This window comes from Delphinapterus leucas, chromosome 6, assembly GCF_059928025.1.
Source record: "Delphinapterus leucas isolate spDelLeu-1000000601 "Yukka" chromosome 6, BTC_Dleu_Yukka2, whole genome shotgun sequence".
In the NCBI taxonomy this organism is placed as follows: domain Eukaryota; kingdom Metazoa; phylum Chordata; class Mammalia; order Artiodactyla; family Monodontidae; genus Delphinapterus; species Delphinapterus leucas.
The window spans coordinates 87718983-87789099 of record NC_143134.1 but is presented as its reverse complement, the minus strand read 5'-3'; the positions used below and the strand labels follow the sequence as shown (position 1 = coordinate 87789099).

The window sequence follows — 70117 nt, the reverse complement described above, 5'->3', positions numbered from 1 at the left end:
AGGGTCAGTAGCTGTGGCACACAGGTTTAGTTGCTCCGCAACATGTGGGATCTTCCCAGACCAGGGCTCGAACCTGTGTTCCCTGCACTGGCAGGTGGATTCTTAACCACTGAGCCACCAGGGAAGCCCCACATCCTTATTTTTAAGTAACAAACTTTTACCAATATTTCTTGATTTATTAATTTTAGACAGTATATATTGATTTTTTAATTGAAGTATAGTTGATTTACAATGTGTTAATTTCTGCTGTACAGCAAAGTGATTCAGTTATATATATTCTGTTTTGTATTCTTTTCCATTATGGTTTATTACAAGATAAACAGTTCCTTGTGCTATACAGTTGGTCCTTGTTTATCTATCTTATATATAGTAGTTTGTATCCATTAATCCCAAACTCCTACATTATCCCTCCCCCACCCCCTTTCCCCTTTCGTAACTATAAGTTTGTTTTCTATCAAACACTTGATTTTAAATGTGTTACAGGACATGATCCATTTTCTCATAAATATTTTAAAGTATTTATATAGAAATCTCAAGTTTTTAACAACATACACAGTTGTTTCTTTATGTATTTTTTGGCATGTTATAGTTAACTGTGTCATTATTGTGCACATAATGTTGTGTGTAATAATGTGCACTGCAATTGCTTTTGACAGATGATTTCCTTTATGTCGTGTGGAGGAAATTCATTTAAATGAGTCCTCACAGTTGACTACAGAGTGAGACCCAATGTTCAATGAGGGTCATCAACAATGCTGCAAAAGCCTGTTGTGAAAAAGAACGTTTCTGAGTGATAAACACCAAAAGAATGCTCTACAGCAGAGAAAAATGAAAAGGCTGGTGGTTGTGTAAAAAATTTTCAGATAGTAAAATGGACAATGTTAAGAGACATTTGAGCAAATATTAAGAGATATTAAGAGCAAATTTGGTAAGGAGTTTCCTTTCAACTGTCATTTCAACATGTAAGCAATATGAAAAAATAATTACTGAGACGTCTTTCATCCTTTTTGGTACTGTATTTGAAATCCAATGTATATTTTACACTTACAGCACATCTCGATTCATACTAGCCCAATTTTAAAGTGCTTTAGCCACGTGTGGCTAGTGGCTACCATATGTAACAACACAGGATTAAGTTATGAAGACAGTTCAGGATACTTAGAGAACAGTCTTTCAACACACATTCATCAGTTACGGTACCTTCTCAGGTATCTCTGGATCACATGTTTCCTTTGTGATTGAGCTGATCTGGAGCGCAATGCTGAGATGCTAGAGTCTAAGCTCCATACCCAGGGGACAAAATCCTATCGAATGGAACATTCATGCACTTGTTGGTCTGAGATTATTTACCCTTTTCATTAAGGAACACTGACTAAAAATCAGTTAAGGATCACATACAGAAAACATTTGTTTGAGATTTTCAAAGGAGAAAAATTAGAAAATACTTTAACCATTTTAAAAATTATTTCTGGGTAAGAACCCAGAATTTCATTAATTCAATGTAGAAAATCATATTGTTCATATATAATGAATGTCTGCAGCTTGCCTAGAAGGAGGAGAATAAGAAGTGAGTCCAAGCACCTCATTCCTTTTTTGTTTTGCAGCATCAGTGCAGGGAAGAAAAGGAGCAAAGAGGGAGCATTTTGTGGGTAAGGTTCTGCCTATTCAACCTGGAGCTCTCAAGGGTTAACCTTAATCTCTCCTTTCTGTGAGACCCAGGTCCATATCCACAGTCTCTAAGGATGTCAGCTGCTAGAGCTCATCACTCTTAGAAAACAAAGCTCTCAGCAGGGAGAGTCATAGGAAGGAGTCAGAACCAAGAACACTTCTCCAGTTCCCTGCTAGGTCCATCCCTGGGAATGGAAGAATGGTGGAGCGGGCCTGTGGGTCTTGACCACTAGGTGGCAGTGTGAGACACGGTGGAATGGATATCTGGAGGCAGACCTTTTGGGTCCTGTTTTGGGACAAATTGTTTAATTTTCCTAAGGCTCAGATTCCTCCTTGAGATACACTTGACCTTCATCCCTCACAGCGTAGTTATGAGGATCAGATGGGATAAAGTATAAAATGCTATTCCATCCTTGAGCCTATTGTTGTCACTGACTGTTTGACCTTGTACAATAATGCTTGGGGCTCTTGGAGTCTAGTCTCCCAAGAGCCTCCCCCAGAGGACAGTTTTGCTCAGCTTCCTATAAGATCCTTTGCTCCTACCTTCACCGCATGTGACCAAGTCTCCTTTCCCAGCTTGGAGAGTTTGCCAGAAAGGAGCGCACGTGACATGGGACCTGCTTGCTCTTTGGAAAAACGGGTATTGATGAAGCTCTTCTCCTTCTTTCCTTCCCCCCTTCCTAGCACGGCCTCTGTGACTGCAGGGCCCCTGTGCAACCGAGGCTGACATGAGAGGGTAATCCTATAGGGAAGGGAATGTGAAAGAAATCCCTCATTGAGGAATAAAAGAAGCGACTTGAAGTCAGTGACATAGGGAACGTGACTCCTGCCAGGCCTGCTGGGCCCTCCTATCCTCATTCTGCTCTCAGCTGCAGCTTGTACATCCTATCTTTTGCAGCCATCTGGACAAGCTTCTTGATGAGGACAATTTGTAGCAAGATCCCTGCTGAGAGGATCATGATAGAGTGACTGTAGAAGCTGATCTTCTGATGTCTGGGGAGGTTGGGAAGCTGCTGCTTCCTCTGTGTCCCTTTGGCTGTGTCCCATAGGTTCTCTGCCTGAGCCACCCACTCTCTCTCCTCCCCACTCTCTCCAGACCCTCTAGAAAAGGAATTAAGAGCCCCTCTGAGTGACCTCTGTCACACTGTCCTATTTATCCCTCTGTTAGCCTGAGAGCCTACAGAGACCCATCTTCCCACACTGTACTCAGTTCGTTGTCTCTGTTCCTTTAATTGTACCCCAACACCCCAGTGGGCCCCAGGCCTACATCACTCTTTTCATTCACATCACTGGCCTTCTTTCTGCCATGAGAGGTCACTCTGCCATTTGCCCCATATTTTCACTGACTTATTTTTCTTATCCACTGATAGTTTTATCTCCTCCATCTGTAGAGCTTTGCCACTGGGTGCCCTCCTTGCCTTTTTATTCACTTAACCTTCTTAGAGGTGTAGTCACACCTCTAACTTTCTTTTTAAAAAATAAATTTATTTATTTATTTATATTTATATTTTATTTTTTTGCGGTACGCGGGCTTCTCACTGCCGTGGCTTCTCCCGTTGCGGAGCACAGGCTCCGGATGCGCAGGCTCAGTGCCATGGCTCATGGGCCCAGCCGCTCCGCGGCATGTGGGATCCTCCCGGACTGGGGCACGAACCCGTGTCCCCTGCATCGGCAGGCGGACTCTCAACCACTGCACCACCAGGGAAGCCCAAATTTATTTATTTTGTTTATTTTTATTTTTGGCTGTGTTGGATCTTTGTTGCTGTGCGCGGGCTTTCTCTAGTCGAGGCGAGTGGAGGCTACTCTTTGTTGTGGTGCACGGGCTTCTCATCGTGGTGGCTTCTCTTGCTGCGGAGCACGGGCTCTAGGCACGCGGACTTAAGTAGTTGTGGCATGCGGGCTCAGTAGTTGTGGCTCGCAGGCTCTAGAGCACAGGCTCAGTAGCTGTGATGCATGGGCTTAGTTGCTCCGCTGCACATGGGATCTTCCCGGACCAGGGCTCAAACCCATGTCCCCTGCATGGGCAGGCAGATTCTTAACCACTGTGCCACCAGGGAAGCCCGGACCCCGTCTCTAACTTTTATCTTTGTTCCAGGATCTCTGCTGCTAGACCCTACCTCCCCCCAAACTCTCAAGACTGAGCCCCTCTTTATAACCAGTCTTTTTTTTTTTTTTTTTTGCGGTACGCGGGCCTCTCACTGTTGTGGCCTCTCCCGTTGCGGAGCACAGGCTCCGGAAGCGCTGGCTCAGTGGCCATGGCTCACGGGCCCAGCCGCTTCGCGACATGTGGGATCTTCCCGGACCGGGGCACGAACCCGCGTCCCCTGCATCGGCAGGCGGACTCTCAACCACTGCGCCACCAGGGAAGCCCTATAACCAGTCTTTTTTATTACTCTCACCACCTTTTGGCCACCGCCCTTTTTGCCACTGATTCCCACTTTCTTATTGGATTGTCCTCCATCTCTAACACTAGCCTTTTCCCCTCTTCCTTCAGAGCACACTCAGATCCTATTCTCTAGCTAGACTTTGTGCCTGGACTACTTCACCTCACTTAACTCCACCTTTTCTCAGGATATCAACCTCTTATGCATGGATCTCTCTTATTCATTTTAAAAAATATTATTTCTAAAAATTGAGATATAATTCCCATACCATAGAATTCACCCCTATGAAGTGTACGATTCATAGTTTTTAGGATATTCTCAAGGTTGTGCAATCATCACCACTATCTAATTCCAAAATACTTTCATCATTTCACCAAGAGGTATGCCCATTAACACACTCCTCATTCCTCCCTTCTCCCCTGGCAATCACTAATCTATTTTCTGTCTCTATAGATGTGCCTGTTCTGGATATCTCATATAAATGGAATATATAATATAATTGAAATTTTTTGTCTAGCTTCTTTCACATAACATAGGATTTTGAAAGTTTATCCTTGTTGTAGCACGTACTAGTACTTCATTCCTTTTTTATGGCTGAATAATATTCCATTGTATCAATATACCACATTTTGTTTTTCCATTTGTCAGTTGGTGGACATTTGAGTTATTTCCATCTTTTGGTTATTATGAATAATGCTATTATAAACATTTGTGTGTAAGTTTTTGTGGAAATATATGTTTTCATTTCTCTTGGGTATGTACCTTGGAGTGAGATTGTTGGGTCATATGATAATTCTATGTTTAACTTTTTGAGGAACCATAAAATTATTTTCCAGGTGACTGCACCATTTTACATTTCTCAGCAATGTACAAGGGTTCCCTCATGACCAATGGCATTGACATCTTCTCATGTGTTTGTTGGCCATTTAAATATCTTGTAGTCTGGCAAAATTTCTATTCATGTCTTTTGCCTGTCTTAAAATTGGGTAGATTGTCTTTTTGTTGTTGAGTTATAAGAGTATTTTATGTATTCTGGATAGTAAACCCTTATAAATGTATGATTTGCAAATACTTTATGCCATTCTATGGCTTATCTTTTCACTCTCTTGATGGTGTCCTTTGACACACAAAAGTTTTTAATTATGATGAAGTCCAATTTTTCTGTTTTTCCTTTTGTTGCTCACATATTTGATGTCATATCTAAGAATCCATTGCCAAATCCAAGATCATGAAGATCTACTTTTGTGTTTTCTTCTAAGAGTTTTATGGTTTTAGCTCTTATATTTAAGTCTTTGATCCATTTTGATGTTATTGTTGTTTCTTTTAAATCATTAATTAATTTTATTGAGATATAATTGACACATAACATTGTATTAGTTTTAGATGTAGACTTCATTGTTTTTTATTGTGATAAAATACACATAATATTTCTCATTCGTAAGTGTACAATTCAGATTCAGGCATTAGATACACTCACAATGTTGTGTAATAATCACCACTATCTGCTCCTAAAACTTTTTCATCATCACCAACATAAACTCTGTACCCATTAAATAATAACGCCCTCTCCTTCCCCCTCCCACAACCCCAGCTTCTGGTAACCTCTGTTCTACTTTCTGTCCCTATGAATTTTCCTACTCTAGGTACCTCATATAAGTGGATTCATACAATATTTGTCCTTCTGTGTCTAGTTAATTTCACATGTTTTTAAGATTCACCCATGTTGTAGCATATATAAAAAATTTCATTTCTTTTTTTTGGCTGACTTATATTCCATTGTATATATGTACTATATTTTGTTTATTCATTCATCTGTTGATGAACACGTGGGTTGTTTTCAGTTTTGGGCTATTGTGACTAATGCTGCTATGAACATTGGTGTACAAATATATGTTCAAATTCCAGCTTTCAATTTTTTTGGATGTATACCTAGGAGTAGAATTGCTGTGTCATATGAAAGTTCTATGTTTAACTTTTTAAGGAGCCACCAAATTGTTTTCCTTAGTGGCTGCACTATTTTTACATTCCCACCAGCAATGCACAAGTGTTCCTATTTCTCTATATCCTTGTGAACACTTCTTATTTTCTGTTATTTAAAATTTATTATCCTACTTGGTGGAAGTGGAATGTCATTGTGGTTTTGATTTGCATTTCCCTCATGACTAATGAAGTTGAGCATCTTTTCATGTGCTTATTGGCTATTTGTATATCTTCTTTGGAGAAATGTCAAGTCCTTTTATCTTTGATTTGGATTGTTTGCTTTTTTGTTGTTGAGTTGTTTATATGTTTTGGATATTAATATCTTATAAGATATATAACTTGCAAATATTTTCTCCCATTCTGTAGGTTGTCTTTTCACTTTCTTGGTAGTGTCCTTTGATGCATAGAAGTGCTGAACTTTATGAAGTCTAATTTATATTTTTCTCTTGTTGCCTGTGCTTCTGGTGTCGTACCCAGGAAACTGTTCCAAAATGCATTGTCATAAAGTTTTTTCCCAGTGTTTTCTCCCCAGAGCGCTATAGTTCTAGCTCTTAAGTTTAGGTCTTTGATGGATTTTGAGTTAATTTTTTTTAACATCTTTATTGGGGTATAATTGCTTTACAATGGTGTGTTAGTTTCTGCTTTATAACAAAGTGAATCAGTTATACATATACATATGTTCCCATATCTCTTCCCTCTTGCATCTCCCTCCCTCCCACCCTCCCCATCCCACCCCTCCAGGCAGTCACAAAGTACCAAGCCGATATCCCTGTGCCATGCGTCTGCTTCCCACTAGCTATCTACCTTACGCTTGTTAGTGTATATATATCCATGCCTCTCTCTCGCCCTGTCACAGCTCACCCTTCCCCCTCCCCATATCCTCAAGTCCGTTCTCCAGTAGGTCTGTGTCTTTATTCCTGTCTTACCCCTAGGTTCTTCATGACATTTTTTTTTCTTAAATTCCATATATATGTGTTAGCATATGGTATTTATCTTTCTCTTTCTGACTTACTTCACTCTGTATGACAGACTCTAGGTCTATCCACCTCATTACAAATAGCTCAATTTCGTTTCTTTTTATGGCTGAGTAATATTCCATTGTATATATGTGCCACATCTTCTTTATCCATTCATCCGATGATGGGCACTTAGGTTGTTTCCATCTCTGGGCTATTGTAAATAGAGCTGCAATGAACATTTTGGTTATGGTGTAATATAAATATTCAGTTTTCTCAGCATCATTTGTTGAAAAGATTGTCCTTTCCCCATTGAATGGTATTGGAACTCTTTTCAAAAATCAATTGACTGTATATGTGAGGGTTTATTTCTGGGCTCCTTTTTGATTCCATTGGTCTGTATGTCTATCCTTATGCTAGTACTATACTGTTTTAATTAATGTAGTTTTTAAAAAATAATTAATTTATTTATTTATGGCTGTGTTGGGTCTTTGTTGCAGTGTGTGGGCCTCGGAGCATGGGCTCTAGGCACATGGGCTTCAGTAGTTGTGGCACACGGGCTCAGTAGTTGTGGCTCGCAGGCTCTAGAGCGCAGGCTCAGTAGTTGTGGCATACGGGCTTAGTTGCTCCGCGGCATGTGGGATCTTCCTGGACCAGGGATCAAACCTGTGTCCCCTGCATTGGCAGGCGGATTCTTAACCACTGTGCCACCAGGGAAGTCCCAATTAATGTCGTTTTTAGTAAGTTTTGAAGTAAAGAAGTATGAGTCCTCCAACTTTATTCTTCTTTTTCAAGATTGTTTTGGCTATTTGAGACTCCTTGCAATTCCATATGATTTTGATGATGGCTTTTCCATTTCTACAAAAAAGATAGTTGGAATTTTAATAGGGATTACGTTGAATCTGTAGATCATGTTGGATAATATTGACATCTTAACAATGTTAAGTCTTCCTGTCCACGGGTACAGGATGTCTTTCCATTTATATAGTTCTTTAATTTCTTTCAGCCATGTTTTGTAGTTTTCAGGATATAAATCCTTAACCTCCTCGGTTGGATTAATTCCTAAGTATTTGATACTTTTATATGCTATTATAAATGGAATTGCCTTCATAATTTCCTTTTTGGATGGTTTATTTGCGGTGCATAGAGAAACACAACTGATTTTTGTGCGTTAATTTTGTACCCTGCAACTTTGTTGAATTTATTAGCGCTACTAGCTTTCTTGTGGGTTCTTTGGGATTTTCTATATATAAGATCATGTCGTCTGTGAATAGAAATAGTTTCACCTTTTCCTTTCCAATTTGGATGACTTCTATTTCTTTTTCTTATCAAGGAGAACTTCCAGTACACTGCTGAACAGCAGTAGTGAAAGTGAGCATCTTTGCCTTGTTTCTGATCTTAGGGGGAATACTTTCAGTCTTTCACCAGGGAATATGATGCTAGCTGTGGATTTTTAAAAAAAATATTCATTGTCATGTTGAGGAATTTTCCCTCTATTTCCTATTTCTGAGTTTTTGGCATGAAAAGTTTGGATTTTGTCAAATGTTTTTTCTGTGTCAGCTGAGATGATCATGTGGTTTTTTTCTCCTTTGTTCTATCAATATGATGTATTACATTGATTGATTTTCTTATGTTGAACCACCCTTGTATTCCTGGAATAAATCCCACTTAGCTATGGTAAATAATTCTTGTAATATGCTATTGAGTTCAATTTGCTAATATTTTGTTAAAGATTTTTGCGTCTATTTTTTGTGTCTGTAAGGAATGTTGGGCTGTAATTTTCTTTTCTAATCTAACTTTATTATTTAAATCTATTTTCTAATTTTAGAAATTAAAATGTATTGTTTTCTAATTTTTCATTATCTGTCTGTGGTATCAGGGTACTGCTGACTTCATAGAATGAGTTAGAAAGTGCTGCCTCTTCAATTTTTGGAAAGAGTTTGAGAAGCATTGGTATTAATTCTTTAAATGTTTGGTAGAATTCACTAGTGAAGCCATCATTCTAGAATTTGTCTTTGTTGGAAGGCTTTTGATTACTGATTCAATCTCTTTGCTTGTCATTTGTCTGTTGAGATTTCTATTTCCTTTGAAGTCAGTTGGTAATTTCTAGGTGTATTAATCAGGGTTCACCAAAAAAACAGAGCCAATAGGAGATCATATATATATATATATATATATATATATAAAACCTAGGATCTCCTAATAATATGTATAATTATATATATATATATATATAATCTAGGATCTCACATTGGTTATTTATGTGTGTGTGTTTGATTTTTACATATACACGAATTTCCCCATTTCCCTTCTCTTATTGATCTCTTTCATTCCATTGTGATCATAGAACATACTTTGTATGATTTCAGTCCTTTTAAGTTTATTGATATTTGTTTTAACGATTAATATATTGTCTCACTTGGAGAATGTTTTATGTGTACTTGAAAAGAATGTATATTTTGCTATTATTGGATGGAGTGCTCTATAGATATCTGTTAGGTCTAGTTGATTTATAATGTTGTTCAAGTCTTCTATTTCCTTGTTAATCTTTGGCCTAGTTCTATACATTATTGAAAGTGGCATATTGAAATCTCTCATTATTATTGTTGAATTGTTTATTTCTCCTTTCAATTGTGTCAGTTTTTGCTTCATGTATTTGGGGTTCTGTTTTTAAATGCATGTATGTTTATAATTGTTATATCTTCTTAATGAATTGACTTTTATAATTATAAAATGTAATCTCTTTTTTTTTTGCCTCTTGTAACAGTTTTTCTTTTAAAGTTTGATTTGTCTGATATTAGTACAGACACTTTAGACCTTTTGTTCTGTTATTGTTTGTATGGTATATCTTTTCCCATCCTTTTGCTCTCTCTTTTTTTTTTTAAAGGATGACCATATTTAAAAAAAATTATTTATAATTTTTATTTATTTATTTATCTATTTTTGGCTATGCCAGGTCTTCGTTGTGGCATGTGGGATCTTCATTATGGCATGCGGGATCTTTAGTTGCAGCATCCAGACTTCTTAGTTGTGGCATGCAGATGCTTAGTTGCAACATGCAGACTTGTTAGTTGTGGCATGAGGACTTCTTAGTTGTGGCATGTGGGCTTCTTAGTTGCATCATGCAGACTCTTAATTGCAGCATGTGAACTCTTAGTTGTGGCATGCATGCAGGATCTAGTTCCCTGACCACGGATTGAACCTGGGCCCCCTGCATTGGAAGCCTGAAGTCTCACCCACTGGACCACCAGGGAAGTCCCTACATCCTTTTACTCTTAATTATCTGTGCCTTTGAATCCAAAGTGTGTCTCTTGTAGATAGCATATAATTGGATCGTATATTTTTTTAAATCCATTTTTCCAGTATCAGTCTTTTAATTGGAAAGTTTTAATCCACTTATATTTAGTGTAGTATATGGTAGGGGTTATATCTACCATTTTGCTTTTGGTTTTTTATATTTCTTATGTCATTTTTGTTTGTTTGTTTCTCAGTTGCTCCTTTACTGCCTTCTTTTTTGTTAAATAGATATTTTCTGGTATGCTATTTTTTTTTTTTTTTTGCGGTACGCAGGCCTCTCACTGTTGTGGCCTCTCCCGTTGCGGAGCACAGGCTCCAGACGCGCAGGCTCAGCGGCCATGGCTCACGGGCCCAGCCACTCCGCGGCATGTGGGATCTTCCCAGACTGGGGCACGAACCCGCGTCCCCTGCATCGGCAGGCAGACTCTCAACCACTGCGCCACCAGGGAAGCCCTGGTATGCTATTTTAATTACATTGTCATTTCTTTTACTATATTTTTGAGTTATTTTCTTAGTGATTGCCTTGGGGATTATAATTATCATAATTTATTGTCTTGGGGATTATAATTATCATAAATTTATCTTGCTAATTTAGCCTGATAAATCTTATCTGTATCTTATTTTATCTTAATAAATCTTAATTTATGACAATTTAGTTTGGACTAATACCAATTCAATTTCTATAGTATATAAAAATTTTGCTCCTATACAGCTCCATTTTCCTCCCCCTCCTTTGTACTTTTATGGGCGTACAAATTATATCTTTATACATTGTATATCCAGCAACACAGATTTATTGCTTTATGAAGGTATTATTTAAATCAGATGGGAGAAGAAAAGAGTTACAAACAAATATACATTTATACTATCTTTTATATTTTCCTCTGTAGGTACCTTTGCCAGTGCTATTTATTTTTTTCATGTGGATTTGAGTTACTGGTCTAATTTCCTTTTTCTTTTTTTCCAGCCTGAAGGACTCCACTAGTATTTTTTGTAGAGCAGAATTGCTAGCAATGGGTTTTCAGTTTTTGTTTATCTGGTCTTAATTCTTCCTTCATATTTGTGGATAGTTTCGGTGATTATAGAATTTTTCTTTCAGACCTTTGAGTATGCCATCCAATGCCTTCTGGCCTTCATAGCCTCTGATGAGAAATAAGCTGCTAATCTTATTGAGGATCCCTTGTGCGTGATGAGTTACTTTTCTCTTGCCTCTTTCAGGATTGTCTCTGTCTTGTCTTCTGATAGTTTGACTATGATGTGTCTAACTGTGGATCTCTTTGTGTTTATCATACCTAGAACTTGTTAAGCTTCTTGGATGTGTAGACTAGTCTTTCATTCAACTTGGAAAGTTTTGGCCATTATTTTTCTGGGTATTATTTATGCCCCTTTCTTTCTCTCCTCTCTTTCTGGGACTCCCATTATTTGTATGTTGTATACTTGATGTTGTCCCACAGGTCTTCTAGGCTCTGTTAATTTTTCTTCATTACTTTTTCTTTCTGTTCCTCACATTAGATAATCTCAATTGACTTATCTTCAAAATCACTGATTTTTCTTCCACCTGTTCAGATCTGTCTTTGAACTCCTATTGAAAGTTTCATTTCAGTTATTGTACTTTTCAACTTCAGAGTTCCTATTTGGTTATGTTTAAAAAGTAATTCCTATCTCCTATTTATAATCTCTATTTGGTGAGCCATTGTTTTCATACTTTCCAGTTTTTTCTAAAACATAGTTTTCTTTACTTCTTTGAACATATTTTGAATGGCTGATTTAAAGCCTTTGTCTAGTAAGTCCAGTATCTGGATTTCCTCAAGGTCAATTTTAATTTATTTTTATTATTTATTTAGTTATTTATTGGCTTCACCATGCACATTGTGGGATTTTTAGTTCCCTGACCAGGGATTGAACCCAGGCCCTCAGCACTGAGAGCACAGAGTCCTAACCACTGGATCTCCAGGGAATTCCCAGGGTCACTTTTTATTGACTCTTGTTTTTTCCCCTGCATATATGTATGGGCCATATTTTTTTGTTTCTTTGCATGTTTTGTAGTTTTTATTGAAAATTGGACATTTTAAATGATATAACATGGCAACTCTAGAAGTCATATTCTCTCCGAAGTTTGTTGTTATAGCTGTTCTGTTGTTTGCATATTGACTTTTCTGAACTAATTCTGTAAGGTCTATATTCTTTGTTGTGTGTAGACACTAAGTCTCTGCTTGATTAGCTTAGTGGTCAGTTAACTATTGAATAGAGGTTATGTTAAATCATTAGAACCAATGAGTTGCCCAGTCTTTGCTGAGAGGATATCTGGGACTATTTTAGAGTCATTTGCTGACATGCAGGACACGCAAGCTCCCAACCACTGTGGAACACTGATGACAAACCAAATCAACTGCACAGTCTTCAGCAGCTCCCACATCCTCAAACCTGGGAGGACCATTTGAAGCATAAATGGGGCCAGCTTTTCTAGGGTCTCCACTCTCTGCTCAATGAGTCCCTTGTAGCTGCTGTCCTGATTTCTGGTGGTTGCTCCCCATTGGAGTCTCCCTTTGAGTCTCCCTTTGAATTTCTAATGCCTGTTCCTTCATCCCCTCTAATTTAAATGCAGGCTAAATATTCCCCACTGCTTCCCCAGCCCTGAACCCTGTTTCATGCCCAGCCCCTACCTAAGGCCCACCTTCAGTCCTTGCTCCCATTCTTACTACTTTCTTCTCCACCCAAGATTAGGGCCTTTGGAGTAAACTTTCCTAGGACCCAGTGTGAGGTACAGTCTCTCACTCCAAATGAAATAATACCTGTTACAGAAGCAGACTGAAAATTTGTAGATTTTAACTTCTTTTAGTATAGCCTGGGCTCCCAGCCCTATGTTCCAGTTTCCATTTTTCTTAGAGAATTTCCTATAAATAATATTTGGAACCAACTAAAACACCACCTTTGAAAGAGTTCCATGTAACACTAGTGGGTCCTGGCCTGCAGGATCCAAGAGTTTCTGGCACTGATGTGGCCTCAGGGCAAATCTCAGAGAAGGAACGATCATAGACTTTCACAGCCCTCTGTGTTTATGGGCCAAGTCAGCGATGATCTAAGAATGATTGGATTGTGGCACCTAGGAATTTTCTATGTGAGGGACCCAGCAAAGTTCCAGTTAGAGAATGACCTAGGGAAGAACCTGAGGCATAGCCTGAGAAAAGGCCCCAAATTTAACCTGTCAAGAAATTCAGAAAGCAACCTAGTGAAGGCTTTGAGGGACCATTCTTCAAAGGAGATAAAAAGTGACTTGAGTCACTCAGGGAATGGATCAGGAAATGACCTATCAGTGTGTTTAAAAGAGAACCTAGACTAGAAGCAACTGGAAAACGTCCTGAAGGTTTACTTGGGCAAGAAGCTGGGGCAGACCTATTAGAATGTGATCCCTATAGATATGTATTGTTCATGGCTTGCTGCCAAGTATACTCTAGAGTCCCCCTCCTGGAAAGTCCTATAGCCACTTGGAAACTGGATATTTGGTTTACTCAGTGAGTCAAGAACACTGCCTGAATACCTCTTGGAAGCTTTCCTTCCTTGATCTAGGCATTAGACAAGCATTAGTAAGCCCAGATTATATGGTTTGGGGTATGGTAGAGGTAGAGCTTACCTCTCAAGCTCCTTGAATCCATAAAACTGTTTAGTTTATAGAGACTCAATCATGGCCCCTTCCTCAGTCCACCCTTCTCTCTCAGCCACCCAACTGTGCAGTTGATTTGGTTTGTTTGAGGGATGGCTAAGCCGAGGTTGCTTAGCTGTTTGAAAGAAACCCCGAGGCAGGATGAGGGACAGGCTGATCATAGTTATTATATAAATGAACAAATGATTGTCATAGTACTGTCATACAAAATTACCCCCTGACACACACACAACTACTATAAAAGGATTCAGGGGCTTGATCAAAGTGAGAACCCAATAAAGACCCCATTCCCCAGGACCTGGCTGAACCAGACTTTCCCCCAGTTTCTTTACTATCTTGATTTTTATATAGGTGTGTGTGTGTGTGTGTGTGTGTGTGTGTTTAAGGTTACACAGGTATTAAAGGACCACAAATCCTGCATGTAATCTCCAAGAATGATAAGGCTCAGATTGTAGGCAGAGCTGCAAGGCCAACTTCAGGGCTTTCTCATTGAAGTGCCCCTGGCCTCTAAGGTCTCATAGTCTATCCGCAGAAAGTACTCAGTGGGGACATGATAATTTCCCAGATCCCAGATCCTCCGCATCCACAGGGAGGTCAGAGGGAGCAGTTTGGCCCAGCATACCTAGATCCCAAAGCTTCAGGCCTCAGGAAAGAGCTAGGGTAAGAATTTAGCCCTGGGTGAAGAGAGGGACAACCCTAGGAGACCTGGAATAGGAAAACATTGAGTAGAGGATGAAGGATTAGGGATCTCCCTGCCCAGGCTGGGGGATTAGCAGACATCCTTTTGAACAGAAACCCCTTGGTTTCTGCACTGGAAGGAACAGGCTCCACCCAAAAATACCTTGAATAAAAGAATGAGCTGTTTTCATTGGTGTTGTCCCAGGATAAAAATCAAGGGCAGGAAGATCCCTGTTAAAAGCCTAGACCTTGTCAGCCTCTATGTGGAGCCCAGGTACAGGTGAAGGCAGAGTTGTCTTCATAGCACTGGGGACACTGAAGTTCAGTAGGGCATGGCTGTCATGGGCCTGATCCTGGAATAGAATCTGGGAGGAAAGTCAGCACCAGGAGAAAGTCCAGGCCCTGGCAGAGCCTGCAGGTGAGCATTCCTGCGACTTCAGGGCTCCTCCCTACCCAGATCCAAGGAAAGTGACAAGGGCATCATGCAGTCAACACACAGGCCCTGAGGACCAGTGTCTCAGCAGGGACAGTCAATTCAAAGACCTGAACAGACATCCCTGGACAATTTAGACTTAAGTATCAGTAACAGTGTTCATGCCTCACAGGAATCCTGTGTCTTCAGCCAGGCCCTGCTAAGCATGGGCCAAGGATGCCAGGTACCTCCAGCCGCCCTCTCCACTTGCCTCAGGCTCTGTCTTTGGGAATGTGTCTCTTCTAGTCAGCCAGAAAGTCCTCCTCCATCCCTCCTAGGAGGATAATTTCTCTTAAAGGAAAATTCCAGTCCATGTAGAGAAAAATCTATTGATTCTCATGCTAGCACATCCTTAGAGGATAGTCTCTATTTCTCATAACCCAGGATATTTATTCTTTCCAAATATTTTTTGTTTCCTCTAATAGCTGAGTGATATCTTCTGTCTTTGCTGTGTTTTGGGTGTACATTTTGGAAATTCTGGGAATCTGGGCTTAGAGGAAGGAAGGAGTCAGCTTCACCTTATATCGAGGGCTGCTTGGGCTTCTCAAAGGTGAGCGGGGCTCAGGAGGGAGGCTGTCAGTGCACATCCACCCCTATCACAGGTTCGTTGCTCCTGCTCAGATTCCATAGTTTTAAAATACTTTATTTTTTCCATAATACTGTCATTACAAAAAAATACAAAAAAACTACTATAAAAACATTCAGGGGCTTGTCAAAGTGAGAAAGCCTAAAAACCCCACCCCAGAACATGGCTGAAGCAGTCTTACCCTAGCTCCTTCACTATTTGATCTTTACACAATTATGGGAGTGAGGTGGGGTCACACAGGCGTCAGAGGGCTAGAAATTCCCCCGCAGCCTTCATGAAGGGTAAGAAATAAGTAGCTTCATATATCACAGATAATGGGATTTGGGAGTTTAGGGGTGGCTAGGCCCTGAGTTCAGAGGTGTGGGGAGAAACCTGTGACCCTGAATCTCTTGGTGGGGAATAGCTGCCACCTGACCCAAAGCCCTTTCCCTTCCTGATGAAGGCTAGGAGACAGACCCTGCCCTCCACCTCTTAGACTTAATACAGCAGCCCCCGCCCCTTCCTCTACCCTTGCACACTCTTAAGAGCAGCAGGGAGGACAGTACTTCCAGCTCTGCAGAGTCTGGGCAGGGGAGCTGTCAGGGAGGCTGCTGAGGGCCCCTTCACCTCCCTTTCCCAAATGAAAAGTGTCTCGTGCTCAATGGCCTGGTTCATGGGTTATGGACCTTCCCTTCCTATCTCAACCCTGGAGAGGCACACACAGCTCTAGGTGTGTGCTTTGTGTGCATGAACATGTGTGTGATAGCCTTGGACACTGTGGACTTGGGGGTGGGACTGGGGTGGGAAAGCAGTGTCCTTTTTATCCTCTTCCTCCCCCAGTAGGAGGAAGCTGAAGGGAAGGGAAAGGAGAGGTATTAGCAAAGCTGAGAGGGGAAGGAGGACATGCTATTTACAGGCGTGGACAAGGAATCTCTATATCTTCAAGTAGCACTCAGGTCACTCTCCAGCCACTGGAGTGGGAACTGGATTCAAAGCTTGTGACATGAAAATTAACCCCTGGCCTGGGCTAGCTCTCCCCACCTCCCTCCCACTCCCCCAAGGCAGCCCAGCTCTGAAAGGGGTCAGGGACAGGAACATTTTCCCTGAAAACCAGTGGGTTTTTTTTGTTTGTTTGTTTTGTTTTTTGCATTTAGAAAGAGTTGCTAGTGTCCAGTGGACATCAAGCTGGGTGCACAATGGGTGGGGTGAGTGTGGGGCTATTGCTGTGGAAGGCTCTGGGCTGGCTGGGGCAGGGCCTAGGAGCATGGTAAGTGCTGCTTAAGGATCTGTCTTGTCTGTGGTGTTAATCTATCTGGGAAGCGAACTTTGAACTCGACAATGAGGTCTCCCCGCTGGGTGGGCACCTTGGGGAAGGGAAGGCCCTCCCCACGGAGTCTCTTCACGGTGCCTGGCTTGATGACATCATTGCAGGGCAAAGGGATCACTCGGCCATCAATGGTGGGAATGTTCACGGTACAGCCACACAGTGCCTGGGGAAAATGAGACAGAAAGTGAGGAAAAGGTAGGGTAGAGTGATTGGGAAGGGAAGAAAAGAGAGAGTGGGGAAAGAATGTCTCCGTCACCTCCACCCCCCACCCGATAAAACCACACACAATCTGATCCAGGCCCCACCTCCTTGAGGCTGATCAGGGCACTGTAGAGCACGTTGGTACCATCTCGGCGGAAGTGTGCATGGGGCTTGTCTTTGAGCACAAAGACGATGTCAGCGGGGATGTTGTCAGGTGTGGCATCGCCCTCTTTGGGGAAGGTGATCTTGGTGCCTTCCTTCCAGCCACGCTTGATGACAATGTGCAGGATCTTGTCCTCGGTGCGTACAGTTCGCCCGTCAGGGTTGAGGCGCCGCCTTGTGATCTTCATGCGTTTGGTGGAGCCGTGGTAGATTTCCTCCAGGGACACCCTCAGCTCATGCACCACAGGTGGGTCCTGCACCTTGCGCCGAGAGTACAGTGGTTCTGGGGCTCGCCTTGGACCCCTACTCAGCCCATTGAACCCAAAGCGGCCAAAGGAGCCAAATGGGTCCTCATCTTCATCCACGTCCATGTCATCTGGGTCAAAGCCACTGAAGGGACGAGTGGAGCGAGTGCTGGCAAAGAAGATATCGAAGGGGTTGGAGCCGCCAAAGAAGGAGGCAAATGTGGCGTGGGGGTCCCCATGAAAGGTGTAGTGAAAGGAGCCACTGGAGCCCCCTGATGAACCGCCGCCGCTCTTCAGGCCTGGAGGGAGGAGAAGTTAGGGGCAGTATGGCTGGTCTCTGCCCCACCCCACTCTCCTCCCCCTGCCCTGTAGCTCCTAGTTCATGGGCCTGGAGGAAGAAGCAAGCTTTAACTCCCACAGAGAGGGCTGGCCTAATAGAGTAAGAAAAATCTCTGGCAAGATTTCTACTCTTAATTATATGTTTAATAATAAGGCACATCTTGAGGTTCAAAGAGGCTGAAAAGCTAAGACTAGAAGACTAGTAAGATGTGACTTCCAGCACTGTAAACTCTTCCATGTACCTGTGACCCAAAGATGTCTCACAGAGCCTTGAATGACTGGCCTGGGGTCACATTACAAGTCATACCTGGCTCCCGTATCTTTGCTTATCTCCAAAGACAGGGAAAGAGGCAATCAGACAGAATTTGACCATACAGAGGGCTGTAAGTGACCTGTCCCAAATAAGGTGGCAATACAGTCCAGGAGGAAGTCCACTCTCACTCTACTTCTTTTTTTTGTTTGTTTGTTTTTTGCGTTACGCGGGCCTCTCACTGTTGTGGCCTCTCCCGTTGCGGAGCACAGGCTCCAGACGCACAGGCTCAGCGGCCATGGCTCACGGGCCCAGCCGCTCCGCGGCATGTGGGATCTTCCCGGACCGGGGCACGAACCCGTGTCCCCTGCATCGGCAGGCGGACTCTCAACCACTGCGCCACCAGGGAAGCCCCCACTCTCACTCTACTTCTAGCATGGTTTCCTCTTTCTCTGACTCGTGCCCAAATGGGAAATGAGGAGGGCCCCAAAAAAGCAGGAAAGATCATTAGCTTGGAGAAGAGGAGCTATTTCTCTACAAAAAGTTTTCAAATTCTTTGTTCCCACACTCAGGGTTCACAGTGTTGCACAGCTCCAGGGGTTGCCATTCACACATTGGACAGACACAGATTGCAATGGGAAGGGAGCTCCTTGGAGTTGTACAACACAAAGCCTTACACCCCATATCTAATGTCAGAGCAGCCAAAAAGGATGAGTGAGCTGGCACACTGCAGGTGGTGACCCCAGCTACTCTCTCTCGAGTCAGGTTCTGTCTAAGGGGCTCAGATTTGTGGGGGCAGTCTTCAAGGGGGATGGTAGTGGTGGTGATTGGAGTAGTTGGGGGGCTTGTGTGGGAAGGAGGGAGAAAGGGGATTAACACTGAGACATGATCTAGAATATATAGACTTAGGGGTGGGGCCCAGGCTTGGGGAAGGGACTCTTCTATTTGAGGGCTTTATCTAGAATTTCATTGGCTGTGGAAGCCTGAGCCTAAATTAGCCTCTTACTTCCTGGGACCACAAGAGGAGATTTGGGTTTCATTAGAGAGGCCAAGTGGCAAGCAATTCAGTGACTTGTGACAGCTGCCTCTTCACCCTTCCCCTAAGACTCAAGGTCTGTTCTTTCCCTTTATTGAGGGTCTGATTACCAGGTGAGTTCAAGAAGCTTGGCAGAGCTCAGTGAGAGAGGCAAGTTGGACTGATGATGACAGGAGGGGGTGACTTCTCTGCGAGGATTCCTGCTGTACCACTACCACCCCCCATTCAAGCTGGGAACAACTTGTCCCCAGGGAGGGCTGCACACAGAGTCTATGTGCACAACTGTTCTAGCTGGCTACTGGGGAAGGGGCAGGGCAGACAGAAATACAACCCACATTTCCAAGGCTGCTTCTCCCTTCCCAGGCCCTGGATGTCTCCTTAAGGTTGTGCTGCATCCTCAGGAGCCCTCCTGGGATGTAGATCTCCATTAGAACTGGTGCCTGGACCTAGGGCATGAGCTTTGCCCTTTGCTTAGGTTTGGTCATGCAGAAAGCGGAGGTCTCCCAGCTCCTACCTTCTTCCTAATCAAAGGTGAGGCCGAGCAGAGGAATGAGTGCAATTCCTAGACAGGTCACATGGTGGCATGGTATCTGTACTGCTTCCCTCTTCCCCACCACTACCCCTCCCATCCCTCTACCCCAGAGAGAAACATTTCTTAGCTGAGAGAATATTGGGGATTCCAGAAGATGCCTGGTGAATCTGGGAATTGGCAAGTCTAGTAGGTGAGGAGGGAAAAACGGAAGGAACTAGTGGCATGGAGAATAAGAAGAGGGGGTTGGGAGGACTGGGGTGTACAGAGGACAGAGCCATGGAACATAAAGCAAGGAGGAGGAAAGGAAAAGAACATTCTTTTGAGCACCTGCTTTGTATCAGGTACAGTATATATCATTAGCCCATCTAATTTTGAGACTAGAACAGGGGGAGTGAGGAGGAGAATGTGGAAGAAAGGTGGATGCCACTGGGGAGGAAGGACAGTTCCTCCTGGAAAGGAGAGTCCTCAGCTGTGACAATGTCTCTTAATATAACCTGACAGGTGCTTGTGGCTGGCGGGTGGCAGGCGGCCCTGAGGGGCAGGCCCAGAATTAGCAGCTACATCATGCCCGTGGGATGTGCTGGGAGGAGCCGCCCTCTCAGAGGCTTTATTTGGACCTTTCCTGACACCCTGTGCGTGGCCACCAGCTACCCCAGGATGGGGCAAGGTGCCAGCAGCAGTTCCCCTTCCACTCTTGCTTGGATGCCTGCCACTTCCTCAGGGAGTCGAAACTCTGCTTCTGTTCTGCTGGCCTGAAGTGGGCAGGAAGTGGGCAGGGAAGGGGACAACCATCTCTAGCTCAGAGCTCCAGTGGTTAATTCCCCGGCTGCTTAAGGGCCAAACTTTTATGCTGATGACTGTAAATGCGCTGTCCTCAGAGAGCCACACACTCCCTTTCCTAACCTTCCCCATCAGCCAATGAAGAAGCGGGGACTTCAGGCAGGACTAATAAGGCTGGGAGGGAAAGAAGGGTGGGGAAGGGCTCTGGCTCTAGGTTTTCTAAGGCCTTAACTTGAGGAGGGAGAGGGGCAGAAAGAGGCAGGGAGAGCTGTGGTGAGCTGAGGCTGGGTAGTGGGTGGTCTCTTCTTTCCTCTGGATGTCAGTGCTGGGAACACTTGCCTCCCTCACCTCCTTCTCAGTCTCCAGTTCCCTGCTTTGAGAACTGGGTCACCCAGGACCCCAGACAAGGACAGGTGTCCAGTATCAGGCTGGAGCACTGCCCTCTTACCTTCCTCCCCATACTGATCATACAGGCCCCGTTTCTTAGGGTCACTCAGCACATCATAGGCCTCTGCGATCTCCTTAAACTTCTCCTCAGCGTTGGGTTCTTTGTTCTTATCTGGGTGGTACTTCAAGGCCATCTTCCGATAGGCTTTCTTGATCTCATCCTCATTGGCTCCCGACGGGATCCCAAGAATCTTGTAGTAATCCTTTCCCATCACAGCCACTGGACCGGCACTGGTGTCCTTGTTTCTGAAAGAAACCAGGGCCGATCCTTGATGCCTCTGTTCCCTTCTACCCCGGTCCTGTTCCTGATGATCCTGCAACCCCTAAATGACTCACTGTGTAACTTTCAGCAGGTCATGCCTGTTCTGTGGGCCGCTGTCTCCCCATCAGTAAAATGAAAGGGTTGGATTAGATGATCTCTTCCAGCTCTGACATTCTAGGATTCTGTGATTCTTTCCTTAGCTCCTGGGTTTTCCCAACAGGAAGCTGGGGGCTGTGGCCCACTTTTTGGGGCTATTCTAAGGCCCAGGTCCTTGGGCCAGACTGAGGACTCCCACGAGCCCTGCTGAGTGAGGTGGCACCATGGACTGACAGACCCACGCACAGAAGCTGGTGAAGATCAGCGTACTGGGTGAGGTCACCTGAGCATCGTGGTCTCCTGTGCCATGCTTCAGGCATAGTGCCCAGGCTAAGGGCAGCTGGGGCAGTGGCCCAGGGCTGGGAACAGGCCTGGGTCTTCAGCCAGCTGCCTTGGCCAGCCAGGCTGAGTCAGGGTGTGTGTACCTGAATTCCTCTCAGCCACTGGAGACCCCAGGCCTCCCTGCCCCCGCTCCCCAGGCTGTGCTAAGCCTCACGTGTGATTCAGATTAGAGGATGACTCACAGCCTTTGGTTACTGCTGTTTCTAACCCTCTCATTAGCGGGGCGGGGTGACACCGTCCTTCCCCCAACCAGGGCAACAGTTCCCTTTAGTCATTTCCCGGTGTCTACACACAAAACTGTGTGTGAAGACATGTCTGTGCCACCTAAGCATCAGTGTTAGTGAACAAAAGCATCCTGGAGGTAGGGCTTTTAAACCTTAGTTGTTAGGAGACAATTGGGCACTAACCACCAGTTCCTTAGTACCTTCTCTACCAGTCCCTCCCTCTCACCTGCCTCATGGTTTAGGATCTGGCCCAGTGCCAGGTCCACACTCCTCTGATAGTCCCTGACTTGCTGGGTGCAGGGGCATTTGTTATTTATATGAGGGAGAAACACAGGACTCTCATTCTTTCACTCTAATCTCCCTCCATCAATGTCTCTGTGGTGGATAGAGGGAAAGGCACTTTCCTGTAGCTAGAGCTAGTAGGGGGAATGGCCAGAAGCCATTCTCTAACCCATCTGAGACTTGGCCAACCCCTGCCAAAGCCCAGAGAACCGGAGTCTTTCTAGCAATGTCATGGGCTGGCAGCCACAGCTAACGCCTGCCTTTTTTGCCTCTGACTGCTTCAGAGAGATTACAGGGTGTCCTGGCAGGAGTGAGGGCTGTAATGGGTTAGGGGAGGCCTCAAGGCCCCAGGTAGACAGGGACAACAGCCCTAACTCCTGCCCCCACAGGGCCTGTTACAGGTAGCTGGGTTGACTCATGGTTCTGGGAGTCACCTCACTCTGACGAAGAGCAGGCTCCATTAGGGCGGGCACTCCCCCTTTTCCCCTACCAGCGTGTCATGCCTGGTGGGGGAGCCTGTGGCTGGGGAGGCAGAGAAGAAAGGGCATCTGGGGGAGGGCAGCCATTTTCGGAAGCAGCAGTAAAAGCTGTCTGAGAGGGAGTTGGGGGTGGTCTGCCGCCATCTCTGCCTCAGCCCACACCTTCTTTCCCCCGAAACTGGGAAGGAACCCTAGCACACCAAGAGGGTGCCCCCAGAGAACTGTAGCAGCTTTTAGGCTGAGGGCGAGTGGAATGCCTTGCCAGTGCTTTCAACCCTCCGCTCACTGTCCCTGCATTACCTCTTCATCCGGCCAGCTTCCTCCCTTGCACCCCTGTGCTAGCTGTTCTAGACCTCTAATTGTCTTGCCTCTACAGACATAGGGCAAGCTCTTTCAGGAGTTGCCTTTTTTCCTCCTTCTTTCCTCCCTCCCTCCCCTACCCACAAGCCACGTGTTGGAATGACAAAGGAGCCCCATGGCATGGCACTGCCTTTGATGGAGAGAATGAAGAGGATGTTAATGTAGAGGCAGGACTAAAAAATAAGAAATGGCAAGGGGGACTGGTACAGGGAGGGGGGATGGTTGATACAGAAAATGAAGTACTGATGGAGGGGGATGAAGGATGACAAATGGAAATGTCTGAAGTGGCAAATGGGTTACCAATGGGATGTAGAGAGTTGAAATACTAGAGGAGGTGTTTGTGGAAAACGGATGCCTGAAGGGTTTGGTATAAGATGAATGACAAGGGGTGCAGTTCATTCAAATGTAAGGGTGGGACAGAAGGGGGGTTCTTATACGTAACTGGGGATGAGACGAGGATGAGATGGAGGAAGCGGGTAGGCAATGGAGGGGGATATGACATGGAGAATTTGACTCGGTATGGGTATGAGTGCCCTTCTCCAGAGGGACTTACCGAAACTTTACAAACCCATTCAGCGTCCACGCTCGAAGTTTTAAGGGCTCCAGCTGAATTTTAAACATCAAGCTGGCTAAGAAGTCTTCTCCCCAGAAGTGTGGGAAGCTCCGGAAAGCGCCTCGGGCCTGTAGTGGGGGTGCTGCTGGGGATGGGCAGGAGAGCACTGTGCGCTTAAACATGCCCAGCCCAGCCCCTCACCTCTGATCGCTCCACTGGAGCCTGCTTGGAGAGCTGCAGCTCTGGAAGCCGCCTCCTCAGGTTCTCAGAGGCACTTGCCCAGCAAGGCCTGTCCGGTGCAGCAGGAGCTGGACCTGATCCTCAGGTGTGGAGAGTGAAGGAATAGGGTCCAGCGGTCACCTGCTCTCAGGTGCAGCGATGTCTGGCTGATTGTGAATGGCTGTATGGCTGTGTGACAGTAAGGCTGGCAGTGCGAAGAGTGTGTGCTTGTGAGTGGCAGCGTCTACCTCTGACAGGTGTGATTGTCTGTGAGGGCCTGAGAGGCAGCGTGTTCTTCTCGCCTCTCTCCCCGGGGAGGACCAGACCCCAATCCCCAAGAATCTACTCAATGAAGTCACTGACAGGCAGTCTCCTCCCTCGCAGATGGGCGGGGCGGGGCGGGGCAGAGCTCCGCTGGGACAAAAGGCGCGGCGAGGAGAGGAGGGGAGGAGAGGGGAGGGGGCTCCGGCGGGGGAGGGTGGTCGGTGATGTCACCGGCGCTGGCTGACTGGGCTGGCTCAGAAACACCGCCCCGGAACCCAGTGCGACCCGGCCCGACCCTCCCCCGGCTCAGAGGCGGGCTGCCGCCTGTAAGAGGGTCGCGGACATCGAGCACCTTGCAGACCCTGAACCTCCACACCCCCGCGGTGGAAGAGCCGAAGGGCCCTCAGTGTCCCGACATCCCGACACCAGGACCCCTGGCTTCGCGACGCGCGACGCCCCCCTCCCGGGACCCTCGAGTCCTGGCTCGGCGCCCTCACCAGTGAGGAGCTGCGGGCGCCGCCGCGGTCCGTCAGACAGGCGCTGCCCCCTCCCCCGGCTCTGGCTCCGCCGCCTCCACTCGGGACAGGAGTCGCCCGCCCGCCGGCGGCGGCCAGCGGGCCCGGGAACCCGCCCCCACAGCTCCGCCTCCGCGTTGCCCATTGCGCCGTCTGCCCGTCACTCAGCTCAGCCTCTGCTGTAATTGGACAGCTTTCAACGAGTGGCTCTGTGGTAGCCGCCCATTCTCCGCCCCTGTCACCCGGCCACACGCGCACACATTCCGGGCCGTGATTGGTGTAGGTCTGATTGGTGCACTTTGGGATCAATCAACCACACCTCTTCGCTACCTCGTCGTGTCATTGGTAAAAAGAACAGAGGGCGGCAACTCCATGCGCCCTTTGATTTTATTGGTTGGTCTGTGGGGCTCAGACCCCAGTCGGGGGACAACTATTTTAGTCCAATCTCCGGTTTGAGAACGTGGGACGTACTGGCCACTGCCCGAATCCCGGGAGAACCTTCTGGAACCCGTGCAACGTCAAAGGCAGCCTTAAAGGAAAACTGCGCCCACCAGTTGGCGGTGACTCTGGGCATTCTTTCCTATCTTCATTTAGGAGGGTAGGGGAGAGAACAGTGCACTCTGGGAGGTGTGGTCCCTGGACCGGGGTGAAAAGGTTACCATTCTTACCTGTCTTCCATTGAACCGTGAACTGTCCTAGCCCTGACCTGATTTAGCGTTACCTTACCGTGACCCGGAGTTGACCTGATATGACCTAACTGAATCTCAAAACAGACCCCGGTAGATGAGCATAGCTTAAGTACCCTTCTGCCCTCTCCTTTGTAACCTAGCAGTTCTCCACGGTTTTAGCACCTCCAAGATTCCCTTTATGAGTCCCCTTTTCATCCTCTGTATAATCCCCTCATCCCTGCTCCCTCAGGAGCAGCCCCTTCTCAACAATCCCCACAATCCTCATTAAAGTTCTCCCTATAATCTTTCATCCTACTTCCCTTTTGAGTTCCCACATCTTATCCCCCTTTTACTCCCCCCCATTCCTGGCCCCATATGATCTCCTGTCTTTCCCCCATGAGCTTCTGTCTTATCCTATTCTTAATCCTTATCTACTCCCATGTGCTCCCCTATCCTAGCCCCCCGCCCCTTAACCCTTCGTCTCAGCTCCACATGATCTCCTTTCTTAACACCCTCAGAATCTCCCATTTCAGTACCCCCACCCCCACCCCCATTAATTCTCAGCCCCAGTGTCCCCGATGTTCAGAGCAGGCAGGGCTGCGTAGGCGGTTGCCAGCGGAAGCCGACGCTTGAGCAGACACGGTGCCTGGCGCCCACGTCACTGTCTCCCAGGCCCATCTGTGCTAGAGGGAGCGGGGGTAGGGAGGGGGTAATCCAGGGGTGAAGAGGGGGAAGGAGTTCTTGGGGGTTTTGAGGACAAAGGAAGGGCCAGAGCAGAAGCTCTCACTTCTCTTTCCTTGCAGTTTCCCTGAGGCAATGTATGGACACCCATGAGGTCATGCAAACTAGACAGAGCTGGAAACAGGCTTGGAGAGCATCAATACCTAGGCCACAGAGCAGAACAGGAGAGCAGTCTAGGGATCCTGAGGTTAAGTCTGCCTATTCTCCACTATATGCCTTCTTTCTGGTTATCACGATGGGGATCCCAGGTATAAAGGGGTGTGAGGTGTGAGGCAAGGAAAGGAAATGTGGTAAGAGGAGGCAGGGTGATGGGGATAAGGAGAGGAGGGAGGGAAGATGGGGTAAGGGAGATGGGGAGGGGAGGAGTGGTGAGGGGAGGGAGAGGGGGAGAGGAGAGAGGGAAGATGGGGTAAGGGAGTGGAGGGAGAGGAGATGGGGTGAGGGGGATAGGGAGGGGAGGGAGGGGAGATGGGATGAGTAGCAAAAGGATGGGACAGAGAGATGAGGTGAGAAGAAATGAGGAAGGGAGGGGAGTTGGGGTGATGAGGGAATGGAATAGTGTGACATGGAGATGGGAAAGGGAGGGTGAGGGGGCCCAGGAATGGTACTGGCTCCTTATATCTGAGGGCTCTCACTCCCCCGCCTCCAGATTCATGGGGGCCTGGGCTGTGGGCGGCTCTGCTTCTTCCTATGCCAGGTTTGTCTATTTTACCTCCTCCAGCCTTGCCTGTGCCAACACGGAGGCAGAGTTTAGTCACCGGCCTTTACCTGGTCCCTGCTAATGCTGAAGTGTAGGCTTAGACCTTCAAGGGCGCAGGGCTGTGCCTTCAGGTATTGGTGGCACAGATTCTGTTGTTTGCTGAGTTTTCAGTTGCTGTCCTGTGTCCCATTGCCCTGGGTATCAGGAATGTGTGAGAGGAACCAGGGGTGCCTCAGGGTGTGGCATAGGGTATGAGAATGTAGGCTCTGAAGGCAGACTGTTGACCTTGTGAGGTTACTTGCCACATTGGTGCCTCATTTCCTCCTCTGTAAAATGGGGACAGCAGTACCTCATAGGGTCGTTGAGAGGGTTAATTAAGGTAACATATGTAATGCACTTAGTTCTGAGCTCGGCCTGTAGTTAGCGCTCAAGAAAGTTAACTTATGCTATATGTTCACGGATATCTCGGTATGTGAGTGCATCTGTAAATGTTTGAGCCTGGGAATTATTTGTCTTGTTGTATCTATCATGCAATTTGTAAGTGAGTGTATCTGTGTAATTATTTTTGTGCGGTAGTGTGCCTGATTCTGTTATTTGCTGTAGGTATGTGATTTTGTGTTACTGTACATATGTGATTAAATGACTAAGTAGGCCTGTGTCTACATGACAAAGAGTGGATGAACTGTGGCTTCATGGCTGTTGATATGCTGACACCATGTCTGCCGGTGTATGCATGCATCTGTGATCATGTCAGTTCCAAACACCCCCACTCACCCTCCCTCCCTCTGGAGATGTCACAACCCTAGATGTCCCTCATTTCCTCACCCTGAGGGAACCAGAACTCGGGGGCAGGGGCGGGGGTGGGTGCCAGTGAGGAGGTGTTTAGACAGGAGCACATGTTCCCTCCCAGACTGTGTATGGGAGGGGGAGCCCTATCTTGCACGTATCCTGAAGCCTCCACAGGAAGTGCTCCCCCCCCAACTTGTTCTCAGTTCCCTGTCTTGTCACCATGGCAACAGTTGCCAGGGGCTCCCAGGGTTGCTAAGATCTGGGTGTGGGAGGCTGCCAAGCCTTGTTGCCAGTAGACACAGAGAATCCTGGGGGAAAGGAAGACTACCCCCACAGTGCCGGCTTTCTGCAGTGACAGGACTGGTCCTTGGACCTCTCCTGTCCCCAAATTGTTCCTATAATTTGTATATGGCAGTACTAGGGTTAGTGGGGGGCTTTAACAGGAAGCTGGAACTAGAATACTGAGATTCACATTCTGAGAAGAAAGGGGCACTCTAGCTTGGCTATTTCTATCTTTAAGGTTGGGAGGTCCTTGGAAATTAGTGACTTGCTTATTCTGTCCCCCATCTCTTATACTTCTTCTCTGGCAATATGTCTGCTTGAGTTCTCCAATGGCTGGTGCTTATTATCTACCTGATGTTTCCACCTGGTATAGGAATACTGCATTGACCCCATTACCCTGGATGCAGACTGACTCCTTCCTGTGGTCAGACTCTTAGCATATCACCTGGATACACACTTCATGCTGACACTTGAGCCCAGAGTTCAGTCCCACAATGAGCCCTAACTTTGGCCTCAGCCTGAGACACTGACCTTGGTGTTAGTCCTAGACCAGAAAGTTCCCTACACCCAGCCTCAGTATAAGCCCTCCTCCTAGACACAGATGAGCCCTAATCTTGATACTGATACTTGAACCATCCACAGATTCAGTTATGATCCTGTACGTTGACTGAACACTGACCAGTGATCTTACTCCCTGGTACTTGCCTCGGGTCTCCCCGACTGTTCTGAACCTACACTGACTAGTACCATAAAGGTTCAAATGGGTTTTTTCTTTGGGGTGAGAGGACAGCACTGGGAATGACCAGCAGAGGGCGTGCAACATCAGGTTCTAAAGGCATGCTTCCCAGAGCCCACCTGGAAAGGGGATTAATAGCTATATTGGGATCTTGGATCTTTTCTGTCAGGTCAGGACTCAGAGCTGGAAGCACAGCAGTTGGTTTAAGAGGTTGAACTAAAAAAAGGTTCCCAACCCAGTGATGCTGATGCTTTGGGGTCACTTGGGTCTGTATAAGCATGGATTTCCCTACAGCTCAGCAGGCCTCAGGGCTGGGGATGCACCAGAAGGTGCTTAATCATTTACTGGCATCGCAGGTCTCAAGAGGACTGGACACCTGGGAAGACATTTCACCCCCAACTCCACATTTCTGTCATATGCTCATACAGCTTCACTACCTTCCCTGGTATTCAGTTATCTTTTGGTCCTATTGAGCAGAAATCTGTCTCTCTTCCACCTTTGATCTTAGCTCTGTGCTTGAGGTCACATTGACTTCATTGGTCCCATCTACCAGACATCAGCCATCTGCATCCCTTGAGTCTGCTCCTTGACAGGGTGAACACCTCTCAGTCCTTCACGGGTTCTTCCTCTGCCTTGTATCAATTCCAGGCACTAAGACCATGTTCCCCTGGCTGGGTTTCAGTTTATGATGCCTGGCTCTGGTTAGGTTTTTCCAGGAGTGCTGGTGCAGCATACTAGCCAGCCCGCATCCCTCCTCTGACCCTGAACTTCTTTCCATGTAGCCTCAGGTTACATCAGCTTTTTAGTAGTTCACTCACACCAGGTGAAGACTGCATCCTCTGTTCTCCTTGACCTGCTAAATCACATCTTGCCCGTTTTGTACCTGTTATAATTTTGAAAGGAGTGTTATTATTTATTATTATTTTTAAAGACAAAGATACTTGAAATTAGTGAAATAAAAAACATTTTGGCACTACTTTCTGAGCTTTAGGGCAATCCTTGGGCTTGGAAGTCTCTGTATTTGATGCTTATTTAGATGGGACAAGGAGGGACTCAAGTGCTCACTTCAGCAGCACATATACTAAAACTGGAACATTACAGAGAAGATTAGCATGGCCTCTGCGCAAGGATGACATGCAAATTCATGAAGTGTTCCATGTTTTTGTTTTTGATGAATATTAAAATGTAATAATGTAAAATGAATGTATATATGGATAAATTAGTATATTGCCAAAAAAAAAAAAAAAAAAAAAAGAGGGACTGAAGATCCCCAGCTGGCTTGGCTGTGACTTCAGCACTGTGGACAGAGGCCAATGGAAGTTCCCCCGGCTATGCCTGGGACTGTGGGTGGGTGGAAGATGATACACACACAGCCTTCAGGTGGGGCCAGAAATTCTTGCTGCTCACTCAGTGCCTTACAGTGTACCAAGCTCTTTCCTCTCACCAAACGTATTCTGTCCTCACTCAACTATCAGCCCAGGAAGCAGACAAAATGAACTGTTTTCCAGATTTTTACAGATGAGGAAACTGAAGTTTTGCAAGGCCAAACTCCAAGCAACCCTATGAGTGGGATGGGAGAGAGAACACTAATTACTCCATATTTAGCAAATTTAGCAACCACTGCCCTGCTCTGGCTCAAGTGCACTCCTCTTTATCTCTAGGGAAAGTCAGGGTCGGTGGAAGTTTTTGTGGAACTGAGGTTCCAGCCAACCCTGGGAACAAGTGGCAGTTGGTAGCAGGAACAGTGCTGGGAGGCTCTGAAGTTCCAGTCAGGACTGCCCGAATGAGGGTGGGGAAACCTTGCTTGTCATTAAGGTTCACATAGGTCCAGCTTTTATGCCTCTTCCTCTGTCCCAATGCTTGGCTTCACTGAGCCTGGAGATAAGGAAAAGGGATGTGTAGGATGTTATTAAGGTGTTTCTGAGCCTGATGGACCTTCGTGGGAAATTTCCAGGAAGGGTGTGGGAGTCTTTGTGAAGGGGGTGAGTTGTGCAGGTGGTAAGAAATCCTCTGACATGGGCTACAGGTCTGGCTGTGTATGCCTATTCCCTGGGTGTGGAAACGGGAGGTGCTGGACCACACAGCAGCTTTCTTTGAGGTGTACTTTGACAGGCAGCACAATAAAGTAGTTAAGAGCATGGGCACTGAAGCCAGACTACCTGGTTCCCCTGCTTCCTAGCTGTGTGACTTGGAACCTTGAGAAATTCTCAGCCTCTCGGTTCCTCACTTCCTCATCTGTAATACAAATCACATAGGGTTGTTTTGAAGATTAATTCGTTTATGCAAAGCACTTAGAATTGCCCAGTGCATAGTAAGTGCTCAAAAATGTTAGTAATTACAGTTGGCTGTTGAACAATGTGGGAATTAGGAGTGCCAATGCACCCGCTGCAAAAATCCTCTTGTAGCTTTATAGCTGGGTCGCCGTATCCCCAGTTCCACATCTGTGGATTCAGCCAACTGAGGACTGTGTGGTACTGTTGTACCTATTTATTGAAAAAAATCTGCATGTAAGTGGACGCATGCAACTGAATGGCCTCTGGTCCCTCAGGGGTTAACCATATTTGTATTTGGGGCTACTGTGGTTTTGAGGTAGAATATCTGCCTCTGATCCACAGTCTAGAGATGCTTTCCTGTCTACAAGTACTGGCTCTGTTCTTACCAGGCAAAAGGGATGAATGGAGATTTCATAGTCCTCTGAAAGCTTCTCCAGACCTTAGTTTACCCAGCCCTATCATATCACATTAAAACAATTTGCAAAGATGGGGAGGAAACTCAGACCAAGGAGAGCCCAGAAGACCCGGAGAAACCAGCCAACTAGCTTTCCTACTTTGTAGCTCAGCAGAAACTGGGAAGGGAAAAATGTCTAAAGCTGGCCCTTGGTGTGTGTTTGGGGGCAATACATAGCAGATAGGCTTGGAGGGCTTACCTTTTCCTTAATTTCTTCAAAAACTTTGGCTCTTCTCTTCAGTGCCCTCGTCTCCTCTGTGTCCATGGTGGAGGCCCTGCCTCCTCCCACCCCCACCTATCTTATGGGTTCCCTGGAGGCCACAGCTGCTCCTGTTTTAGACTCAGGAATTGGCCGATGATAGGAAACCAAACAGAAACTTGGTAGGTGCCCCAAACAACAGGAAACAAGAAGCCAAAATAGCATCACAATCTTTTTATTATGATTCCCACTGTGCCCGGCCTCTGGGAACATCAGCTCCTTCTGGAGTGAAGGCTGAGCCATGGGGAGGAGCATGCAGCTGGAGTGATGGGAAGACAGGGCTTGAGGATGTTCCCCTCAGCTTACTGTCAAGTTACCTTCCGCAGAAAAGCACATAGGAAGGGCATAAGGGACCAGAGGCCATTGGATCCTCCATTGTTACTTGAGTGCTCTCAGAGCCCTTCTCACAAGCCTGTGTTTGGTGGGGAGACAGATCGGAGGCCATCTCTTATAGGAGGCTAGGCTTGATGGCCTTCGTTTCACCATGGATATGGAAAGGCCTTGATCCTTACACATTGATGTTCTTATCTGTGGTCATGCCAACCCATGCTATACAAACCGGAATGTGATTGGGCTTCTTAGTCACTGGCCTGAGCAGACCTGACACCCTCTCCATGATCTGGGTCATCGGGGCATTTGGCCCAGAGGGAAGAAAGTTTTTCCTTAGTGCTAGTGGGGTCTATTGAAGATTCTGTAACCTGTTCATTTTCTTTCCTTTCAAGGTTGCTAAAAGCAGTGGCAGCAGAAAAGCAACAGCAGAGAAAATGCCCAGTCCCACCCCACTCCAGCGTGGGCTGTCAGAGCAGGTAGGATGCATTAATATCCCCCAATCAAGAACTCTGTTGTATGGGCTTTAGCTAAGGGCCCAGAGAGAGATTCTGGGCAATTCAAACTAAGTGGCATGGAGAAAGCAGCAATTTTATTCCACTGTAAATAGAGGGGTAAAAAGGGGTTACGGTTACAGGTGCTGCCTGGATGTCCTGAAATTCTGGCATCAATGTTGTTTTGCCTTTTAAACTCCAAGTATGTATCTGCCTTTACTCTGCTGGTTTAAAGGGGACACGCCTGCAGGATCACTAGAGCCTGCCACCAGTCCTTTCTGAAAGTTACTCTCGGCTCTGCGGTGGTCATGGCTGGCCTGTGACCCTGCCATACAGCTTCTTCTGAGCTTCCCTCTTGCCTTTAGGGTTTCTTGCACCAGCTTTCCTGAAGCCACGAGACATGCAGTGGTTGAGGTTGAGGCTTAGAGGCCTAGGCACAATCCTGAGCCCACCCCCCAGAGAGGTGCCCTCTTCCCAGGTGGTTTGATTCTGTGCTTCCCATACTATTGATAGGAATGGGGGACCCCTATATTTGGCCACTCTAAAAAGGCCAGGGTGACATCCCATAGGGAGCACCAGGGCCAGAAAGGCCACAGCTGCTTAGGCTGAGGACAGAAAGAGACAACGTGCTCATAGCTTCAGCCGTGGCTGTCCTCAGAGGGAGAGCTCTTGAAAGGGGTCAGTACCTAGGAGTAAGGAAACTGCTCCATCCCTGGGATCAAAGGGGCCCATTGCTCAAAAGCGCAGAGGCTGAATCTATTGGGGAAGGCTGCTCTCAGGAGAGGAAGCCACGGAGCAGACCTAAAGAGGCTACATGGCCACAGGTATTGCCTCAGCTGACCGTGTCCCTGAAGCTCCATCGTGTCATCAAATGCCCCTGTCTTTAAATCTGAGCATGGAAAAGAGGACTTCTGGGTGATAAACAGACTTAGGGCAAGTAATCTTCAGAGGAGCGTCTGTGTAACCTCAGCCTCCCTTGGATGGGGGGTGGGGCGGGTGGTGCTTGGGAAAAGAACTGATCTCTGCAATTTGGGGCAGCCAAGAAGAAAAGACTGAAACATTTTCTCATACTCTTATCAGAGTCAGTCGCTAATTTCTGTACTTGGCAGAATTTCAGACAGTCACAATGATGAAAGGGCTTGAAAAGGAAAGGAAATTGGCTTCACTAGGTTTATACAAGTTTGAACATTTCCATATGTACTGGAGGGGGGCTCCGTGGATTAGGACACTGCAAAGGGAGATCTCAGAAGGGGGCTTGGGGTAGAGCTTCTGCAACTCTTGACTGAGGGAGCAATGGAACCTCTCCTTTGGTAAAAAGCTAGATGCCTATGGAGAAGAGGCTGGTTGCTTCTGTGTGCTTTTCTGCTTCCTAGGATTCTTGTGACTGGGCACTCTGTTTTTTGCTGAGGGCAACGTCCCCTGGACCCTTTGCAGCACGCCCCCACTAAGGAAGCTTGCCGCCCTGCAATAGGGAGAGGGTGATCCCAAATGGGCCAGATCCTGTTGTGGAAGAACTCTGGGGTCTGCTTTGCCAGGCCCTGGGATACAGCTGGCCTGATCCAGTGGCCCCCAGTCTTTACCACTCACCCACAGAAAGCTAGAAGCTGCAGCTCCAGAGAGGTAGGCATCGCCTTGGTCTGTGAAGCATCAGGGAACAAGAAGATGGACTGCCAATCCTTTTGATTGATGACGAGGCAGGAGAAAAAGCTACCGAGCTCTCAAAGCCCAGACCTTGTTTTTACTCAAAATGCCCTGTCCATGAGATCAAGCAGCCCAAGGCCATTGACATAGAAGGTGATTTGCCTGAGAGTAAGCAAAAGCCCTTGTGCTTAATGTGCTTTAATCTCAGTGCAAAACCCCAGGGCTGGCTGCTTCGGATGCAGTCCTTGGGCCCAAAAGTCATATGCTTTCTCTTTCTTTCTTTGTTTTTTTTTCTTTTTTTGGCTGGACTGAATAATGGCCCCTCCTACTGATTAGTCTTAGGAGTATGGCTATGGAGTATTTACAAAGAACTGGGGGTTTTGAAATGTTCAGAGCCATACACATGAACCCAGTTCATCTTCTGTATGCTTCCTTTCAGTCCTAAATAATCCAACCTCAGAAGCCTCTTACCTGGCTTCTAGGACTGACTCTAAGGGAGGAGACCATATAGTGCTCTTACCATGCCCCAGGTTACAGCTCTGTGCCTTCCTCTCAGCAGCACTGAGCTGTATGCTGCTGCTTCTATAGAAATGCCTTGAGCAATGGGGTTGTGTTAACCTCTGCATGACTGAGCCAACCCCCTCTCAAATAACTCTTGGTCGTCAGAACTGGCTAACCTAAGCCATTAGCTTGGAAACAGAAACTTGAACTCCAGGGCCTGTGCTTACCTGTAACATACACTGACTGGGGAATTTAATGAGAACTTAGGAAGGACAGCTGGGGCTGGGAGGCCAGGCTTGGTGGCCTTCTGGCAGCCTCTCCTTGCCCCCAAAGTCTTCCCATGCCAGGGCCAGGCCCTAAGCTGGTAGGGAAGGACATGTAGTGAGCAATGGGGAAAAGCAGCAACTCAGGCCATATCTCAGTAACAGGGAGAAGGCAACACCTCTTCCTTCTGTGAGGCTTTGCTGGGACTTTCTCTGTTCAGGAGAGTTGAGATGCAAATCCTCTTCTTAGCTCCAGTGTCTTATCCTCATTGTCAGGTGGTTTGAAAGGAATCCCTTTTGAGGGCTTCTGTGGAGTTGCTCTTTCCTGGGCTATGAAAAAGGCTGGCTCTGTACTCCATACCATGGCACACTTTTCTAGGTCTGCAGTTGAGCTGAGCTGGAAGAATAGAAAAGCATGAGCCTTCTTCTCTCCTCTTCCATCCAGGCCTTGTCCTCACTGGAGCGCAGGCTTTGGGTCTCTGTGGTAGCTGACTTGGGTGAAGCACTTAACCCAGAGGGCTGAGACTCTTGCCATCATACCTGTTCCATTCAGGCCCCTGGGCTCTGGGCCATGAGCACCCACCTAAAAAACAGGGGCCAGGATGGCTCACCTTGGTTTTGGACTGTTCTGTTAAATAAAGACTTTTGGACTTGAAATGACCTGGTTGAGAGGTTCCTAGAATTCTGGGTCCCTGGGAGGGGCTGCCTTCCCTTTTCTAATTAGGACCCCACAGACTAGTTGCCTTCTCTGTCACCAGGAATTGAATTTAAATAAATAATAAATAAATAATAAGTTTAGTGGTGGTTTTCAACCATTTCCCCATCCCACCTGTGGGACATAGTACACACCTACCAGAACAGTGGCTCACCACAGAAGGGATTTGCAGTGTGGGAAGAGGGAGCCTGTCAGCATCTCTAGGAGAGTATGTGAGTCTGATATGCCCCCTTATTAAGAATCACTTGGCCAGAGACTGATCTATTGTGAATCAGAACTGGCCAATAGAAGGACTGAGTAGAGACCCCCTCGTTTATAGCAAGGGCTTCACGAAAGAACTTTGGTCCTTCTTCAACCAAAAAGAACCAGGTCTCTGCAGGCATGGCCAGCTAGGCATGTGTGTATGTGTGCATGTGTGTGCACACATATACGTGTGCAGTGGCAGGTCCAGTCTACGCTGTGAGGGCAGGGGGTGGTCCAGGAGCAGATACTGACACAGCTCCCAGGGCTTCTCCCTGTGGCAATGCATTTACTGTCTCTGTTGTGATGGGAATGGTGATTTCAGTGCCATAAAGTTTAGTGACAAACTGAGATGTGGCCAGTGCTCCATCCCCATAAGTCTCAGTACCAGAGGTTGGTGGGGGGAAGGGAGAAAGTAAAGGAGGGAGAGAACGCCACTGTCCCCAAACTGAGCTTTTCTGCTCCATGCTATCCTGGGGGTTTCAGGTGAATGGCTGCACTGTTGGGGCGAGCAGCCAAGATGTAGACGACATTCTCCTGCAGGAAGGTAGGCCAGTCCACAAATCTGGAGTGGAAGCAAAGAACAGGTTTGTGAGGCCGGTTGCTGAGCCTGGAGGCTCATGAGACCTGCTCCCAGTGGCAGCATGGCTTGAGGTGGGCAAAACTCAGGGAAGCCCTGGCTTGTGCGTGACATGGTGATGGCAGGCTGTGCTTCCAGGGTGACAGACCAGCTCACTGGCCCTATGGATCTGGGGTCAAATGTGTACTCTTGAAGTCTGGTTTCTGGGGTGGGCATTTGCTGTTTTGGGGCGATGGTGGGGGTGTGTTTGTGTGTTTGTAGGGGTCAGGGGTGTAGACAGCCCGGTGAGGAGGTGTCACTCACCTGGACTCAGGCTCTGTGGGCAGCGGGGCCTTGTCCTGACTCTTGCTGCTGCTGCTGGCTGGGCTGCTGTCTGCTATGGGACCCACATGGCTGACGCTGTTGGGCACAAGGACATGTGGTTAGGAGTGGGCCACTGAAAGGCCCGGCCCCTTCCACATTCTGGTGAACCCAAAGCTCTGGATGTGCTTGTCCAGGCTTTTCTGACATGGGGCGATGGAGTTTGGAGTAGAGGCTGCTCTATGCCGTGGCCAGTAGGAGTCACTGTCCACTGTCTAATGCACAGGAGGATCTTCTGGCTGTTTGAGGAAACTGGCAGGAGAAACAGGGAGGTAGGTACCTTTCATACCAAGGGCCATTTGGCATGGAAAAAGGAGGAGGGTATGTGAGTGGGGGCAGGGATTGGTAGGGAGCAGACCTGACACTGCAGGAAGAAGCATCTGGGGGGCGTTTGCAGAACCAAGAGTGCTGGGCACGGCGGCACTCTGCCTCACTGATAGTGCTCCCGCTGCCCCGGGCCAGGAAAGTGGCCCGGGCTCGCTCCCGCTCCTTGACTGTCAGAAGCCTTAACAGAGAGTTCTGGGGAAGAAGAGATATATTAAGACCTGGAGGTGAAAATATTTTGTAAACTGTCAAGCCACAGAGAATCCTTCCTCCACCATCACCTCTGCACCCTCCCTTTGAAGCAGCCCAGAGAATTTCTGGTAACACCAACATTTGCAGTGGGGTCCAGCACTAACCAATCTTCCTTGGGCAGTTTCCCCAGCCTAGGCACTGGATCACCTGTCACTGGATAGAACCTGAGCCCTTTCCTGGTACTGGTTCCTGCTCAGAGAGTACCCAGTGCTCCTCCAACCTGCCTGGCATGTTTCCCTGGTCTCTCACCCAATACCCCACAGACGTTTACCCCCAGCTGTCCCTTACCTGGGGACGTATTTGCTGTAGAAGTAGGAGGGACTCATGGGACAAGAAATCAGGCCACTCTATGTGTCCTCGGTGTTCAGGGTCCAGGGCTGCAAACTGGCGGGCTGCCTGCTCCTCTTGCTCCTCACTTAGAGCCCTGTCACTGTCCCCTCGCTTCGCTGTTTGGTGGCGGTAGCGCAGGAAATCATCCAGCGTCAGGGAGCAGTCTGTGGGGAGGCACCCCGTGCTAGCCAGGCCCACCCTTTCCGCAGCCTCTGGTGTACCTGCACTCACCCCTAGGGTACCCTCCAGAGCCCCACCACCCACAGCTCTCATCCAGTCTTTGTCTCCATAGCCAGGATAACTCAGGCTGTGGCCAGTGGTGGGCCAGCAGCTTGCGAACACGATCCCATTTATGCCCTTGCCCCACAAATTCCGGAATACTCCTTTCATGGTTCATCCTAGAAAGTATGAAGAAGAAATCTGCCTGGCTCTCTCCATTGGCAGTACCATCCAGCCTTACCGGGGATAACTTTACACTGCTGAAAGGTCTCTGTGAGGCTGTACATTTCTTCCTCAGTTAGCAGCAAGTTGAGGTTGTTCTGAAAAAGAGGAAGAGCTAAGTCAGTGGCCATGTTGGCCAGTAAGAAAGAAAGGCCAAGGATCAAGAAGGATGGAAATAGTATACCAGCTGGAAGGCAATTATTGGATCATCTAATCCCAGCCTCTCATTCACAGTCAAGTAGACTGAGGCCCCAGAAAGGGGAAAGGACTTTCTCAGAGCTGTCCAGCTCTGGGCAGGATCTTTCCCAGAACCCAGATATCCTGGCTCCAGCCCTGAGTCCCTTTTACTAAAATAGTGGTTTTTGAATTATTCTCTGAGATAGCTTAGGGGTTCCCTGGAGGTGCCTTAGGAAGCTGTTGCAAGGGAGAAGGGGGCAAGTGGGCAGGGTTCTGAATCCCTAGCTCCATCAACCAGAGCAGCTCCATCTTTATCCATTTTATGTATCTGGCTTCTGTGTTAGGCTGTGTTCAAAGAGTGTTTTAGTTAAAAAAGTTTAATTCTAACTCCAGTTTCCATATTTCTAAAAATTATTTAATCCTAAAGTTGTATCACTTTAACTCCAGAATGGTTTTGAAAGAGATGCCATCATGAAAAAGTTCCTAAAACCAAGTGAATTTTTTTGTGGTGCCAGGGAAGTTTTAATTCCAAAAGAGCACTGATATGTTATTTTGTTAGCATTAATTTACAGTCTTACAGTCTTTAAACTACCAAATATTCTTTATAGTAGATCATTTTCTCTCTAAAGTACCAGTAAAGAACAGGAGCAGACATTTCATGACTATTCATTTGTGGATTTCATGAAGAACTCAAACCATTCTTTCAATAAACACTTTTTGAGCACCTAGTATATGCTTGGCACAATGGTGCTTAACACTGTGTGATGTTTAGTATGGCTGGAATGTAGAGTGTGTGTGTGTGTGTGTGTGTGTGTGTGTGTGTGTGTGTGTGTCTTGGGAGAGGGTAGGGAGGGGATAAAAGATAAGGGAGGGGAGGTAGGCAGAAGCCTGACTGTGAAGTGCTTCAAATGCCCTTTATTGAGCCCCTCAAATTGGGCCTTTTTTTCTGAGAGCAAATGGGAGTCACGGAAGGGTTTTTAAGTGTGGAGTGCCATAGTCAGCTCTTTGTCTGCTGTGTGGAGAATGGATTAGATGGGCAAAGTCTGGAGGCATGGAGGGCAGTTAAGTAATTGTTGCAATAAAGAAAAGATTAGTGGCTAAACTAAGACATGAGAATGAAGAAAAGGGGAGAGATTTGAGAGAGATTAGGAGGTAGAGTCTATAGGACCTGCTGACTCACTGGACGTGAGGGGTGAGGGAGAGAAATGAGTTGGGATTGGTAACTGCGGGGTGGTGGTGGTATTACTATTCACAGAGACAAGGAAGGGAGGGAGAATGGGTTTGGGGAAAAAGATGAGTTCACTTGGGGGCATGTTGAAGTACCTGTGAGACATCAAGCTGGATATAAGTCCAAGAGACAGGAAATTTAGGTCTGGATCCACAGATTTGGGAATGATTGGTATTTAGATGGTGGAGTAGCCACCGAAGTGGATGAAGACCCAGAGAGAGAGAGTATAGTGGGAAAAGAACCCTGAGAAACACCAGCATTTAGGACTGGGACAAGAAACTAAGGGCACTTAGAAAGAATGGTCGGGACTTCCCTGGTGGTCCAGTGGTTAAGACTTTGTCTCCCATTGCAGGGGGTTGTGGGTTCCATCCCTGGTCGTGGAGCTAAGACCCCACATGCCTCGTGGCCAAAAAACCAAAACATAAAAAAGAAGCAGTATTGTAACAAATTTAATAAAGACTTTAAAAAATGGTCCACATCAAAAAAAAAAAAATCTAAAAAAAAAGAAAGAATGGTCAGAGAAGAACCTGGGAAGAGAATCAGTAGAGGGTACTGGAAGCCAAGAGAAGAGAGTTGTACAATGTAGGAGGTAATGTTAACAGTGGTTATACGAGTCAGGTGGAATTTTATTGATTTTCTATTTTCTCTGGTTTCTATATTTTGTGTAATAATTCTCACAAAAATACTCATACCCTAAGAAAAGAGGGGGCAGTAAGGAAGTGCTAAATATATCAGAGAGATCAAGTAAAAGATTCCTGAGAAAAGGTCACCGGCCTTGACAGTTAGGTCACTGGCGACCTTAGAAGAGCTAATTCAGCAAAATGATGGATGAAGAAGCCGAATTACAAGTGGTTGGGGAACCACAAGGAGATAATGAAGTCCTTTCAAGAAGCTTGGCTGTGAAGGGAAGGAAAGAAAAGCGAGGAGCTTGGAAGAAGTCTTTGTAAAAGGTCTCGTGGAGAGTGGTGGTAATGAAGGCAGGACCGTGACAGAAAGCCAGGAAGGGAGCCGTGTAATTCTGAGGGTTTAGGAGGGAGACACTCAGTCCTACATCAGCAGAACACTGCCAAGCAGAGTTGCTGTGAGTGAAAATGCTAGCATCTGGAGGAGTGGTGACTAGAGAAGATTGCCTGTAGAGCAGGCTGTGCTGTGGCATATTCCAGCTGGGGAGAAGGTATTTTAAGTGACTGGAAATAACTCTTCTATACTTCATTTTATGGACAAGCCATAGAGAAAGTGTTATTTGTTAGAAAGTGGCACATCTTTCCTTTCTCCTAGGCAGTAGGAAGAAGAGGGGATCAGCAGATACTCCTTACTCTGAAATCAGTGGATGAAGATATCTGCAGGGCAACAGATCAATAAAGCAAGACTTGAACTCTATTCAGGTGTGCTGAGAAAGGGATATGAATCTGGCTTTTAATCTTTTCAAAATTTGGAAGGCATTTATGTATAATTTGCAAAGTTCTGAATCAACAGGCCTTTGTTACTTAATTCACAAAATGATTGCTTCAGAGATGAAGAAAAATGCTCCTAAGACTTAGGTAGAAGACCAAGTGAGAATCTTAGGACTAAGATGTTTTCCTTGGATGGAATCCATCCCTATTGGAAGGAAGCCGGTTAGGATTTCAGGTTGGTTTTTCAGATGAATACAATGAATGACAACTATAGACTAACAGAGAGTAAGTACCGCTCCAAGCAGAATTAGTTGTGAATAATTAGGTCTCGTCCTACCCATTCAGTCCTCTAGCTCAGTGGTTCTCAACTGGAACGATTTCGTTCCCCCACAATACATTTGGTAATATCTGGAGATATTTTGGGTTGTCACAACTGGGGGTGGGTGTTACTAGCGTCTAATGGGTAGAGGCTAGGGATGCTGCTAAACATCCTACAGTGCACACAGCCCACTCAACAAAGAATTATCGTGCCCCAAACGTCAATAGTACTGAGGTAAGGAAAGTCTGTCCTAACTCTAGTGACCCGAATCTGAATACTCTTCAGGTTACTGCCTAGAAACCAGTGTTCTAAGACTGGGCCTCCAGGAAATGTGCCAAATCCCTGGCAGTGCAGGAGCCCACCATCCCTGCAGTCTAGGCTTACACAGTAGTGGCAGCTCCAGCCTGTTTCCGTGTTTGCTGTCTCAGTCACCTCCGCGGCACTGTCTCCTTGGATGTAGCCCACGCGGCGCAGGCAGCCATCATGGAAGACCCTGGTGCAGACCCTGCACGGAAAGAGGCTCTCGGCTGTCCAGACCTCACAGACATCACACATCTCATCATTAACAACCTGGGGAAAGATGGCAGGAATGTATAGGGATGTATAAACACAGCAGCAAGATCCTAGGCCACCAAGCACAGTGCTACTTGCCTGGGGCTGAGTGACCCTGGAGCAGCCTAAAGGAACAACTCCAACTGAAGCCAATGTTATGGCAATAGAGCTTTCTCTCTTGAAGACAAGAACCAGTAGGTTCTTCCAGCTGCTCAGGTCTCTGTGATCATGTTTCTGAGCAGGGATGCTACTAGCATTTTTGGAAAGAATAATCTGTTGTGAGAGATTGTCCCAGGCATTGCAGGACCCTTATCATCCCTGTTTTTCTTGGCACCAAATACCAGGAGCAACTCCCAGTTTTGTGACCTTCCTGAACTCCCCCTACCCCCACCCCAAATTTCCAAATGCCTCCTACAGGGGACAGTATTATCCCTTAGGTGGGAGGGCTGCCATGGTATAATTCCTTATCACCCATTTCCTCAAGTCTTTCACTAAGACAAATCCAGGATGTAACATTTTTATTCTTGGGGAAGAAATTCAAAGACTCAGCTCCATCTTTCTGGTTTTGAGTCTCACTTCAACCATACCCAGGCCTCCCCGTCCTGCTCCCTGATCCCCAGAAGGTCTAAAACTGCGGGATTCTGCCCTTACTGGACACTCACAGGCTCTCTGGGCTCCAAGCGGATATCTGGAGGCTTGTCATCATCCAGCTTCCGGGTGGGGCGGATAAAGGCAGGGGGTGTGAAACGACTGGTCCTGTCAAACTCCTCCGGCTCCACTCCACGCCCATCCCGGAGCCTCTCCCAGGCGGCACGGTTGACACCGCTCTCTTCTTGGAGTGCTGGGGTGCTTGCCTCTGCTTCTTTCTCTTCCTGCACCTCCTGGACAGAGCCCTCTACTGTGCCACGGTGAGACCCCGAAAGTTCACCTGTGCGTCGGATGGAAGGCCTGTCCCGCAGCCCATCCTTGAAGGCAGACACAGCCAGGGTCACCTTCTGCACCTGCTCCACTGTCTGCCGCTTGGACATCAACACCCCCATGGCTCTGTGGACAGAAAGCAGAGGGGCTCAGACTCAGCCAATGGCTGACCATATTAGGGCAATTTGTTTCAACCATTCACCTAAGTGGCAAGCGCTATTAAATAGCTTCTCCGTTTTCTGGAACTCAGTAGCATGGCAGGGTGGACAGAGCACTTGTTAAGGAGTCAGAAGACCTTGGTTCTATTTCTGACTGGCCCTGTGACTTTGGTTTTCCTGTCTATAAAATGAGGGCGATCTGCTCAGCACACTTCACAGGGCTATCATGAGGATAACATCAGAAAAGGGGCTTAACAGTGCATGTAGACTAGAAAGCACTCTACAAATGTGAGATGGTATCTCTGTCTCCCTTCCTGTCCCAAAGCCAATTAGGTCTAGGGGTCCCAGGCCTCCGATACTTTGAGACAGTAGGAGACTCCAGAGCCCAAGTCTCTCCCAAAGATGACCCAAGGCATAAAGCAAGACTACAGCTACACATTTCAGAATTCTGACTGAAGGAATGCTCCTCTGACAAGTGCTGTGCACAAGAATCCATATCAAACGCCTACTTTTTGAGTCAGAGTGAATGAACTCCTATATTTAGAGGACTCCTGAATTAGGCATCCAGGAAACTCTGCCGCCTCACCCATGTGGTCAAGGTCTCAAACACTTCTTTGCCCCTTCTAAATAGTAGCTATGCCTGTTTATGGGTCTGTTTGTCTATCACAGACGACCTGCTCATCACAAGCTCTCAGGTGCTTCTCACACTTCTAAGGCTTCACTAATGTCACTGCCACATTTTCTGCTTTGATTCTCAGAACTGTTCAAGAAAGGTCCATATCCTTTACAAGTTAAAAAGGAATGTTATTCTTGCTCTTCTTCTGTAGTAGCAGGGCATTGGAAAGTGAGGGCATGACATGGCACACTGCAAAGCTGGTCTGCTATTTCCTAGCCTGAAGGGTCTTAGTGGAATTCAGTTGGGGAATGTTTGTTCTAAGTGGAGCAGAGAGTCCATTTTAGCCTTGCTATCAATCCATCATAATCAAGGCTTATTGAACAGTACTATATGCAAGGTACCGACTGCTCATCATTGGAAATAGAAGATGGGAGAACAGAGTCTCATCACTCAAGCTACTTAATATCAGAACTCAAAGAAGAGTAAGACAGAGTGCTGGAAGTGCCTAAAGGAAGGTGAGACCATATTACTGGGAGTCAGAATGGACCTTGAAGGATGGGTAGGAAGTTATCCTCAGTTTGTTTGGGGAAAAAGGTGACAGAGGGAAGGAGGAGAGATTCAGACCAACTAGAAGGCTACTATAATAGTCCAGGCAAGAGGTACAGGGTTTAAACTGAAATGGTGGCAGCAGGAATGATACTGAGTTGATTTGATACTATGGAAATAGAGAAATTTAGGAATAAATTGATAACTTGATTGGATCAAGTGCTACGTGGCTGCTTCCCACTAGCTATCTATTTCACATTTGGTAGTGTATATATGTCCATGCCACTCTCTCACTCCATCCCAGCTTACCCTTCCCCCTCCCCGTGTCCTCAAATCCATTCTCTAGTAGGTCTGCGTCTTTATTCCCGTCTTGCCCCTAGGTTCTTCATGACCATTTTTAAAAATTCCATATATACGTGTTAGCATATGGTATTTGTTTTCTCTTTCTGACTTACTTCACTCTGTATGACAGACTCTAGGTCCATCCACCTCACTACAAATAACTCAATTTCGTTTCTTTTTATGGCTGAGTAATATTCCGTGGTATATATGTGCCACATCTTCTTTATCAATTCATCTGTCGATGGTTGCTTCCATGTCCTGGCTACTGTAAACAGAGCTGCAATGAACACTGTGGTACATGACTCTTTTTGAATTACGGTTTTCCCAGGGTATATGCCCAGTAGTGGGATGGCTGGGTCCTATGGTAGTTCTATTTTTAGCTTTTTAAGGAACCTCCATACTGTTCTCCATAGTGGCTGTATCAATTTATATTCCCACCAACAGTGCAAGAGGGTTTCCTTTTCTCCACACCCTCTCCATCATTTATTGTTTCTAGATTTTTTAATGATGGCCATGCTGACTGGTGTGAGGTGACACCTCACTGTAGTTGTGATTTGCATTTCTCTAATGATTAGTGATGTTGAGCATCCTTTCATGTGTTTGTTGGCAATCTGTATAACTCCTTTGGAGAACTGTCTATTTAGGACTTCTGCCCATTTTTGGATTGGGTTGTTTGTTTTTTTGATATTGAGCTGCATGAGCTGCTTATAAATTTTGGAGATTAATCCTTGGTCAGCTGCTTCATTTGCAAATATTTTCTCCTATTCTGAGGGTTGTCTTTATTCTTGTTTATGGTTTCCTTTGCTGCGCAAAAGCTTTTAAGTTTCATTGGGTCCCATTTGTTTATTTTTGTTTTTATTTCCATTTCTCTAGGGGGTGGGTCAAAAAGGATCTTGCTGTGATTTATGTCATAGAGTGTTCTGCCTATGTTTTCCTCTAAGAGTTTTATAGTGTCTGGCCTTACATTTAGGTCTTTAATCTATTTTGAGTTTATTTTTGTGTATGGTGTTAGGGAGTGTTCTAACTTCATTCTTTTACATGTAGCTGTCCAGTTTTCCCAGCACTACTTATTGAAGAGGCTGTCTTTTCTCCATTGTATATTCTTGCCTCCTTTATCAAAAATAAGGTGACCATATGTGCGTGGGTTTATCTCTGGGCTTTCTATCCTGTTCCATTGATCTATATTTCTGTTTTTGTGCCAGTACCATAGTGTCCTGATTACTGTGGCTTTGTAGTATAGTCTGAAGTCAGGGAGCCTGATTCCTCCAGCTCCGTTTTTCTTACTCAAGATTGCTTTGACTATTCGGGGTCTTTTGTGTTTCCATACAAATTGTGAAATTTTTTGTTCTAGTTCTGTAAAAAATTCCATTGGTAGTTTGATAGGGATTGCATTGAATCTATAGATTGCTTTGGGTAGTACAGTCATTTTCACAATGTTGATTCTTCCAATCCAAGAACATGGTCTATCTCTCCATCAGTTTGTATCATCTTTAATTTCTTTCATCAGTGTCTTATAGTTTTCTGCATACAGGTCTTCTCTCTTCTTAGGTAGGTTTATTCCTAGGTATTTTATTCTTTTTGTTGCAATGGTAAATGGGAGTGTTTCCTTAATAATTTCTGTTTCAGCTTTTTCATCATTAGTGTATAGGAATGCAAGAGATTTCTGTGCATTAATTTTGTATCCTGCTACTTTACCAAATTCATTGATTAGCTCTAGTAGTTTTTTGGTAGCATCTTTAGGATTCTCTATGTATAGTATCATGTCATCTGCAGACAGTGACAGCTTTACTTCTTCTTTTCTGATTTGGACTCCTTTTATTTCTTTTTATTTCTTTTTCTCTGACTGCTGTGGCTAAAGCTTCCAAAACTATGTTGAATAATATTGGTGAGAGTGGACAACCTTATCTTGTTCCTGATCTTAGAGGAAATGGTTTCAGTTTTTCACCACTGAGAATGATGTTGGCTGTGGGTTTGTCATATATGGCCTTTATTATGCTGAGGTAAGTTCTCTCTATGCCTACTTTCTGGAGAGTTTTTTATCATAAATGGGTGTTGAATTTTGTCAAAAGCTTTTTCTGCATCTATTGAGACGATTATATGGTTTTTCTCCTTCAATTTGTTAACATGGTTTATCACATTGATTGATTTGTGTATATTGAAGAATCCTTGCATTCCTGGGATAAACCCCACTTGATCGTGGTGTATGATTCTTTTATTGTGCTGTTGGATTCTGTTTGCTAGTATTTTGTTGAGGATTTTTGCATCTATGTTCATCAGTGATATTGGCCTGTAGTTTCCTTTCTTTGTGACATCTTTGTCTGGTTTTAGTATCAGGGTGATGGTGGCCTCGTAGAATGAGTTTGGGAGTGTTCCTCCCTCTGCTATATTTTGGAAGAGTTTGAGAAGGATAGGTGTTAGCTCTTCTCTAAATGTTTGATAGACTTCACCTGTGAAGCCATCCGGTCCTGGGCTCTTGTTTGTTGGAAGATTTTTAATCACAGTTTCAATTTCAGTGCTTGTGACTGGTCTGTTTATATTTTCTATTTCTTCATGGTTCAGTCTCAGAAGGTTGTGCTTTTCTAAGAATTTGTCCATTTCTTCCAGGTTTTCCATTTTATTGGCATATTGTTGCTTGTAGTAATCTCCAATGATTCTTTGTGTTTCTGCAGTGTCAGTTGTTACTTCTCCTTTTTCATTTCTAATTCTATTGATTTGAGTCTTCTCCCTTTTTTCTTGATGAGTCTGGCTAATGGTTTATCAATTTTGTTTATCTTCCAAAGAACCAACCTTTAGTTTTATTGATCTTTGCTATTGTTTCCTTCATTTATTTCTGATCTGATATTTATGATTTCTTTCCTTCTGCTAACTTTGGGGGTTTTTTGTTCTTCTTTCTCTAATTAGTTAGCACATCTTTTATCTCACACAATTACCATTTTTTTGTTGTTCTTATGGTGAGAACATTAAAGCTCTACTCTCACAGCATCTTTCTAGTACACAATATAGTATTGTTAACTATGGTCACATGCTGTACCTTAGATTCCTGGAAGTTTTTCATCTTATGAATGTTGGTACCCTTTGACCAACATCCCTCCATTTCCCTCACCCCTCAGCCTTTGGCAACCATCATTCTGCTCTCTGTTTCTGTGAGTTCAATGTTTTTAGATTTCACACACAAGTGAAGTCATACAGTATTTCATATTTCATACAGCCTATCTCCGCCTGACTTAGAGGGCAGTCTTAAATCGACTAACAAGAAGAAGGGTAGTACCATTTACAGAAATTGGGAAATAAGAAAGAGGAATAATGAAATTGGATTTTGTATGTATTGAATTAAAGATGTCTCTGGGACATTCAGCTGATATGTTATCTGCTGCTTAAAACATTTCAATGGCTTTCCAAAGCTTTCAGGATAAAGTCCTCCAAATTAGTTTCTTTATTATGGCCTGTGAGGCTCTCCTCGGTCTGGTGTCCCTTCTTTACTCTGTTCTAACCAAACTGGTCTTTCAGTCTTTGTTTGCCATGCTCCCTCTATTGTTACTATTATTATTATATTTTTTGCGGTACGCGGGCCTCTCACTGTTGTGGCCTCTCCCGTTGTGGAGCACAGGCTCCGGACGCGCAGGCTCAGCGCCCATGGCTCACGGGCCCAGCCGCTCTACGGCATGTGGGATCTTCCCAGACCGGGGCATGAACCTATGTCCCCTGCATCGGCAGGCGGACTCTCAACCACTGTGCCACCAGGGAAGCCCTACTTTTTATAAATTTATTTATTTTTGGTTGTGTTGGGTCTTTGTTGCTGCGTGCGTGCTTTCTCTAGTTGTGGCGAGTGGGGGCTACTCTTTGTTTTGGTGCACGGGCTTCTCATTGCGGTGGCTTCACTTGTTGCAGAGCATGGGCTCTAGGCGCATGGGCTTCAGTAGTTGTGGCAGTTGGGCTCAGTAGTTGTGGCTCGCGGGCTCTAGAGCACAGGCTCAGTAGTTGTGGTGCATGGGCTTAGTTGCTCTGTGGCATGTGGGATCTTCCCGGACCAGGTCTCAAACCTGTGTCCCCTGCATTGGCAGGCAGATTCTGTCCCCTGCGTCACAAGGGAAGTCTCCATGCTCCCTCTATTTTGGACCTGTGAACATTCCTTTCCCCTTATTAGAGCTCAGTTCAAATAGTGCTTCCTCATGGAAGTTACTGCTGTTACCCCAAGCCAGGTAGGTGTGCTGACGGCACCATGCTCTTCTGCTCTAGAACACTCATCTTTGTTATTACATATTCAATAGGATGATTATCATCAGTGTCAGTTTCCTCTCTTAGATCATTTTACCATGTGTAGTACCTGTCTCCACTGCCTAGCAATATGTCTAAAATAGGGAAGGCATTTAATAATATTTCCCAATTAATTAATTGTGAATAAGTCTTTCTGATTTTTCAATAAAGTCTTAATACTCATAAAATCTGATGACAGCCACGTCTTCTTTCTAGAAACAACTATTTTCTGTGCCACAGTGGTGCAAATTCCTACACTGTCTGGGTGCTTGCCCTGCCATCACTTGTTATCAAATAAACCCAACCCATATTTTAAAATTTATAAACCTACTGATAAGAAAGATCCCCTCTCCCCACTTGTAAAATTTGTTTGTAAAATTAAAATATATGACTAAAGAATATTTGCTTTGAATAAATGACTGTCATTTACAGGATGGTGGCAAAGGAGATTTATTGAGGAAAGATTTATTTATTTATTTACTTATTTATTTGGCTGCGTTGGGTCTTCGTTGCTGTGTGTGGACTTTCTCTAGTTGCGGCGAGTGGGGGCTACTCTTCCTTGCGATGTGCAGGCTTCTCATTGCAGTGGCTTCTCTTGGTGTGGGGCACGGGCTCTAGGCACATGGGCTTCTGTAGTTGTGGCATGTGGGCTCAGTAGTTGTGGCTCGTGGGCTGTAGAGTGCAGGCTCAATAGCTGTGGTGCATGGGCTTAGTTGCTCTGCGGCATGTGGGATCTTCCCGGACCAGGGCTCAAACCCATGTTGCCTGCATTGGCAGGCGGATTCTTAACCACTGCGCCACCAGGGAAGTTCAAGGAAAGATTTACTGATCAAATTAGGAAACTGTTTAAGGTGATTAAAAACTCATTCTTTTCCTCAGTTGCAAACAAATATGGGACAATAGGGGAATGGTTAAATTATGGTACAATGGAAGAATGAACAATATGAAAAACATTAAGGTAAAAGTAAATTTATTAATGTGGAAAGATGTTCAAAATATATGAGCATATTTATGAAAAATGCAAGTTACAGAAATGCTCATGTTATGATCTAATTTTATAAGAATGCATGTTTTTTCATATTTTTGTTAATCTGTTTTTTTCTAATTTTCCTACCTTGTACATTAATTATATAATTTAAAAAGTCACAGAGGCAACCTGGTGACTTTAGTTCTGGATCTGCTGTGACCCAGGACACGTTATTTTACTGCTTTGGGCTTCAGTTCTCTATCTGTTAATGCGTATGCTTGGAATATGTAGTCAAGCATTTAGAATGCTTCTTTTCCATATTCTTTTAAAAGTCCATGTGACCTAATGAGGGTATCCAGCCTTGGGTGGCAATGGGGCTAGGGGTGGAGAAGGGAGTGTGTGTATGTTAGAGCTTTTGCTGAGGCTGTGGATCCAGGGGGTTCTTGAAGAGGCCAGGCCTGCGGTCTGCGGACACTGCCCACATGGCTTATGCATACTGGCTGTGCTCTACAGTTAGGTGGAAAAGTGGGTCCCCAACTTACAGCGAGAGGAACAGGCATACCACGTCAAGGAGAATGCAAAACTAACACCCAGCCCTTCACTGCAAACCTTCCTCATGATCAATTACTATTTCCAAGGCCACAGTGTTTTCCTCAGAAAACTTTCTGTGGTATGTTTTTCACATTTTTTGACTGTGACCCATAGTAAGAAGTATAGTTTATGATGTGACCCTGTACACACAAAATTATAAACACATGTTCATAGACCTATAACTGAACCCAAAGTTTTGTGAAAGAATCCTAATTTTACTACATGTGATGTTCCCAGATATTTTCTATCCTCTCTATCCTAGTTCATTAAAACAATCATGATAGTGACTCTCTAAAATGATTTGATGAGGGACTTCCCTGGTGGTCCATTTGTTAAGACTTTGCTTTCTAATGTGGGGGGTGTAGGTTTGATCCCTGGTTGGGGAGCTAAGATCCCACGTGTCACGGCCAAAAAAACAAAACATAAAACAGAAGCAATACTGTAACAAATTCAATAAAGACTTTAAAAATGGTCCACATCAGGGACTTCCCTGGTGGTCCACTGGTTAAGACTCTGCGCTCCCAAATGCAGGGAGCCCAGGTTTGATCCCTGGTCAGGGAACTAGATCCCACATGCCGCAACTAAGAGCCAGCATGCTGCAATGAAGATCTCACGTGCTGCAACTAAAAGATCCCACATGCTGCAACTAAGACCCAGTGCAGCCAAATAAATAAATATTAAAAAAAATCGTCCACATAAGAAAAAGATCATAAAAAAATGATTTGGTGACTTTGTAATGGGTCCGGACTGGCAATTTGAAAAACACAGCCTTAGAATCACTATACTTTTTTGATTAGAGAACTATGCTTTTGTCTTTTGATTTAAAGATAGTTACCTCTGAAAGACAAGGATAACATTGTGGGGTATAAGGTATGCTTTTCCCTTGACTGGAGTGACGCAAGAATTGAATTCTCAAGCCTGCCTTAAGAGTCTGTGTGGTTGGACGGTCTAGCAGATCTGGACTGATACGAATATACTTTTGAATGAAGAAAACCGTACTACATACAAGAGTTTGATCCTCTACCTGTGGGCATATTTAAAAGAATATTTATCAAAGCATTAAAAAAATTTTATTGTTTATTTATTTTTGGCTGAGTTGGGTCTTTGTTGCTGCATGCGGGCTTTCTCTAGTTGTGGCAAGTGGGGGCTACTCTTCGTTGCAGTGCGCAGACTTCTCATTGCAGTTGCTTCTCTTGTTGCAGAGCACGGGCTCTAGGCATGCAGGCTCAGTAGTTGTGGCTCGTGGGCTTAGTTGCTCCTCAGCATGTGGGATCTTCCTGGACCAGGGCTCGAACCCGTGTCCCCTGCATTGGCAGACGGATTCTTAACCACTGCGCCACCAGGGAAGTCCCTATCAAAGCATTTTTCACAGTGATAAAAAGGTGGAAATAACCTTAGTAGGAGAATTATTGGATAACTTGTGATATATTCATGCTATAAAAATAAAGAGAAAAAACTGGTTTAATCCAGTACGAACATAAAGATCAGAGCAATGACTCACATTGGCTGGATCCTGGGGCATATAGGGGTTTATATATCAGAACTCCAGGAGGAGGGAAGAAATAGTGGATTGAAAAAGCATATAAATTATAATATATTTGTATCTGGAAAGCAAATATCAAAAGCCATTACTTTTTTTTCGTAACATGGACAACAAAACAGCAGAGCTTGACAGTATCCTCCTGGTTCCTGGGGGAGATACAGAAGGTGCTAGCTTTCCAAATCGTTGGGGGCAGCCCCCTCCTAGAAGTTGTAGTAGAAGTTTTAGGGAGCAGTCATAAGACATTAATTTAAAAAAATGTTTTTTAATTTTATTTATTTTTTTGGCTGCTCTGGGTCTTTGTTGCTGCGCGCGGGCTCTCTCTAGCTGTGGCAAGTGGGGGCTACTCTTAGTCGCGGTGCGCGGGTTTCTCTTGTGCTCTAGGGCATGTGGGCTTCAGTAGTTGTGGCATGTGGGCTCAGTAGTTCTGGCTGGCGGGCTCCAGAGTGCAGGCTCAGCAGTTGTGGTGCACAGGCTTAGTTGCTCCGTGGCATGTGGGATCTTCGCGGGCCAGGGATTGGACCTGTGTCTCCTGCATTGGCAGGTGGATTCCTTACCACTGCACCACCAGGGAAGTCCCGACATTAATGTTTATCAGCTAGAAGGCATGGGTTAAAAAAAAGGTTGATAAACACTTATTTGGAGACCTGGAATAACCATACGAAATTCACTTTTTCAAGAATGATTCACTGGAGGAAAATCAATGGTATTCATTTGGTTCTTATTGGCTTTTTCAGATAATGTAACAAGACTTTTGAACAAAGGCCAGCCAATTAGGAGGGTTACTCTGTAAGTGACCTGACTCATTGTGTATTGGCAAACTAACCACAAGCATATCCCAACACACTGCAGTCCTGCACAACCACTACTCTCTGTAAGGATACCAAGAATCACTATTAAGCTACTCAACTGTTAATGATGTCACTGCAGTGGATTTGGAGTTTATCTTCAAAGGAATTTCAGTGAAGACTGAAGATAACATCCACCAGCAAAACAGACAAAAATAAAAAAACTACTTTCTAGCCCTGACCACAGGATCTTGGAGTACTGCTATTCCCCCTTCAGTTTTCTAGGCCATTTTATGCCCATAAGGGCAGCAAATGTAGAGCAGAGCCATTAAAAAGAAGGCATCAAAATCCAAACAAGACCCCAAGTCATTTTCATCACAAGGCTTTGATTTTGAGAGTAAATTGTGAGGACACAACAGAATTAGGCTTTAAGAGTGAGGCTAAAACCCCTTAATTCTTAATGGAGAGGATTGAAACTATATGCAAAAGACACCTTGATTAAAAGCAAGTATGCTGAAATATCCACGATGTGCACCTGGGGTGTTTGAAAAATTAACAAAATCAGTTCTAATTTCTAGAGAAACAAGTGGTCCTGATTAGTGAGGAGTTAAAAACAAATGCCTGATGAGAAAAACCTGGCCTCTGCTGTGCTGGAAGGAGTCCTAGGAAGAAGAGTGAGTTAAAAGGAAATCAAGTTGCAAAGATGCCACAAATTATATCTAATGATTACTCCTTTGGCTGATGGGTGGAACTGGGGTTTTCTGCCTCCCTAACAAGGATGAAAGAGGGATATAAAGACATTGTCCCAAGAATGATGTGACTGTCAGAGGATTTGTAGAACCTAGGGAAGGCTTGGAAAAAAACCTCATGGGAGCAGGAGCAGGTGGTGGTGAATAAGAGGGACATGAGGTCGAACAGGGCTCTCTGACTCTACGATCTGGAGGAAATGAAAACAGATGACAACCAGAAACTTTCTTCAGGGAAGAGAAGTCTGTCTAGGTGAATCTGTCAGGCAGTAAGACATATGTGGGCAGCTTGAAATGTGTGCGTGCAAGACACACCCATTCTCTGCAGAGCACATGCTTACAACGCAGTGGGATGATTTATAAGGGCAAAGTGGTGGGAGTAAGAGGAGGAGGGGCTGCTCCACAGCAGGAGCTGGTGGCAAAATAAGGAAAAGGAAGGCAGCTAGGGAACCTCTTCCAAAGATCTCGATAAAGACTTCTGACTGTGAGGAGCCTCTCAACAGGCAGGAGTCTCCTCACTGGGCATGCTAAATGTAAAGCACATTTACTTGCTTTCATCTGATTCTTGGAATGGCAGCTGTTTGAAAAAGGCTCAAAAGCGACTAAAAGTGATTGTTTGGAGGTTATGAAGGCTTCCCTAGGCAGGAACAAGGCAAAGAAAACCTCTGAGCTGGGAGACAGGGGAAAACAACCAGAGTGGGTTGAGCAGATGGAAAAAGGAATCCCAGTTTTTCACTGAGATTGAGAGGGAGAAAAGTCTAGATGGTTCCCACTGCCTTCCACAGAGTATGTGTTCTATAAATCTTGGTTCAACGAATGTTGCAGAGATAACTAGGCAACATAAAAAGTTTGAGATCATGGTGTCACTACCTTTTCTCTTCCTCAAAGTTGGCCAGAGAGACTGATCAGACCAAATCTTCAGAACACAATTCTAGAAACTATACAGTCACCTGCTCATCTCATCACATCTACTCTGCTTCCCCAGAGGGGACCCTATCTGCTGATTCAGGGCTAGCAGGGGTAAGAACAGGTAACCATACAGCAGTTATGGGTGATTTCTTTGACCACAGGAGAGAGCTACAGAATTTTAGAATTTGGCCAGTTTCCACAACCACAATTAGAAAAAAAGAGAGACTAATATTACCAAAGTCAACAGTCCCCTGCATTTATGCTGTGTCCTGGGGGCACTGTGAACTGGCCGACAGGAGGGCAGCTGCCCTGAGGGCACGTGCAGTAAACTTAAAAGTGTATCTCCTCCCTCCTGGGTTTGGGCTGGAGAAATTTAGCATGAGATGAGCAGCATCTGCAAATAAGGGTGAAAATTTTCAAGGTGGTTGACAATTGGCTCCAGGTATAGCATGTGCCTAAAAGGTTGTCTGAGAACCTCAAGAAAGCCATGTACCTAACACAGCAGGTGATTAGCCATAAGGGTATGGAAAACCAGCAGAACCAGGGTCTACAAAATGCAGAATGCACAGCAGAGACCCTAAGTTCACTGTGCACATCAACATCAATCTAGAGACTTTAAACAAAAATTATCAAACAGTCTCCTTACCCTCTGCTCGTCTTTGAGGAATTCAAGCCCGAAATAGTCTGGCTGATTTCCAGTATCTTGGTCCTGCTTTAGGAATCCATTCCCTCACCACAGTGCTCCTGGAGCCTGTTTCTAGTCAGCCATTCTGTTGCCTGGCAGTAGCCTATGGGCTACTTTTAGTTTTCATGTCTAAAGGGGTCTAACTGATACCTCCCTGTCTTCTTCCAGTCTCCTCTGTTTATCCAGTGCAGTGGCACTGGCTTCAGTCAGCCCAGGAAGACACAGTCACCCCTGACTGCACAGGACTCTTCTGAGAATTCCAAGGAGCAGGAGGGCTGAAGACTGAGTAAAAATGTCTTCTTGGACTCAGCTCAAGAGAATGAGGCGTGAGGGAGGTGCTGTTGTTGTTTAATATTTACTGGAAGTCCAAAAGCTCTAATAAACATGAGGACAAAATTATGGCATGATCTTTAGCCTCTAGGGGCCTGGGATGGGTCTTCATGAGAAGCTACAGTGCAGGCTTCCCACAGAAGCAGAGCAACAGTTAAGGAATAGCACACCATCAGTGACTGGCTGGTGTGATTGCACTTAGCAAGCAGAGCTTTTCAGCAAGATGGAGGGACACTCCCTGTTCTCTGCTCTGGGGCCCTGAAGCACAGATTCAGCCCCATTTAATGCACTCATTACACCTTAATTATCATGACTTATTTGTTGATTCTACAAATATTTGCTGAGTGCAGCCTACTATGTGTTGGGCACAAATTAGGCACTTAGTAACTGTTGGTAGATTGAACAAATGGAACCTCACTCAGCCTGTGAGAAAGCAGTGTGAGTATGTGCGTGTGTAGGGGGCATAAGTGTAGGATTAAAAAAAAAAAGTGTTGCTTGAGCTAAATTTTGAAATCTGAGTGGGAGTTACCCCAGTGGATAAGGAAAAAAAAGGCATTCCAGGAAGAGATAAAAGCACATGCCAAGGCATGGAACTATATGGAGACTCCATCATGGCTTAGATGGTATGAAGCCAGCCGGGTGTTAGATAGAAATAGGCAAAGAAACCTGCCTTCACATAAGAATTAGCCCAAAGAACTGGTTTGAGGTAGTATGCTTAAACTATTTGTCTAGAAGGGAATATGTATTTAGATTTCAGGGAGGAAAGAAAACACAGAGAATTGGATTTTCTAAGGCCAGGTAGCAGGACAGCCCTGATAAGTCCTAGGGTTGACCAGTGAGTGCATTGCTTGGCCTTTGGACCCAACAGGAAACTCCTCTTCATAGCCTAAGGGCTGGTAGGTAGAGGCTGTAGTAAATCATTGGGGCTTTCCCTCTGGAGACCCGTAACCCTGATTAGGAGGCTCAAAAAACAAAACAAAACAAAACAAAATGAAACAAAACAAAAAAAAGGAGAGAAAACCAGCCAGCCAACCAACAGGCTGTTGTTTTAGTAAGAAGACCACAGTTAAGGTGAAACATTTCTGAAAACCAAATGAGATCATGTAAGAGGGCTTGTAAATTGTCACATATTATCCAAATATAAGGTACTGTCATTATTATCATAGAGAGCCAAGAGTGGCCAGTTCACTCAAAGTATATGGGCGGAAGTAATTCTGGCAGGGCAATGGCACGGGGGCTAAGGACGTGGCTGCCAGAGGAGGCACAGGACAGCAGTGGTGCTTCAGTGATGCCTGGGAAAAGGCATACTGTATGATGATTCCTATAGATACTCTGTAAAGCTGTACTTCTCTTTTTTCTTCTTACTTTTTATAGTAAATGATTAGAGAAATGCAGACTGATCCTATGTGAACACCTCAAGGACAAGGAACTCTCATATTTATCTAGCATAGTGCCCTGGCAAGTGGGTAGCACTTAGTAAATGTATATGGGTCTCTGGACCCCGCTGGAAGGGGAGGAAGGACCCCTTCTCCCGCTGGAAGGGGAGGAAGGATGAAGGGGGATGTTATAATAGAAAAAATAGTCATGTCTCCAGCTGGGCACTGATGGTCTTGGTTTCTTGGTCAAAAGCTGGTAAGCATTTCTGTCAGAACTTGGTCATTAAGATTGAGGGGTTGGAGTAGATAATGATATTCCCATTAGAAATGAATAAAGCAATTTGGGAAATGAAGATAGCAGAAACCAAGAGCACTGCTGGAGAAAAGCATGTGGGACTGGAAGATAATAGATTCTGTAGCTAAAAAGAAAGGAAACTTTTTGCATAAATATGATCCACTTAGGAACAGGTGTACTGGAAAAAATACAAGGAGTATGAGAAACGGGCAGGGGAAGGTCCTACTATTTATGTGTTTGAGGAAGAGGAAGCATTGTCTAAAGATGGCAAATGTAGGAGGAAGAAAACCATAAGAATGTGGTCAGAGATGATGAGGAAGATTAAAGGCTAAAAAATCCAGACTCATTTGGGTACACTCAAGTGAAATTGTGTGAGCCATGCTCTCCTCTTTTATTTCTCTTTAGAGAGAGCTTTTTTTAAAAAAGAAGATTAAGGCCACCTGGTGACATCCTTCATACCCACTGTGGAATGATTTGATTTGCAGACTCACGTTGTGATTAGAGGAGACAGTCAGTATTCTTAGGATTTTGTAATCTTAATGTTTACCCAATGCTGGACATCAAAGAAGTGATATCCAAGGTCCAATATTTGGGGAGCACCTGGAGCCATCTAGCAAGTTTTCCAGGGTCATGAGTGGGTGTGATACCAAGAGCCCTCAGTAAAAAAGACGAGTTTAGGAATAAAACCCAGTGACAAATCTCTGAATCGGAGCAAAGATCATATTTGCAGGCTTGCTCTGATTTTCTTTAAAAAGATATATATCCCAGTTTATTTTGGTGTGTTAAACTGATGAAAGGTGTTTGAACTGAAAGGGGATTATAAACAATTCTCTAATGGGCAGGTGCTTAACCAATATCAGCCTTTGTCAGAGTTTGTTCCACTGAGCTGTGCATGAGATGCCACACCCAGGTTGTTCTGTCTTCTCACAAGCCTGATCTCCCTTCTCACTATGTAACCCCAGGAGCCCAGGGAACCCACCTCTGTTAAAGGAGGATGTCACTAGGTTTGGCTATGTGGAAGGAGAAAGGAAGGGGAACAGGAAAACTCTTCCAGAATACTCTGGTGAATTCCACTGCTTAGCTCCCTCACCACTCCATTTTTGGACAAGAAACCAGAGTCTATCCTTGGCTCCAAATTCACACCCTTGGGATTCAGATGGAATGAAAGCTACTACAGCCCAGGGGGTGAGATGAGGGTGCATCGCTATGTCAGGCACAGACCCTTTGCATTCCCCAGACGATGGACTCCCAATAAACCTTTCTTGGCTCTGAGCCTTTCCTGCCCTCCTCCTCATCATGTAGAGGCACTGTTGGGCAAGTATCCTGAGTGGTATCTGTGGACCAATGTCTGCTAGTGCATGGAGTCAGACGGCCACAAAGACACTGTAGGTCATGCTTCCTAAAAGTGATCCTGTCTCTCTGTCCTCTCCCTCAAGGATTCTGCAAGCAGGGAGGGTAGTCTCAGAATACTCCATCCTCCGAAGGGTTCCACTAGATCCCCAGAGCAAGTCCTGTCAAAGACTACACCCAGAGGCCTCTCCCAGACCCAATTAAGTGCAGAGCCACTCAGAGGCATAATTACAGTAGGGTTGCCAGTGAAGGAAGCCACACCCTGAAATTTGGGGATTCAGTGGAAATCAGTTCCTACAGCACACTCATCCCCAATTAAACTGTCTTCATCTACTTAATTAATCATCACATTTACTGAGCGTATACTATTGCAAAGCCCGGTGCTTGGTATCTTAATGCAATTTATTAACAAATAAACATTCTTGCTTCTGCCTCTCCTTGATACCCAAATAAACTTAGGAAAACAGATTTCATGATTCCATGCTTTGTGACCTTGGGCAAATTGCTAAACCTGAGTCTAAAGTGCCAAATGTTTAAAAGGGGATAATTTCATAAGGCTGTTGTAAGGATTCTATGAGATGTTAAACATCCCTGGTTTAGTATTTGGCACACTGGTGCTCAATAATCCTACATATCCTTTTTTCCTTCCGTCAAAGGATTTTCTTTACAGGACCTGGCTGAGTCAGTTATTCTACCTGATTTTACTGCTTTCTTCCTGAGGGTCAAGCCCAGGGGCTCAAATCTCCTTTCTTTGCTTCAGAGGCCTCACTGGTCCTCCCCTCTCTTGCACCCTGTGCTCTGAGAGAAGTTCCTGCCTTGAGCTCGGAGCCAACTGGGCTACCACGGAGAATACAAACTCTAATGGGGTGGAGGACGAACGGACAAAGGCGCAGCCCCACAGGACCCCTGCCTCTCAACCACGCTGGAGAGATACAAGTTAGGAAACAATGAGCCCTGAAGGAGGTCAAAGCCAAAGACCTTTGAGCATACGGGAAGTTACTCCTGGCCTGGATCCCATGGCAGGATCCTCTCCTTCCAGTCAGAGGTTTCTTCCAGGCAGTTCTAGGGCACAGTCTCGGGTCCTCCTATATACACGGGTCCTCTGTGGGGTCCGTCCCCACGGTGCAGGCTCCCTAAGGCTCCCCTATGTTCCCGAATGGTCTTCTACTGAGACAACACCAGAGACCACCCTTGCCCTCCCGTAGGTACACAGTCTCTCTGGGGATGGCGTCCTCGACACTGGGCCTCCCCGTGGCAGCAAATGCCGAGAAAGCCCTGGGAATCTCCACTCGCACAGGGGTCTTCCATGGGGGCGGCTCCGCACACCGCCTCCGGGACTCTCCCAACGGGTAGAGGCAGGGATACTCGGGGTTCATCCACTTACACAGGGAGACCCTCGGGACGGCTCCCACACAGCACCTCTGAGTCCACGGAGGGCTGTCCGCTGCCCGCAGACCCGCCCCTCACGGTGCCTGCCTGGTCCCCGCCGCCCCCGCCCCCGCTTACCGGGACTGTCAGTGTGAGGGATGCGGGTCCGGGGCTGGCGGACTCTACACCGCGGGCCCCGCGCAGCCCATGGCTGCTCCGGAGTCGGCGTGCTGCGGCCGAGCGCCGGGAGCAGGCTGCGCGAGCGGAACACCAGGCTGAAGCGACGGCGGCGCGCGCGCCCAGAGCATACCCACCCTCCCCGCCCCGCGCGGCTGCGGCGCGTGCGCCCGCGCGACACGACCTCCGCGGCCCGGGGGGCGCGCGCCCCGCCCCGCCCCCCGGCGCCTAGACGCGCGGCCTCCGCGCCTCAGCCGGCGACCGCACGCGGGAATGAAGCGCCGAGGGAGGGCGGGAGGGCGGCGGCTCCACATGGGCTCTGCGGCCCGCCCCGACGAGCTTGTGGGTCCGGGTGCCAGTGGGCGCCCCCCACCAGCTCCGGGCTCTGCGGCGCTGGGACTGCGGCAGTCCGGACGCCTGCGGCAAGGTCAGTGCCCGCCCGGAGGAGGCGGTCCGGGGGAGGCCTCCGCGGGGAATGACGCCGCTCCCAGTCCCGCCCGCACCGTGGTGAAGCGGAACCATCCTGCCGCCCGCACCTGCCTAGAGAGGTGAGAATGATTCATCCAGCGGCCTCGGCCGGGCTCTGTCTCTCCTATCGAGGCCAGCTGCCCACTCAGGCCTCCGGGCCCGCGACCCTGGCATCAGGACACTCACCTTCATAGTACCCCACGGCGGAGGGTCTAAATGAGCCTTCACAAAGTGCTTGGCTGGCCCAACTCTTTCTGTGCGCTGTTTTCTGGGATTATTGGCCTTTCATCTCCAGCAGAAAAGTAATGTACTTTAACCCAGTTTTTGCTGCAGTAACCTCATCACTCAGACTAAATAGCTTGTCAGGAGGCCAGCAGTTCTGAGAGTTATAACCTGTATTACACCAAACTACATGCTCTGAGAGGGCAAGAAAAAGATAAAGTCATAAAGCACCTAGCAACTTATTAAAAAGCAATAACTGAAGGTATGCAAATGATATGCCAAGAACTCTTTTTATTTAAATTAATTGTGTTTACATTTTAACCTACATTCATTTTCTTGTGCATTCGATCTCTGTGTCTCAAATACAATTCACGTCGTAATTTTTTGAACGTCTAGTATTTGTTTCACTCTGCTAAGTGCTGTAGGAGATAAAAAGAAAAAAACACTCATTTTGTTCTTAACATCATGAAACTTACCAATAGGGAATGTAAGGTAAATGTAGTGCTACGTATTGCAATCACTTTTAAACAAAGTGCCAGGTATACTATTCTAAACACTTTAAATATTCAATATATTAAATCATTAATTTTTCACACCATCCCTTAGAGGGACTGTACTGTTAAGTTTCTGCCTTTTACTAGTGATGAAAATGAGGCACAAAGATATTAGACAACTTGCCTAAGGTCCCATAGCTAATACGTGGTGGAGGTAAAATTGAAATCCAGGTAGTCTGACAGCAGACCCCAAGTTCCTAACCATGTTACTGTACTGCTACTGAGAAAGAACTGGCTGCTTGCTAATCATTAATATACGGAATGCTAAAATTAGCACTTATTTCTCAGGAACCACTATCTTTTTTTTTTTTTTTGGCTTGGGAAAGTAACACAGAAGAGAAGACAGCTTTCTGTATAGTCGGGGGGCCCCAAACCTACTTTAGAATTACATTGTACCAACAATTTCACAGATACGGTTCTCTGAACTGTTTAAAGTGTTTTATTTCTAGGCTGTTCGACAGGCTTATATGGAAGATGAGACTGTAATAATATCACCATAGAAATCTCTGTTGGTTAATACCTTCCTTCATTTAAGAAAAAAGTGTGTTGTGCTGAGAACTAGAAGGGGTGCACATTAGAGTAAGACACAGATCTTTCCCTCAAGGAGCTGTAATCTCACAGAAGAAGCAGGTATTGACAGAGAACCATAATGCAAAACAGAAAACGACTTGTGCTCAGTAGAGGAATGAAATGTAATGGAAGTTCCAAGGAGTAGAGAGACAGATTACCTTATGAAGGGAGGTGCTTGCGTTAAGGAAAACACATAATTATCGTTTAACTTATTCTTGATACTAAAGTATTACAAATTGGATAAAAATTTATCCAATTCCTTAATTTTTGAAAAATTACATGCAAAGTTCTTCTCATACTCAGAAAAGACAGCTTTTTGTTATGTTACAAGAATTGTTCAGAGTATGGAGAGGTTAGTAAGCACAAATATTTTGAAGATGGTTACCGTATTTCCTCGAGTTGGGGGCACAGAATAGAGTGATGATGCACAAGATAAGATTTTCAAGGTCAAAGGAATAGCAAAAGAAAAGCAAGGTGGGCGTGAACAAGGTAGGCCTGGGGGCAGCCTGGATTCTGAACAGGGTCAAAGGTTGCTGGGCAGTAGCCTGTACCACACATAACTACTCTTGCAAGATAGAGACTGTGTTTTCAACTTTTTTTTTGGTGTGTGTGATATCTTTTAATTATGGCAAACATGCCACAAATATTCTGGGATGGTCTCAGTTCAGATATTTGATTCCATTATGCCCATAAATTCTTGTCAATAAGATTGACAAATAAGGTCATCATATTCATGTTAGTGTCTAGAAAGTAGAGATCACTGTATGTTCAACAGATGTTTAATAAATGAGGAGTTGGAAAAGTCAGGGAGGGGCTATTTGATAAGGAACTCTAAATTCTCAGATGCTTTAATGTGGTAGGTAATAGGGAGCCCCTACAAGTTTTTGAGCAAGGTAGTAGCATGTTAAAGCTACTACTTAACATACCCTAAACATTTATTTATTTATTTTTATTTTTTAAATTAATTAATTTTTACTGGAGTATAGTTGCTTTATTTCACTGTTGTGTTAGTTTCTACTGTACAGCAAAGTACAGTGAAGCAGCTATACGTATACATATATCCCCTCTTTTTTGGATTTTCTTCCCATTTTGGTCACCACAGAGCATTGAGTAGAGTTCCTTGTATACAGTAGGTTCTCATTAGTTATCTATTTTTTACATAGTATCAATAGTGTATATATGTCATAACCTAAGCATTTAGAGGTATTATCTTTTAGATGAAGGACCGAGTGAGAATGCATATGATCTTTTGTCAGTAGTTTAAACAAAACTTTAAAATATAAACATGAGAATGAGGGTAATTTCTCCTAGGCTGTAGACAAAAACCTGTTGGGATATTAAAGAGACTGTGGGGGAAAAAGTAATGAGAATGCCGCTGAACTCTTTTTGTCCTTTCCATATCCTGTTGGTGACCTCTAGTGGAAGAGGACTGGTGCATCCTTTTGCTTATAATACACATTTCTTGGGGCACCTACCTAGCACACAGTTCCCCTTTGCTGTGAGTGGCTGCAGTGCACAGGGACAAGTCCCAGCGACTTTCTCAGACTTAGGTAACTTGCCCACTGCCTACTGCCAATTTTGTCCAGAGGTAGACATCCAGCTTAAAGCGGTGCAATCATAGTCTCTCCCAGGAATCTGAAACTCAGAACCAAGCAGCAAAGAGCTTGGGAATTGCTAGATCTGAGTTAGTGAGAATGTGTTCTAAAGAGAACTTCCCACTGCTGCTGCTTAGACCCCAGATCTGTCTCAGTCGCTGCTCTTCCTGCATCTTGGATCTTCTCTTCCTTCCGTCCCTTTTCCTTATGCTTTGGCCATCCAGTTGAGGGACATTAGGTCTGTTTCTAATTTTTGGTGATTATGAATAAAGTCACTAGAAACATTTACATATAGGTTTCTCTGTGATAAGTTTTCATTTCACTTCGGTAAACACCTACAAGTATGATGGCTGGGTGGTATGGTTTGACTTTATAAGGAAAGTGTTTTTCAAAATGGGTGTGTCATTTTGCATTCCCATCAGCAATGTATGGGTGTTCTAGGTGCTCCACATCCTCTCCAGTACTTGGTATTATCAGTTTTTTTGTTTTTAGACATTTTAATAAGTATGTATTGGTAGCTGACTGAGCTTTGTTGGATTTTTGTAGTGACTAATGATGTTGAACTTCTCTTTTCCTGTGCTTGTTTGCCATTCATTTAACATTTTTGGTGAAGTGTCTGTTCAAATCTTTTGCCCGTTTTTTTAAAAAATTGGCTTGTTTGTCTTCTTATTGAGTTTTGAGAGTTCTTTGTATATTCTTTTTTTAAAAAATTAATTTATTTTATTTATTTTTATTTTTGGCTGTGGTGGGTCTTTGTTGCTGCACACGGGCTTTCTCTAGCTGTGGAAAGTGGGGGCTACTCTTCATCGTGGCGTGCCGGCTTCTCATTGGGGTGCCTTCTCTTGTAGAACACGGACTCTAGGTGCGTGGGCTTCAGTAGTTGCAGCATGTGGCCTCAGTAGTTGTGGCTTCTGGCTCTAAAGCACAAGCTCAGTAGTTGTGGCGCACGGGCTTAGTTGCTCCGTGGCATGTGGGATCTTCCTGGACCAGGGCTCGAACCCGTGTCCCCTGCATTGGCAGGCGGACTCTGAACCACTACACCACCAGGGAAGCCCCTTCTTTATATATTCTGATACAAGTCCCCCTTTTTTTTTCATGTTTATTGGAGTATAATTGCTTTACAATGTCGTGTTCGTTTCTGCTGTATAACAAAGTGAATCAGCTATATGCATACGTTATCCCCATATCCCCTCCCTCTTGCGTCTCCCTCCCACCCTCCTTATCCCACCCCTCTAGATGGTCGCAAAGCACAGAGCTGATCTCCCGGTGCTATGCAGCTGCTTCCCACTATTCCCACTAGCTATCTATTTTACATTTGATAGTGTATGTATGTACATGCCACTCTCTCACTTCGTCCCAGCTTACCCTTCCGCCTCCCTGTGTCCTCAAGTCCATTCCCTACGTCTGTGTCTTTATTCCTGTCCTGCCACTAGGTTCATCGGAACCATTTTTTTTTTTTTTTAGATTCCATATATATGTGTTAGCATACAGTATTTGTATTTCTCTTTCTGACTTACTTCACTCTGTATGACAGACTCTAGGTCCATCCACCTCACTACAAATAACTCAATTTCGTTTCTTTCTATGGCTGAGTAATATTCCATTGTATATATGTGCCACATCTTCTTTATCCATTCATCTGTCGATGGACACTTCGGTCGCTTCCATGTCCTGGCTATTGTAAATAGAGCTGCAGTGAACATTGTGGTACATGACTCTTTTTGAATTATGGTTTTCTCAGGGTATATGCCCAGTAGTGGGATTGATGAGTCATATGGTAGTTCTAGTTTTAGTTTTTTAAGGAACCTCCATACTGTTCTCCAAAGTGGCTGTATCAATTTATATACCCACCAACAGTGCAAGAGGGCTCCGTTTTCTCCACACTCTTTCCAGTGTTTATTGTTTCTAGATTTTTTGATGATGGCCATTCTGACTGGTGTGAGGTGATACCTCATTGTAGTTTTGATTTGCATTTCTCTATTGATTAGTGATGTTGAGCATCCTTTCATGTGTTTTGGCAATCTGTATATCTTCTTTGGAGAAATGTCTATTTAGGTCTTCTGCCCATTTTTGGATTGGGTTTTTTTTTTTTTATTGAGCTGCATGAGCTGCTTGTTAATTTTGGAAATTAATTCTTTGTCAGTTGCTTCATTTGCAAATATTTTCTCCCATTCTGAGGGTTGTCTTTTGGTCTTGTTTATGGTTTCCTTTGCTGTGCAAAAGCTTTGAAGTTTCATTAGGTCCCATTTGTTTATTTTTGTTTTTATTTCCATTTCTCTAGGAGGTGGGTCAAAAAGGTTCTTGCTGTGATTTATGTCATAGAGTGTTCTGCCTATGTTTTCCTCTAAGAGTTTGATAGTTTCTGGCCTTACATTTAGGTCTTTAATCAATTTTGAGCTTATTTTTGTGTATGGTGTTAGGGAGTGACCTAATCTCATACTTTTACATGTAGCTGTCCAGTTTTCCCAGCACCACTTATTGAAGAGGCTGTCCTTTCTCCACTGTACATTCCTACCTCCTTTATCAAAGATAAGGTGACCATATGTGCGTAGGTTTATCTCTGGCCTTTCTATCCTGTTCCATTGATCTATCTTTCTGTTTTTGTGCCAGTACCATACTGTCTTGATTACGGTAGCTTTGTAGTATAGTCTGAAGTCAGGGAGCCTGATTCCTCCAGCTCCGTTTTTCTTTCTCAAGATTGCATTGGCTTTTCGGGGTCTTTTGTGTTTCCATACAAATTGTGAAATTTTTGGTTCTAGATCGGTGAAAAATTCCATTGGTAATTTGATAGGAATTGCATTGAATCTGTAGATTGCTTTGGGTAGTATAGTCATTTTCACAATGTTGATTCTTCCAATCCAAGAACATGGTCTGTCTCTCCATCTGTTTGTATCATCTTTAATTTCTTTCATCAGTGTCTTACAGTTTTCTGCATACAGGTCTTTTCTCTCCTTCGGTAGGTTTATTCCTAGGTATTTTATTATTTTTGTTGCAATGGTAATTGGAGTGTTTCCTTAATTTCTGTTTCAGATTTTTCATCATTAGTGTATAGGAATGCAAGAGATTTCTATGCATTAATTTTGTATCCTGCTACTCTACCAAATTCATTGATTAGCTCTAGTGGTTTTCTGGTAGCATCTTTAGGATTATGTATAGTATCATGTCATCTGCAAACAGTGACAGTTTTACTTCTTCTTTTCTGATATGGATTCCTTTTCTTTTTCTTCTCTGATTGCTGTGGCTAAAACTTCCAAAACTGTACCAAATAAGAGTGGTGAGAGTGGGCAACCTTGTCTTGTTCCTGATCTTAGAGGAAATGGTTTCAGTTTTTCACCCTTGAGAGCGATGTTGGCTGTGGGTTTGTCATATATGGCCTTTATTATGTTGAGGTAGGTTCCCTCTATGCCTACATTCTGGAGAGTGTTTATCATAAATGGGTGTTGAATTTTGTCGGACGCTTTTTCTGCATCTATTGAAATGATCATATGTTTTTTCTCCTTCAATTTGTTAACATGGTTTATCACATTGATTGATTTGTGTATACTGAAGAATCCTTGTGTTCCTGGGATAAACCCCACTTGATCATAGTGTATGATCCTTTTAATGTGCTGTTGGATTCTGTTTGCTAGTGTTTTGTTGAGGATTTTTGCATCTATGTTCATCAGTGATGTTGGCCTGTAGTTTTCTTTCTTTGTGACATCTTTGTCTGGTTTTCCTATCAGGGTGACAGTGGCCTCGTAGAATGAGTTTGGGAGTGTTCCTCTGCTATATTTTGGAAGAGTTTGAGAAGGATAGGTGTTACCTCTTCTCTAAATGTTTGGTAGACTTCACCTGTGAAGCCATCTGGTCCTGGGCTTTTGTTTGTTGGAAGATTTTTAATCACAGTCTCAATTTCAGTGCTTGTGATTGGTCTGTTTATATTTTCTATTTCTTCCTGATTCAGTCTTGGCAAGTTATGCATTTCTAAGAATTTGTCCATTTCTTCCAGATTGTCCATTTTATTGGCATAGAGTTACTTGTAGTAATCTCTCATGATCTTTTGTATTTCTGCAGTGTCAGTTGTTACTTCTCCTTTTTCATTTCTAATTCTATTGATTTGAGTCTTCTCCCGTTTTTTCAGGTGTAAGAGTAGGTTGTTTGAGATGTTTCTTGTTTCTTGAGGTGAGATTGTATTGCTATAAACTTCCCTCTTAGAACTGCTTTTGCTGCATCCCATAGGTTTTGGTTCGTCGTGTCTCCATTGTCATTTGTTTCTAGGTATTTTTTTATTTCTTCTTTGATTTCTTCAGTGATCACTTCATTATTAAGTAGTGTATTGTTTAGCCTCCATGTGTTTGTATTTTTTACAGATCTTTTCCTGTATTTCATATCTAGTCTCATAGCGTTGTGGTCAGAAAAGATACTTGATACAATTTCAGTTTTCTTAAATTTACCAAGGCTTGATTTGTGACCCAAGATATGATCTATCCTGAAGAATGTTCCATGAGCACTTGAGAAAAATTGTATTCTGTTGTTTTTGAGTGGAATGTCATAAATATCAATTAAGTCCAGCTTGTTTAATATATCATTTAAAGCTTGTGTTTCCTTATTTAATTTCATTTTGGATGATCTGTCCATTGGTGAAAGTGGGGTGTTAAAGTCCCCTACTATGAATGTGTTACTGTTGATTTCCCCTTTTATGGCTGTTAGTATTTGCCTTATGTATTGAGGTGCTTCTATGTTGGGTGCATAAATATTTACAATTGTTATATCTTCTTCTTGGATCGATCTCTTGATCATTATGTAGTGTCCTTCCTTGTCTCTTCTAATAGTCTTTATTTTAAAGTCTATTTTGTCTGATATGAGAATTGCTACTCCAGCTTTCTTTTGGTTCCCATTTGCATGGAATATCTTTTTCTATCCCCTTACTTTCAGTCTGTATGTGTCTGTAGGTCTGAAGTGGGTCTCTTGTAGACAGCATATATATGGGTCTTGTTTTTGTATCCATTCAGCCAGTCTGTGACTTTTAGTGGCATATTTAATCCATTTACATTTAAGGTAATTATCGATATGTATGTTCCCATTCCCATTTTCTTAATTGTTTTGGGTTTGTTATTGTAGGTCTTTTCCTTCTCTTGTGTTTCTTGCCTAGAGAAGTTCCTTTAGCATTTGTTGTAAAGCTGGTTTGGTGGTGCTGAACTCTCTCAGCTTTTGCTTGTCTGTGAAGGTTTTAATTTCTTCATCAAATCTGAATGAGATCGTTGCTGGGTAGAGTAATCTTGGTTGTAGGTTTTTCTCCTTCATCACTTTAAATATGTCCTGCCAGTCCCTTCTGGCTTGCAGAGTTTCTGCTGAAAGATCAGCTGTTAACCTTATGGGGATTCCCTTGTGTGTTAGTTGTTTTTCCCTTGCTGCTTTTAATATGTTTTCTTTGTATTTAGTTTTTGACAGTTTGATTAATATGTGCCTTGGCGTGTTTCTCCTTGGATTTATCCTGTATGGGACTCTCTGTGCTTCCTGGACTTGATTAACTATTTCCTTTCCCATATTAGGGAAGTTTACAACTATAATCTCTTCAAATATTTTCTCAGTCCCTTTCTTTTTCTCTTCTTCTTCTGGAACCCCTATAATTCGAATGTTGGTGTGTTCAGTGTTGTCCCAGAGGTCTCTGAGACTGTCCTCAGTTCTTTTCATTCTTTTTTCTTTATTCTTCTCTGCAGTAGTTATTTCCACTATTTTATCTTCCAGGTCACTTATCTGTTCTTCTGCCTCAGTTATTCTGCTATTGATTCCCATCTAGAGTATTTTTAATTTCATTTATTGTGTTGTTCATCGTTGCTTGTTTCATCTTTAGTTCTTCTAGGTCCTTGTTAAATGTTTCTTGCATTTTCTCTGTTCTAGTTCCAAGATTTTGGATCATCTTTACTATCATTATTCTGAATTCTTTTTCAGGTAGACTGCCTATTTCCTCTTCATTTGTTAGGTCTGGTGGGTTTTTATCTTGCTCCTTCATCTGCTGTGTGTTTTTCTCTCTTCTCATTTTGCTTATCTTACTGTTTGGGGTCTCCTTTTTGCAGGCTGCAGGTTCGTAGTTCCCGTTGTTTTTGATGTCTGTCCCCAGTGGCTAAAGTTGGTTCAGTGGGTTGTGTAGGCTTCCTGGTGGAAGGGACTCTTGCCTGTGTTCTGGTGGCTGAGGCTGGATCTTGTCTTTCTGGTGGGGAGGTCAACGTCTGGTGGTGTGTTTTGGGGTGTCTGTGGACTTATTATGATTTTAGGCAGCCTCTCTGCTAATGGGTGGTGTTGTGTTCCTGTCTTGCTAGTTGTTTGGCATAGGGTGTCCAGCACTGTTGATTTCTGGTCGTTGAGTGGAGCTGGGTCTTAGCGTTGAGACAGATATCTCTGGAAGAGCTTTCACCATTTGATATTATGTGGAGCTAGTAGGTCTCTGGTGGACCAATGTCCTGAACTCGGCTCTCCCATCTCAGAGGCACAGGCCTGATACCTGGGGAGCACCAAGACCCTGTTAGCCACACGGCTTAGAAGGAAAGGGAGGAAGGCAGGGAGGGAGGGAGGGAGGGAGCAAGGAAATAAAAAGAAAGTTATTAGAATAAAGAATAAAAATAATTATTAATAATAAACAATTTAAAAAGTAGTAAAAAAATAAGAAAGAAAGAAGAGAGTAACCAAACCAAAAAACAAATCTACAAATGATAACAAGCGCTAAAAACTGTACTAAAACAAACAAAAAAACGGACAGACAGAACCCTAGGACAAATGGTAACAACTATACAGACAAAATCACACAAAGAAGCATACACATACACACTCACAAAAAGAGAAAAAGGGAAAATATATATATCTCTATATAAAAAGAAAAAGGAAGAGAGCAACCAAATCAGTAAACAAATCTACCAATGAAAATAAATGCTAAATACTAAACTAAGATAAAAATTAAAACCAGAAACCTGTCAGTCGCATACAGCAAATCCCAAGTCTACAGTTGCTCCCAAAGTCCGCCTTCTCAATTTGGGATGATTCGTTGTCTATTCAGGTATTCCAGTGATGCAGGGTACATCAAGTTGATTGTGGAGCGTTAATCCTCTGCTCCTGAGGCTGCTGGGAGAGATTTCCCTTTCTCTTCTTTGTTTGCGCAGCTC

General features: G+C 44.9%; 2 protein-coding genes, 1 non-coding gene and 1 pseudogene across 7 annotated transcripts; 2 read left to right on the top strand and 2 right to left on the bottom strand.

The window, feature by feature from the left end:
- Nucleotides 1-16682: 16682 nt before the first annotated feature.
- DNAJB5 (DnaJ heat shock protein family (Hsp40) member B5) lies at nucleotides 16683-24736 on the bottom strand. 2 transcript variants are annotated; one of them, XM_022600246.2, is made up of 5 exons: nucleotides 24559-24736; nucleotides 23579-23723; nucleotides 20982-21226; nucleotides 17294-17895; nucleotides 16683-17151 (listed from the first exon to the last, which is right to left on the bottom strand). In XM_022600246.2, the coding sequence occupies exons 1-5, from the start codon at nucleotides 24719-24721 to the stop codon at nucleotides 16918-16920; spliced, it is 1389 nt and encodes a 462-aa protein (XP_022455954.1). In that variant the 5' UTR covers nucleotides 24722-24736; the 3' UTR covers nucleotides 16683-16917. The 2 variants fall into 2 exon arrangements, with proteins under 2 accessions (XP_022455954.1, XP_022455956.1); XM_022600248.3 differs by lacking the exon at nucleotides 23579-23723 and having other exon boundaries at nucleotides 24559-24662.
- A 1640-nt stretch (nucleotides 24737-26376) lies between these two features.
- LOC149748994 (uncharacterized) lies at nucleotides 26377-68479 on the top strand (annotated as a pseudogene). The gene is made up of 2 exons (XR_016393587.1): nucleotides 26377-32284; nucleotides 52286-68479. The product of XR_016393587.1 is annotated as an uncharacterized LOC149748994 (transcript).
- Nucleotides 29550-29656, top strand: LOC115803847 (U6 spliceosomal RNA). Its single transcript, XR_004024642.1, has one exon. It is a non-coding gene; the product is annotated as a U6 spliceosomal RNA (small nuclear RNA).
- On the bottom strand, nucleotides 31681-42656 carry PHF24 (PHD finger protein 24). Of its 3 annotated transcripts, XM_089913382.1 has the most exons (9): nucleotides 42279-42656; nucleotides 41449-41634; nucleotides 37966-38044; nucleotides 37464-37669; nucleotides 36958-37118; nucleotides 36543-36638; nucleotides 35348-35354; nucleotides 33887-33975; nucleotides 31681-32720 (listed from the first exon to the last, which is right to left on the bottom strand). In XM_089913382.1, exons 1-9 carry the CDS (start codon nucleotides 42654-42656, stop codon nucleotides 32606-32608), a joined length of 1317 nt encoding a protein of 438 aa, XP_089769508.1. In that variant the 3' UTR covers nucleotides 31681-32605. The 3 variants fall into 3 exon arrangements, with proteins under 3 accessions (XP_089769508.1, XP_022455926.2, XP_089769509.1); XM_022600218.2 differs by lacking the exons at nucleotides 31681-32720; nucleotides 33887-33975; nucleotides 35348-35354 and adding an exon at nucleotides 35860-36224; XM_089913383.1 differs by lacking the exons at nucleotides 31681-32720; nucleotides 33887-33975; nucleotides 35348-35354 and adding an exon at nucleotides 35860-36224 and having other exon boundaries at nucleotides 41449-41569; nucleotides 42279-42471.
- Nucleotides 68480-70117: the final 1638 nt, after the last annotated feature.

Excerpts from the sequence above, each read along its gene's own strand:
- DNAJB5 (XM_022600246.2), bottom strand. The coding sequence starts at position 24,721 with ATGGGCAACGCGGAGGCGGAGCTGTGGGGGCGGGTTCCCGGGCCCGCT. Across the intron at positions 21,227-23,578 it reads AATGGGTTTGTAAAGTTTCG|AAACAAGGACACCAGTGCCG; the intron begins GTAAGTCCCTCT and ends GGTTTCTTTCAG. Across the intron at positions 17,152-17,293 it reads CCCTGATCAGCCTCAAGGAG|GCACTGTGTGGCTGTACCGT; the intron begins GTGGGGCCTGGA and ends CATTTTCCCCAG.
- PHF24 (XM_089913382.1), bottom strand. The coding sequence starts at position 42,656 with ATGGGGGTGTTGATGTCCAAGCGGCAGACAGTGGAGCAGGTGCAGAAG. Across the intron at positions 41,635-42,278 it reads GCTTGGAGCCCAGAGAGCCT|GTTGTTAATGATGAGATGTG; the intron begins GTGAGTGTCCAG and ends ATCTTTCCCCAG. Across the intron at positions 36,639-36,957 it reads GCTTCTTCCTGCAGTGTCAG|CGTCAGCCATGTGGGTCCCA; the intron begins GTCTGCTCCCTA and ends TGTGCCCAACAG.